The 68,696-nt window shown below is 54.5% G+C and overlaps 2 protein-coding genes across 8 annotated transcripts in view; both read left to right on the top strand.

The window, feature by feature from the left end:
• CUNH19orf47 (chromosome unknown C19orf47 homolog) overlaps positions 1 to 2,622 on the top strand; it is a 19,860-nt gene extending 17,238 nt beyond the window's left edge. For 4 of the 5 annotated variants that reach the window (XM_032841967.1, XM_032841969.1, XM_032841968.1 and 1 more), the window contains one exon: positions 1,320 to 2,123. In XM_032841967.1, coding sequence (XP_032697858.1) covers positions 1,320 to 1,814 — 495 coding nt within the window. In that variant the 3' untranslated portion in view covers positions 1,815 to 2,123. Of the gene's footprint in view, positions 1 to 1,319; positions 2,124 to 2,330 lie in introns of those variants that run through there. The other variant, XM_032841970.1, reaches the window with a different exon arrangement.
• Positions 2,623 to 17,447: 14,825 nt separating this feature from the next.
• On the top strand, positions 17,448 to 65,199 carry AKT2 (AKT serine/threonine kinase 2). Of its 3 annotated transcripts, none has more exons than XM_032841966.1 (14): positions 17,448 to 17,578; positions 36,354 to 36,483; positions 44,853 to 44,981; positions 46,194 to 46,305; positions 55,319 to 55,472; positions 55,904 to 56,035; positions 57,832 to 57,897; positions 58,941 to 59,009; positions 59,820 to 59,942; positions 61,123 to 61,251; positions 61,440 to 61,654; positions 62,113 to 62,200; positions 62,295 to 62,397; positions 63,497 to 63,687. In XM_032841966.1, exons 2-14 carry the CDS (start codon positions 36,438 to 36,440, stop codon positions 63,574 to 63,576), a joined length of 1,446 nt encoding a protein of 481 aa, XP_032697857.1. In that variant the 5' UTR covers positions 17,448 to 17,578; positions 36,354 to 36,437; the 3' UTR covers positions 63,577 to 63,687. The 3 variants fall into 3 exon arrangements, with proteins under 3 accessions (XP_032697857.1, XP_032697855.1, XP_032697856.1); XM_032841965.1 differs by lacking the exon at positions 62,113 to 62,200 and adding an exon at positions 28,088 to 28,234 and having other exon boundaries at positions 17,490 to 17,578; positions 63,497 to 65,199; XM_032841964.1 differs by lacking the exon at positions 62,113 to 62,200 and having other exon boundaries at positions 63,497 to 65,199.
• Positions 65,200 to 68,696: the final 3,497 nt, after the last annotated feature.

Genomic DNA, 68,696 nt, shown 5'->3' with positions numbered 1-68,696 from the left:
GCAGTCCTCCAGGGGGACTCCCGTCCCAGGCCCTGTCACAGGGATGCCCCGGTGCCCCCGTTCCAGGCCGGCTTCAGTGAAGGCTCTGTCTGTCGTCCCTGATCTGCCATCCCCCCCCCATTTCCTGCCCTTCCCCCACAGCAGCAGTGTGTGCCCACGTCCACGACAGGCCTCCTGCCCCCCCATCAGATGCTTCTCAGCGCGGTCAGGATGAACGCCACCCTCCTTGCCTTGGCCTGCAGGCCCCCGGGACGGTGTGTGGTTAGGAACCCACAGCCTGAACCCTGCCCGGTGTGAATCCAGCTCTGCCACTCCCTGGCTGCATGGCCTTGGCCATGTCACTTAAGCTTCTTGTACCTCGGTTTCCTTATCTGTCTCATACCCACCTCATTGTGAGGATGAGCTGAGCTGCACTGCACGGGGCTGGGGAGTCTGATGCGTGGTTAGGCATGCTCTAGGTGTCCCCTTCCGTGAACTGCACCAGGGCTCCCGGCTGCGTTTCCTGCCTCTCCATCCCTTGCTCACCAGGGCTTACCTGACCTTTATCACCTCCTAGAATCTTAATCACGAGCATGATAGTAACAGTCAGGCTCTCGTGGCTAGAAGATGCAGCCATGTGAAGAGCTTACTTAGCACAGAGTGAGTGCTCCATACTTAGGATTCTTATTCCTGCCTTGGGGGCTTGGCCCTTGCTCTTTTCTTGGCCCACTCATCCCCACTCATCCTTGAGGGCCCGGCTTACACATCAGCACCTCGGACAAGGTGTCACTGAACTCCTGGAGGAGGCGAGGCTTCCCGGTCTCCTTGCCAGCACTCCCATCTCTTCCAGACAGTGCATCGCTGTCGTAATTAGGGAGTTGTTTGTGTCATTTCCGCGGCCAGGTCTGTCTCCCCCACTGGACTGTGAGCCCCCTGAGCACAGGGCCAGGGATAGTCAGGACTCGGGAGACACTTGTTGAGTGAATAACCAAATTTGTCTTTTGTCGTGTTCCCCTGTCGACCTTGGCAATGGTCTTCTCTCTGTGCGTGGCCTGCCCTTTGTCTTCCCATGTTTGTTAGACCTACGTGCTGGAACTTTCAGATCTCATCTCAGGTGTCCCTCATCCAGGGAGTCTCTCCTGAACTTCATCCAAGGTCAGGAGACTCCTTTGGGTTCTGCCAGCTCCCTGGATGTCCTGTCATGGCTCTCACCACTGGCTAGGGTGTCACCATGTCACCATGGGTGTTTCTCCCAGCGAGGCCAGGAACAGTGAGCAGCTCTGTGCATATGCATGTTGAATGACTAAATGACTCACTTGTCCCGTCTCTGACCCCTGCAGCCCACAGGAGTCTTTAGCCGCCTCGGGGCCACCCCAGAGATGGACGAGGATCTGGCTTGGGACAGCGACAATGACAGCAGCAGCTCTGTCCTGCAGTATGCTGGGGTCCTGAAGAAGCTGGGCCGGGGCCCGGTGAAGCCCAGTCCCCAGCCAGCACTGACTGTCAAAGCCAAGGCCACAAGCTCGGCCACGACAGCTGCCACGCCAACACTGCGGCGCTTGGCCCTTTCCTCACGCCCTGGGCTTGAGAGGAAGCCGGAGTCCCTGTCCAAAGTCAGCATCATCCAGAGACTGGGCAAGGCTGCCCTTGTGCCCGAGGCCCAGGACAGCCAGGTCACAAGCACCAAGAGTAAGTCCTTGGCCGAGGTCAAGGTCACCATTAAGAGGACTCTGGTGGGGCCCCGGGGGAGCAGCTCCAGTGAGGGCCTGGGCGCCCAGATGGACCATGCAGGCACAGTGAGCGTGTTCAAAAGACTGGGCCGCAGGACCTTCTAGCCTCTGGGCGGGGCGCAGGCCCCTCTCCACGCTCCTGGCTCCCGTGGAGGCTCCGGTGAGGCTGCGCCCGGCCCTCTGCTGGCTCCCTCTGCTGGCTCCCGGATGACACTGCTTGTCTCCCTCAGGCATTCGAGCCGGCCCAAGCTTTCTGGGAGTTCACCCCAGTGTTCTGAGACCGAGATGGTCGCTGTGGCCAGGCCTTGCTGCTCTAGGACTTTCCTTTCTCATGTCCTTTGCTCTCTACTCTCTGACTGTGGCCTTTGGCAGGACCCACTTTTCTACCACTGCCAGAGCCAAGCGCTCTTTTCCCGCCTCTGTTCCCCCCTCCTGCCCCCCCGCCCCCGCAGCATCTGCTGCGTCCACCCCAGCTCCCCAGACTTCCCATCCCCCAGAGTCCCCCCACCTTGCCCATGTCCCGACTTCCCCTCTGCCCCCTCTGCCCGCTCCTTTAGCTTCTCTGTCTCTCCCTCTCTTCACACTGTTCATTTCTCTTCTGTTTTCTGTCCCCGTGGCAAGGCCCGACTGTGCGCTGCGTCCTGCCTGACCCTCCTGCGCCTCCGGCCTCCCAGCGGCCCCCTCGTCGGCGGTGGCGTCGAGCCTGTAGAGACTGTTAGCCGCCCTCACGCCCAGGCTGGAGGGACCGCCCCTGACCCTGGGCTGCAGCGGGCTGCCTCGGTTTTCCTGTCCTGGGCATCTTTTTCTCTGACAGCCCATGGCGGGTGGTGGACAAGGGTCACCGGGAAGGGAGGCCAGCGCCGGGAGAAAAAGAAGAAAACGGCTGTTTTAATATATTTTTGTGACTTTCAAACTGTTTCCCTCCCCTCCTTCAGGGTGAGTCACAGGGTTGTTTTTCACACAAAGCACAACGTAGGTGTGGGTGGCAATGAAGGGTTGGGTTCTCTTTCTGGAGGCCAGGCTCCCTGGAGGTCAGGGCTCCACGTGGGCCATGTCTGTGGGGCAGGCTCCCAGCTGAGGGGAGTCATGGTCGTGGTCATCGTTCGGTTGGACGTCCTCTTCCCTTCACCCGACTCTAGTTCCGTCACTGTTCTCCCGCTCCGTGTAGTTCACCTGTTTCTGCCACTCTGCCTGTTGGTGGCTTTCCAAACTGCAGGCTCCCGTGTGAGGCAGTGGGTTCGTGTCATTTGGGTCATACACGCGTTCACTGCTGCACAGCCCCTGCCCTGTGCCAGACCCGCCTAGAGGAAAGCAGACGAGCCCCTGCCTGCGTGGCTGAGCTCTCCAGTCAGGGAGGTGGCGGGAGAGGGGTCATCCTGTCCAGAGAATGGGACGGAGGAGCAGAAGTGGCCAGGAGGACTGCTGATGTTGGGGGAAGAAGGTAAGGGCTGAGCAGGGAACCATCAGAAGCCGCTGTGTGAGGTGTAGGAGGAAGAGGGTCCAACAGGGGACACAGCCGGGGCAAAGGCTCTGAGGTCAGAGGAGCAAGGAACATGAAGGCCAGGGGAGATGGGAATGCTGGCCAGGGAGCGAAGGGTCTGCCACAGAGCACCTGTTGTTGGGACAAGTGGGCAGGGACCAGATGACCTGGGGCTTCATGACCTGCGGTGAGGAATTTGGACATCTTCCGTAGGCCCTGAGAAGTTTGGGAAGGTTTAAAGCTAGTAAGTGATGTCTGACTTGCCTTTTATGAAGATGGCTTTGGCCCCCATGAGGGGCTAAATTGTGGGGAGGGCAGGGGTGGGAGTAGGAGGGCAGCCATGCAGGAGCCAGGGCAAGAAAGGAAGGTAGCATGGGGTGAAGCGTGGGGAGGGGGAAGGAGGGTGGGCTTCAGAGGATCTGTGGGCAGTGGGGATGGATGAGAAGTTGGGGCACGGGGGTGGGGAGCAGGGATCACCTAGAGGGGGGTCCAGAGCATCTAGCTAGAGGTGCTGTTTGTGGAGACTAAGGGGTTGGGGAGGGAGGAGCTGGGGAGACAGGAGGGTGCTGGGCTGCTGGGACTCGGTGGGGGGCACCTGAGCTGGAGACCAGTAGCTTTGGAGAGCACTCAGGGGACTCTGTTCAAAGCCCAGGGCCTGGTGATACCAGTGGAGAGCAGCATAGAAACAGGAGAGTGACCAGGAGGGGACGGAGGGCCCTTTTCTCATTGAAAGAACAGAACTGATGGGATCAGCAAGGAGTGGGCTGTGGCTTGGGAGACCTAAGAGCTGGTGACGATGAGATGAGACGTCACCCGTTTTTTGTTTTTGGGTTTTTTTTAATTGTGGTAAAATATACATAAGATTGACTGTCGTAACCATCTGTAAGCGCCCCGTCCAGTGGCATGAAGCACATTCCCGTTGCTGTAAAACTGTCACCACCATCCATCCCCCAACTTCCTGGGTCGATTGTCTGCTTATTTGTGGCTTTTCAATCCCGTCACGTCAGGGGGCTGCTGTGTGCGGGGGTTGCCGAGCACGGGGCCCAGGGTGAGAAGGGCTGGGCGTCGGGGTGAGGGCTGGTGCTAGGGCCCAGGTGAGGCCCACGGGGCGCTGCTTAAGGTTCACCATAGGGAGGGCAGCGGACACAGGGACGATTCCAGAGGCTGCCCCTTTGGGGTGGCGGGGCCACAAGTCGGGGCTCGCAGGCCTCCACGCTGGGCTTGCTGCTCTTAAACTCTGGCTTTTGTTTCTTTCCCCTGTCGTTTCTTCTGGTTCCACTTCGTGGATCATTTTAGCAACTGCTGGGGTTGATAGGACGACTTCCGGTTATGGAACTTGAGAGCGCTGGGTAACTCCTTGCTGTGGGGTGATGTAGAAACAGGAATAGCTCACCTAACCCCGAAACGCTCACTGGCGTGAGCCAAGTCATATGTCACTGTTGCTCTTTATGGATGCCCAGAGGGGAGCGCCCTGCCCAAGGTGTCACCCCGCCGGGAGCCTCGTCCCTCAACCCCTGCCCTGTGCTGTCTCGAGACCTTTCGGAAAGATGAGGGTGGGGTCCTAGGAGAGTGGTTTTGGGTTTTCTAGAGTTATTTACGTGCTTGTGCTCCCCCCACCACATCAGCTTGCCGCAGGAAGCATTTGCAGCTTTGGGGTGCCCCGGCATTGAGAGTCACACCGTGTCCTGCCACCATCTGCTGGCTGGACCAGTCCAGACACCTCCCGAGCCTCCCAGTTGCTCCAGGGCCACAGAGGCCCTGCCATTTGATTCGGCGACACCCCCACACCAACCGCCATGTCTGTGACGTCACTTTTCCTCTGGTTGTATCAAATATTTTTGAGCATACTACATTCACGTAGTTCAAACTGCAAGAGATACAAAAGTTCCTTCCCGAGTCTCCTGGCCCCCCCCAGACCTCTTCTCAGAGGCCACCAGTATCTCCAGTGTCTTGAGGAATCCTAGAGATGTGTTTATGGTGTGTGTGCTTTGTGTGTGTGCATGCACGCACACGTGTACACACACACACACACACACACACACACGCACCCCTACAGGCATACAGGCAGAGGAAGATAGAGTAACACACGTCTATTTACTTAACCATCTCTTTCCGGAAGGGAATTTGGGTGGCTTGCAGTGTCATGCTGTCACGAGCAGTGCTGCAGTGGACAGACAACCTTGTCACACGTGGGGTCCGTTCAGGAGTGAATATGAAGAATTCCAACCGTATCGCTTCAGTGCAGATACTGATGCTAGGCCGATAGCAGATCTGAAGCAGGCTCTCCCGAAATCACTGGCGTTCTTCAGATGAGTGATTCAGACACTTGTCGCCCCCTTCCAGAAAGGCCTTCAGAGCCATGGGACTCTTCCAGCTGGAGACCCCTGGAGGAAGCAGGTGGGGGAATGCTGAGAGCTAACACTGACCACACCTTTATGCCAGGAAGTACTAAATAAATGCTCCACAAAGTTGACAGACTCCCTGAGTCCTCAGGGAAAGGGCAGCAGCATGAAGGTCAGGGACTTCCTATTGTCATCCTGTGAACAGATGTGCACTGGAGGTACAGCGGGCCTGGGGCTCATGGTAAGTCACCGAGCCAGAGCTGAGCCAGCCCGGGGGGACGGTTCTGTTTGGGTGGTAGTCTTGGGATGAGGTCACCTCCTCTGGTAGCTCACCCCAGGAGATGCAAAAGCAAGATGGGAACTTTGGGTAACTGGCAGGCAGCCCCACTGCCCCCTTCCTCCTGTGTCATAGCCTGCGCCTCCCGGATGGGCCAGGCATTGGTCGGCGGCAGACTCGATCCCTCCTTTGCCTCCTTTCCCTCCTTCGGGGATCAGAGCTGATTAGTTTGGGGAGTACTGCCCCTGTACCTGCCTGTGAAGACCCAACGTTCCCCTACACTGAGCTTTACCCGCCCTGTGAACGCCGGGCCCTCTGCAGCCTTCACCAAACAGGCCAAACCTGACCCCGCTAGCAAGTGGCGGGACAGGGTTTGATGTCAGGACCAGGAGCCTCGCCTTTTTTACATTTGTGTTTTAAGACTTAATCATTTTTTAGAACAGACTTCATTTTGCAGGACCATTTTAGACCTACAGAAGAATGGGAGCTTAGGATGGAGCTCCCATACACCCCATGCCCAGTTTCCCCTCTTATGAGCGTCTTGGTAGTGGGATTCATTCGTTAACAATGAATGAACCAATATTGATACCATGAATGTTAAAGCCCATAGTTACTCAGATTTCCTTAACTTCTTCCCCAGTTTTAGCATCTTTTTTTTCTGTTCTAGGATCCCACGTAACATTTGTGTTGTCCCAACATTTGCGTAGACCCAAATGGAGCTGTCATGCCTCCTTAGGCCCCTCTTGCTTGTGGCTGTCTTTGATGACCTTGAGAGTTTTGAAGAATACTAGGCAGGTCTATTAGTGATTGTCCTTCCATTGGGATATGTCTGTCTCATTCTTAGATCAGGGTTACGTGTAATTCAGAGGAAGAGCTCAGAGGTAAAGTGGCATTTGACCACATGGTTTCTAGGGTCCATACTGTCCACTGGATGGATCGCTGTTGATCTAACCTTCATCACGTGGCTTGACTGCCTACTGCTTGCCGGATGTCTCCACTGTCAAGTTCCTCTCCCTTTCCGTACTGACCTCTCCGAACGGAAGTCAGTCCCTCCGTGCAGCCCGTACGTGAGGAGCCCGGGGTTTATGTTCCCCCTCCTTGAGGGCAAAGTACTGACGTAAATTAGAAATTCTTCTGCAAGGGAGATGTTTCTCTTTATTAACTTACTCAATCATTTTCTTTTCATCGGTATGGACTCGTGGGCATCTGTTTTACATTTTGGGTTATAGAATCCAGTCCTACTTGATTTATTTTGTTGTTCATGTTATTCTAGCTTTGGCATTTGGGGACTCTTGAAGTTGGCTCCTGGGTCCTTTGACTTCCATCATTGGGTGGTGGGGGTTTTTGTTTGTGTTTTTATTTCTAGTATTCGGTGTCTCCTGGCACTGTGGATACTCCAGGCACATCTGTACACTTCCTGGAGTACTAGAGTGCCCCATTTCTCCAAGGAGCCCCAGCTTCTTTTTATTTAGAATGGTAACTGAGAATTGAAACCCAGATCTAGGCATGAGACGTGCTCACTGCCACTGGGGCAACACCTCCTTTTTGTTTTGTTTTTATTTTTTTTAAGATTTTATTTATTTATTTGACAGAAAGATATCACAAGTAGGCAGAGAGGCAGGCAGAGAGAGAGGAGGAAGCAGGCTCCCTGCTGAGCAGAGAGCCCGATGTGGGGCTCGATCCCAGGACTCTGGGATCATGACCTGAGCCGAAGGCAGAGGCTTTAACACACTGAGCCACCCAGGCGCCCCAGCACTTCCTTTTTAAAAAATGCAGTCTTACTATGGAACCCCATTACATAAAGCATGTTGAAAATAGGAAAGCCAGAATGTATTAGCGCACATCTCTGTGTTTATTTGGGGTCAATTTATGCAACCCGTAAAAAAATGCCAAGGTCCAAAAAGACATATACAACAAGACTGTTTTGTGCCCAGGAGATTGGCAAAACATTTAATGTTTTCTCCAGTGTTGGGGAAGACTTGGGATGATGGGAGTGTGGTACCCTGCTCTGGGAGGGGCAGTTGGTATCAACCATTTTGGAAAATAATTTGGTAGGTTGGAGTATAATTGAAGATGTGACACTCCCCAGCCCAGCCATTACTGATCTGGGGAAACTTAACGTGTGCATACAGAGACATGTCTGTAGGAGTGTTCGTAGGATTGCTGCTCGTAATAGCATTAACTTGGAAGCCACCCAGATGTCCCTCAACTGGAGGAGAGTGGACGCGACAGGGCCTAGTTGTTGCAATTACCTAACTTACAACAGATCACCTCAAAACTGACCAGCTCGAATCAATAGTTATTACCTCTTACAGTTTTGGGGGTTGACTGGGCTCAGTTAGATTGCGTCACTTGAGGGCTCTCCTCTCGTGTGGTTGCAGTAAGATATTGGCTGGGGCCAGTGTCCTCTTGAAAGCTTCCCAGTCGTTTGGTGGTTAACCAACCCTGGCACTTAGCTCAGACCTCACCTTGGGCTGTCAGCCAGAATGCCTACATAAGGCTTCTCCACGCCACCTGGGCTTCCTTGCAACACGGTGGCTGGGTTCCAACAGCGCGCTGCTCAAGAGAGCCAAGGAAGACCCTTTTGCCTGTTCTAGGCTATTGTTGGAAGTCACGTTGCTTCACTTCTGCCCAGATGCAAGGGGAAGGGACCATAGACCCTGCCTCTCAAGGACAGGAGTGTCAGTGTCTCCGGGGAGGAAGAGCATGGGGGACAAGAGATGGATTTGTGGCTATCTGGGCAAATTACCCTTCAATATTGGACGTGCTGTACCATGTACCATGTGGTATGTTAGACATCAATGAAAATGAACTAGCGCTGCATGTATCATTATGAGTAAAGCAAAAACATTCAGTGCAGAAAGCAAATTGCAGAAGAAAGTGTGTAGTTTTAAAATACACAAGCTATTTACCACTTAAATATTTATTAAGAATTTCATCACTTTGGGGCGCCTAGGTGGCTCCGTGGGTTAAGGCCTCTGCTTTCGGCTCGGGTCGTGGTCCCGGGGTCCTGGCATCAAGCCCCGCATTGGGCTCTCTGCTCATCGGGGAGCCTGCTTCCTCCTCTCTCTCTCTGCCTGCCTCTTTGTCTACTTGTGATCTCTCTCTGTCAAATAAATAAATAAAATCCTAAAAAAAAATAAAAAAAAAGAATTTCATCACTTTACTATTTAAAATGTAGTATATGTCTGAAATGCACAGGGATGGTACACTCCAAATGTGGGATAAGGGTTCCTCTGGGCTGGGGGGTGGGGGTGCGATTGGAAAGGGCACGAAGAGATTCCACAGTCTAGGAATAAGGGGGGGGTGCACAACTCTTGATCGCCGGGTCGTGAGTTTGAACCCCACGCTGGGTGCAGAGGTTACTTAAAAATAAAATCTTAAAAAACAACAAAAACAGTATAGGCATGGTTTTTAAAGCTGGGCAGTGGACACGAAGGTGTTCATTGTATTATTCCTTATGCTTTTTTGGTATCTCTTAACAATTAAAAACAATTCTCTCTTACTCTGGTCATCCAGTCCTTTCCAGAGGCAGTTGGTGTCACTTGGGGCGCATGTGTCTTTCCAGCAATATTTATTTACAAGCATAACTATATTTTCCCACTCAGATGGTAGCATATATGGCAGTTTTGTGCTTTGTTTTTTTGACTTAATATATCCCAGAGATCATTTTTTATCAATACTTAATGATCTTTTAAAAAAGCATATTGGGGCACCTGGGTGGCTCAGTGGTTAAACGGCTGCCTTTGGCTCAGGTCATGGTCCCAAGGTCCTGGGATCGAGCCCCGCAACAAGCTTCTTGCTCGGCAGGAAGCCTTCTTATCCCTTTCCCACTCCCCCTGCTGTTCCCTCTCTCACTGTGTCTCTCTCTGTCAAATCAATAAATAAAATCTTAAAAAAAAAAAAAGCACATAGACACACAAACTTTATTGAGATATAATTCAGTGGCTTTTAGTTATTCACAGAGTTGTGCGTCTATCACTAGACTTTTAGGATTTTTTTCATTACCCCAGAGAGAAACCCCCTCCCCCTGAACCGTCATTCCCCAAGTCCTCCCATAGTCTGCCCCCTGCCCAAGCCCTGGGCAACCACGAACATGTCTCTACAGATTTTGCCTTTTCTAGACATGTCATATGGATGGAATCATACAGTACGTGGCCTTCTGTGTCTGGGTCCTTTCACTTAGCAGTTTTTGAGTTTTGTCTATGTTATACCATAGATCTTCCATAGTACTTTGTTTTTCCAAAATTGTTAAATAATGTTTCCATGTACAGATTTTTCACATTTTGTTTATCAAGATGATGGACATGTAGGTGGTTCCCATTTTTTGGCCATTATGAATTAATATTGCTCTGAACACCCGTGTATAGGTGTTTGTGTGGACACGTTTTCAGTTTTCTTGGGTCTCTACCTTGGAGGTGAATTGTTGGGCTGTACGTTGATTTTATTTTAACCCTTCGAGGAACTGCTGGACTGTGTTCCAAAGCAGCTTTGCCACTGTCCATTTCCACCGGCGGTGTACGAGGGTTCTAATTTCTCCACACACTCACCCCCCGCCTTGTCTTTTTGATTGTGGCCATCCTAGTGGGTGTGAAATGACATAATTTTCTTGTGGCTTTGATTCTCATTTCCCCGGTGGCCAGTGACGTTAAATGCCTTTTAATAAAAGTGCTTCTTCGAAAGAGCTTCCTTTTCAAGTAGCTGCCTGGTGTCCCCTTGTGTGGATGTATCTTAGGTACAGAACCAGTCTCTCACTGGGGAACCTAGTGGTTTCCAGATCTTTCTATCACAGACAGTGCCTCTTGCATCCACAACATTTTGCTTCTGCGTGGACATATCCATAGGGCAGATACCTAGGAGTTAAATTACAGGGGGGAAAGGAAATGTTTTATAAGTTTGAATTTATGTTACAAGTAAATATTGAGAATAATCAGATTTATTTGAAGAATATTCTAATTTTTCCACCCAGTTAACGGCTAGCAGGTGCAGTCACCTCAGAATCAGCAGCCTCTTGATTTCTGGGTTTTATTTTGGTTAAACCTTGCATAATTCAAGATTGGCTTTGGCATAGACTTGACTAACAAGTTGAGTGAGGCAGGGGTTCAGAGCCCATAAACCTACATTCGTTGTTCCAGAGATTTTCCCTAAAGCTTCCTTTTTTGTCCCCTCACATTTAGTGCTGTGCTTCCTCCGAAATGACCAGTATAGGGTATTGTGGCCACCATTTGGCCTTCTTGATGGTCTTTTTGTGGTTAAAATGCCATGACCCTGGCTGTGTGGTCTTGGGCGGGTTACTCAGCCTCTCTGTGCTTGTTTCTTCTACAATAAAATGGGGGTAATAGTAGTATCTACTTCATAGGATGATTAGGAAGGGCTTCACAATGCCTGGTACAGCATTGTCATCTCATTTTATCCCTGAAATTGATAATTTGCAGGGAGGATCTTTAGCTCCAACACTTAACTCTTTCATGACATTCTTATGGGCTACAAAAAAGAACTTTCTGGGTAACTGTTTATTTTAATATAATGTAAACTTCAGGCGCCTGGTGGCTCGGTCAGTTAGGCTTCCTACTCCTGGTGCTGACTCAGGTGGCGATCTCAGGGTTGTGAGATCCCGCTTTGCATCAGGCTCTGCCCTGGGGGTGGAGCCTGTTTGGCTCCCTCTGCCCGCCCCCCCCCCACCGCCGTGCGCGCGCGTGCGTGCATGCGCGTTTTCAAAAAGAGTATGATTGTGAACTTCTAGAAAAGTTGCAAGAATGGTACAAGGGGTTTCTCACATCTGAGATCATGACCTGAGCCAAAATAAGAGTCTGACGCTTAACTGGCTGAGGCACCCCTGATTTCTGTATATTATTCAGTCCGTACTTCAATTTCTTCATTTCTCGCAATAGTGTTCCTTATGGCCATTCTCTGCTCCCCCCGGCCCCCAACTCCTGGCTCACAGTCCAATTTTGGATCGTGCTTTGCATTTAGGTGTCACATCAGTTTCTTTATTCACAGTGAACGTTTAAGTAACCGCACAAAGCTCCCCGGCCCTTGCCCGGGGTGGGCTCCAGCCTGAGTACCAGTGGGGATGGCCAGCTCACGTGGCGCCATCTTGTGGCAAGAGCAGGAATAGTTTATAAACCACTCTGCTGAGTGGCTGTGAAAGGATTCCCTTCGTGAGGACCTAAAAAAAAAACTAGGTGGTATTCATATTATCCCAGTTTTTCTTTTTTTTTCTTTATTTTTTAAAAAAGATTTTTATTTATTTATTTGTTTGACAGCAAGACAGGGAATACAAGCAGGGGGAGGGAGAGGGAGAAGCAGGCTTCCCACTGAGCGGAAGGCAGACGCTTAACAACTGAGCCACCCAGGCGCCCCTTGATTTTTCTTAATAATGCAGGAAACTCTGTTTTAAGTATTTCACTGTTTTAAATCCATATGCTTCAACAGAAAATGAGATTTTCTGTTTCTCAAATCTGGGCCCACACATGTAAGTTTCAGTGCTTTGTATAAAAGTGGGGGCTTGGCCTGAGACACTTGTGGGAATGGATCTGGCCACCACAACATTCTGGCAGTGTGGGATTTGGTGAGAGGCTTCTCCTTCTGTGTTTATTTCTGCAAAATAAGTCTTACAGAGCCTTCTACCTGCAGGATTGTTTAACAAGGTCATGGATATAGTTCCTAGCAATGTGCCTGATATGTGGGAACTCACTAATAAATGTTAAGAGATTATTATTATTTGTTCAACTTTTTGTGAGTGGACAAGTACAGACCTGAAGTAAAATTCACCCCAGTAGCTTTTAAAAATATATATTTTATTTATTTATTATTTGAGAGAGAGAGAGAGAGAGAGAGAGAGAGCATGAGCAGTGGGGGGAGAGGGAGAGGAAGAAGCAGACTCCCCGCTGAGCAGGGAACCCAATGTGAGGCTCCCGGGAGCCCAGAGATCATGATCTGAGCTGAGGGCAGACACTTAACGGACTGAGCCAGCCAGGCACCCCTGAATGTGCTTTGGACTAAGAAGGTTAAGACTACTAGGGTGAGAGGCACCTGGGTGGCTCTGTTAGTTAAGCATTTGCCTTCGGCTCAGGTCATGATCTCTGGGTCCTGGGATCGAGCCCCATCCTTTGTCAAGCTCCCTGCTCAGCAAGGAGTCTGCTTCTCCCTCTGCCTCTCCCCACCGCTAGTGCTTGCTCTCTCAAGTAAATAAAATCTTAGAAAACACAAACAAAATCACATTCAGTCAACAACTATTTATTGACCCCCACTGCCCAAGTCCTAACTATGTGCCAGGCCTTGGTCTAGGGGTGGGAATACAGTGGTGCCTACCCAAGACAAGGTCTTCACCCTCACCAGCAATTTATATTCTGGTTTGGGGGAAGACAGCTGCAAAGGGGCATCAACAACAAAGGTACTCTTTAGTGTTAAGTGCTAAGTAGGGGAGAAGGAGAAGCAGGCTTGCCGCTGAGCAGGGAGCCTGATGTGGGGCTCGATTCCAGGACCCTGGGATCATGACCTGAGCCAAAGGCGGATGCTTAATGACTGAGCCACCCAGGCGCCCCTAATGAGGTGAGATTTGAACTCAGTTCTGAAAGACAAGAAAGAGCCAGTCATGCAAAGATCAGGATCAGGGAGGTAAATAGTCCAGGGAAAAGGAACAAACAGCAAGGGAAACAGCCCCAAGGTGGGAAGAAGCTTGTATTTTGGGGAGGGGCAGAGGTTAGTGTGTCCGATGTGGAGGTCAAGGGCAAGAGGAGCTTGAGATGAAGTTAGAAAGATAAGCAGGGGCAGCTCCCCATGGGGCCCTGAAGGCTATGATGAGGCCTTTAGCTTTTATTCCGCATGTGATAGGAAGCCATCTATGTATTCAGAGCAGATGGGAAAAGTGTTTGATCTTATCAAGAGCGGAAAAAGCTTCATTCCAAGATCTGCCTACAAGTGCATTAGCCTCGCGTGACCACTTACGCATTTGGGAATCTCTGATGTGTTAAAAAGTTGAATGTGCACGACGCATGGTGTCTTCCATTTACAATTTTTGGAACAGAAACATATTGTATAAAAAGAAACTGGAAGGAACATTTACAGAATCCCTGAGGCTTATCTGTACTTATGCCAAAAACTTAAAATGACTCTAAAAGGATCTTCCCAAACAGCATCGAGGGTGGGGCTAAGTAACTTCTGGCTGGGGAGTCAAAGATATTTCAACATTTCTGTAGGACATGGGAAACTCCCTTAAATAAAAACTTATTATTATCATTATTTTAAGTTCCAGACTTCTTTGAGAATCTGATTAATGCTATGGACTTGGTCCCCTGGAAAATGCTCTGCTTAGGATGAAGAAGGGGGTAAATCGGAGTTCTTCCGCTTGTACCTCCTGACTGGGCCTGTGTGGCAGAGAGATTTCCTCCCCATGGCCAGCTCCATCACTGCCACAGACACCACCCCCCCATCCCCCCCCACCTTGTGGGAATGGAGCGGAAGCTCCCTGTTTGCGGCTACTAAAAGGTTCTTTTTTTTTTTTTTTTTTAAGATTTTATTATTTCACTGGACGGAAAGAGAGCACAAGCAGGAGGAGTGGCAGAGGGAGAAGTAGGCTCCCTCCTGAGCAGGCTCCATCCCAGGACCCCGGGTTCATGACCCGAACTGAAGGCAGCAGCTTAACTGACTGAACCACCCAGGCGCGCCTAAGAGGTTCTTTATGGTTGGTCCATGCAACTTGTCCAATCACCACTGGGAGCCCAATCTCCGAAAAGGGTAGAAATATACTCTAGGGCCAGGTTTCTGTTTGGAGGCAACAGAAGGCGATTTTTGAGGAGATGCCCTCTCTGCCTGTCAGGAAAGGATTCTTGATCATTCTTCCTGAATCAAGAGGCCTTTGGGCAACCTTCCGATGAGCAGCTACTGGCCCATCTCTGCAGAAGTGCAGGTGCAGCCCATCTTTACAGTTATAAGCAGGGCGTTCACAGAATAGATTAGAGGGTATAGAACAATTTGAGGTTTTAGGGAGTTTTCTCCTAAATTACCTTTGTTTTGGAAATTGAGACACTGAGGCCCCCAAAATGATAATTAAATGGTCTGCTGGGGCCGAAACAGGGCTATGACTTCCCATTTTCCAGCATGATATGAATTCAAAGCACAGACTCTTGTAACAGACAGCTTGGGTTCAAATCCTGCATTACCCCTAATGTGTCCTGGGACCTCGAGCACCTGACCTCCAAGATGGTATTGATGGCAACAGGATAGCCTTGGTGGGACTGTGTCAGGAACAGAATCTGGCCTGTAACAATTGCTAAGTCAATGCTATTGATACTGTTTTGCAATGAGAGAAGTGAAGTTATTTTGACAAGGACACAGGAAAGGCACGATTAGAAGCTGGGCCTATGAGTGTTGTTCACCACTAGACTAATGTGTATGTTTTATTTATTTATTTATTTATTTTTTAAAGAGTTTTGTTTATTTTAGGTAGAGAGTGTGGGGGAGGGGCCTGGAGAGGGAGACTTTTTTTTCTTAAGATTTTTTATTTTTTATTTGACAGAGATCACAAGTAGGCAGAGAGGCAGGCAGAGAGAGAGAAGGAAGCAGGCTCCCCGCGGAGCAGAGAGCCCCATGCAGGACTTGATCCCAGAACCCCGGGATCATGACCTGAGCTGAAGGCAGAGGCTTTAACCCACTGAGCCACCCAGGCGCCCCCAGACTAATGTGTTTTAAACTGCAAGGCATGACCCTTTAGTGGTTCAGAAAATTGGTTTAGTAGGGACTCGAATAGCACTGGAAAAAAAAAAAAATCTCAGTGCATGATACATACCAGTTAAATAGTATTTGATAACACTTTCATGCAGGTATATATGTATATAGGTAAGTATACATACGTGTGTACTAGATCTTAGGTTGAAAGCATTATCCTTGACTACTGTGCCCCACAGAATTTATACACAAGCACAAGGGAGATTTCCGCGAGATGTCTTTACGTGTTATAATCCATCACAGGAGGGACAGGGATTCCAGTTCGCCTGGGAAGACTCAGAAATAGGGCAACGGGCCATGAACTGTTCAGTACAGAAGGGAGCAAAGGTAGACCCCAGTGAGCTTGAGTCTAGGTTACAGCGGAAAGGACTAATTCCCGAAACAAATATTCCCCAAGAGCACACTCTTGTGCCAAGACTTTTGCTGGGCAGTGTTAGCTACACGGTGGTGACTGAGGCAGTTCTGGTCTTTTTCCTCGTGGGACTCTCTGCACAGTGGAGACAGATCTGTCACTAGACAGTAAGACACTAAAATATCAGGCCTGTGGTGGGGGAGGCGTTGGTTGGTTATCAACCCTGTGTTGGGGGAAGCCCATGAGTAAGGAATACAGAGAAGCAAGTTCCAAGCTGGAAATCCATTAGCTAAAGTCTTGTTCCAGCATTAGGTTTACCTCGGAGGAAACTAAGGCCTGCTTCTGAGCTGGATTGCCTGCGTTACTCTCACAGACTTAGGTGGACCTAGGATTCTTCAACTCCCAGCTAGGGCTTCCAGAAGTATGCACTGACCAATATATACCTGCTAAGCTCACTGGAACCCAAATTCAGAAGGCAGCAAGCCCTACCCAACCTGAGAGTGAAGGACCTGGGAGGCACAGGTCTCACACTGCCTAGGACACTAGCTGACCAGTGGACCAGAATCTCTTCAGAGCTTTTTTTTTTTTTTTTTTTAAGATTTTATTTATTTATTTGACAGAGATCACAAGTAGGCAGAGAGGCAGGCAGAGAGAGAGGGGAAAGCAGGCTCCCCGCCGAGCAGAGAGCCCGATGTGGGGCTCGATCCCAGGACCCCGAGACCATGACCTGAGCTGAAGGCAGAGGCTTAAACCACTGAGCCACCCAGGCGCCCCTCAGAGCTCTTTTCTTACAAGGCGATCTTAAGGCCTTTTAAGGACCAAGTTACCCCATTAAATAAAGTTATACCCCTATTGCACATACATGATGCGCAGTAGGATTAATATTTTGGAGTCACACAGAGTGTCTAATTGATATAAACTGCTCTATTTACATAGAATAAAAAGTCCAATATCCCAGTGACGCAGCTCTGTTTCCATTTTGCAGATTTGGATCCACAGCCACAGAAAACGGTCAATCTGTTTACTATCACCAGCGAGGAAATGCAAAGCTGGGTTTGTGAGACTTCAGAGCTGGTGCTCACCACGGCGAGACACAGTGAAAACTCTCCTAACTCCCGCTCCAGGGCTCTTTAAGAGCCTTGGAACCGAGAGGAAAGGCGAGATCACAGTAAAGCGAGATCAAAGCGTATGTAAATAAGGACCGGGGCTGCCGGGAAGTATCGCTGCGGCAAGCCTTTAAGGAAAGCGGGCGTCAGAGTCCTGCTGCGCCTGCGCAATCCTGTCTCTTCTTTACATCCGGCGCCTGCGCGTGGTACCTTTCTAGCTCACCTCGACCCAAACTTGCCCAAAGTACGCAGGCGTCCCGCTCTGAGTCAGCCTCTTGCCCGGCCTTGCGCCTGCGCCCTAACGCTCTCCGAGTTCATCTCTCGCTCTTTTACGTCAGTTCCTGTTTGTGGCGGGAGAAGGCGGTATTTCCGGCCAGAGGGTGGGAGGGGGCGGTAAGCGGGGGCTGGGGGGAGGGGGCGGGGGGGCCGCGCCGCGCGAGCCGTTGGGCCTGGCTCGGAGAAGGCGTTGCCGCTGCCGCTGCAGTTGCTGCCGCCAGGAAACACAAGGAGCGGGACCAAGCACAGCGTGGCGATGGGCGGGAGTAGGGCCCCGCCGGAGAGGCTGGGCGGCCGCCGGTGACAGGTGAGTGCGCCAGCGCGTGTCCCCGAGCGCCTCCCCCCGCGATGGTTGCGTCCGGACCCCCCGCCGTGCGGCGCTGGGCCGTACCACCAGTGCCCGCCGGGCGGGGACCGCCGTCCTCGAGCCCCCCCTTCCGGGACAGAGTGGGGGCGGCTGCGCGGGGGCGGTCGGACTACCCCCAGAGGGGCCGGGGGCGGGGGCGGGGGCGGCTGGCCGTACCACTGAGGCGGCACCGGGGGGGGGGGCACACCGAAGTGCGGGGACCGAACCACTGAGGAATTGGGGGCTGAACCAGCGGGATGGGAAGGGTGCGCCCGCCCGGTGTGCGAGAGCTAAGCCATTGGGGTGGGGTGGGGGACGCGCCTTACCAAGTGTAGGGGGCTGTACCTATTCGGGGCTGTGGGAGTTGTTCTTCCAGCGTGTTTAGGGAGGTGGGGGGTTTGCTGGTGAGGGAGCTGTACCAAGTGCGTTCCGAGTAGCGCCGTGTGGGTCATACCACTGAGGTGCGGGGGGGGGCATCCTGAGAGCGTGGGGGAGCACCGTATCGAGGGGGGAGGGTTATGATGTTTATAATCTTTGAGGGATGCGCGGGGGTGAGGGGGGCAGGCCACAGTGGGTGTTCGGGGGAGTATTTTGGGAGGGCTCTAATGAGGAGTGTTGAGGAAGGGCTTTGCCTCCCGAGTTTGGTGGGTGGGGCTTGGGGGTTTACGCAGAGCGGTAGGAGGGAGGATCACTATTGAACTTCTCAATGACTTTGGGGGAACTGGATGGTCGCTGGGATTGCTGTCTGTCCTACAACCTTTTCATATTATTAAACCTTTTTTAAAGATGTGTGAGACACTTCTGCGGCGAATTCTTTGTTTCTGTGGGCAGGAGATGTTTTAGAAGCCTCTCTCTGAAGTATTCTGCGCTTTCAGCTCCATATTTGGGAGGGAAGGAGGTATTGAGCTCAGATTTGAGGAGCTGTGGCCCCTACTTGTTAAGACTTAAGAGGAAGGAGTGTTTAGAGGGACACCTCTCTGTCAAGGCAGGGTGTCTGGGGACGTTTTGATCCTTGGAATTCTGAAGACCCCCTTCCTCTCATTTGGGGGCTGCCTGGGCTCAGCAGGAGGCCTGGGCTAGAGTAATGTTGGTCTTCCATGGTCTGCCTTTCAACCTTGTCCTCTCTTCGCCTCTCAGAGAAGCACTGGGGAGTTCAGCCCTGGCCAGACCTTGCTGGACTACGCAGCAAGGGCAGTCAGTCGCTCCAAGCACCCACCCAAATAACCTTTGCTGGGCGGTGGATTTCCAGGAGCCAGGCACCAGTACAGATCATGGCAGTCTCCATTCTAGTCATGAGGCTGTTTGTGTCTCCCTGGTTAGTTAGCTGTCCAGCCTCCTGTCATGTTTACGCTCCCCACCAGGCGATAACAGTTGGTCTCGTTAGGCGACAATGAGGCTGAGTGCTGTTTTCCCAGCTGTTCTCTCTGCGGAGGCCCAAGGGACTTGGGTAGGGGTGCCCTGGCCCAGCCGGAACCAGGGAGGAAGGTTTCTCTGAAGGACTTAGGGTAGGCAAATCTCCCACAGATCTAGTTTCTCAGTGTGATCACTGGGTGGGTGCTTGGAGCGACTGCCCTTACTGCCTAGGCCAGCTTGTGACCTTGGCTTGCCGGGTAGCCTTTACCCCGGGTCTGGAGTTCCCAGAAGGCTGGCTGCAGTCCCTGATTGCCCCAGCTAATGTGGGCTGGTGATGTGGTCAAAGGCTGGTCCACATCCTTGGCTCCCAAGTTGTCTATCTTCTTAGGTTGTGGTTCCTCGAGAACAGTCCTTGAGGTCCTTGAGTCTTTTCTAGACTGTGGGGCTCTAGAATTTTTCTCCACTAAGGATTTGTTTCTCTGGTCTCCTTCTGCCAGCTTTTAGAGGGTTTGCCTGATGGGTTAACAGCAGCAATAAAAACCATAATTGTGAGATCATTGGCTGACATTTATTGAGTGCTTTCTGGGTACGACACACTATTCAGAATGGATTAGCTTGCTGAATACATCCTGGAGCTGTAGTACTGTTGCACGGTCTCTGTATTAGAAGGGGAAACTGAAGCACAGAGAGGCAAGTCATTTCCAGAGCTAGTGAACAGCTGGTGGTTTTGGCCATCCACGGTATGTCAGGTGTGGGACAACCCTTTTACACACATAAGCTCTTTTAAATCTCAAAACGAACCTACAGGATAGGTATGGTTATGTCCATTTTATAGACTCCCGTGAGCTAGGTAGGAGTGTGGTGCCCACTTTACAGATGAGGAGACTGAGACACCTGCTGTGAAGTGAAAGGCTTGGCCTGATGTGTCACAGCCAGACGTAATAGAACCATGATGTGAACCCCCACCCGGCCAGGTTTGGTCTCAGTGAACCTCTTGTCAACAACTGAAACTGTGGGTTAGTTGCCCCCCCCCCCCCCAGTGGATGTGGTAGTTTTCTCCTTTTTGCAGAATGAGACCTCAGGGGAAGAATTGGTTTGCCCTAGGTCCCTCCGACCCTCGGGGGCAGCCTGGGTTTTGAACCCAGGTCAGCTTGCCTCTAGTGTTGTGCGCTCTTTGTTCCCCAGGTCCCCAGCTAGAGTGGGTCTTGGGCACCTCAGAGGCCCTGCCCTGGACGCTGCCAGCTGCACCCTTGGGCATTTCCTTCCTCTTACCATCCGCGCCCAGGGCTGCTGTGAGCACCTCTGCCCGCAGCCAGTCTAGTAGTTCTGGGCTTGCTGGTGAAACTGGTCCCTCAGTGTTGAGCTAGGGGACGTCTTTTAACCCGGTGCAGAGTGCTGGGAGCCAGGAGAAAACAGCAGGGGGGCTGCGCAGGGGGTGACATACTCAGAGGAGCCATGCTAGAGGCCCCTGCCCAAGCACGGTATGCTGGGCCCACATGCAGTTTCTGGAGCTTTCATGTTCTGGCTGTGTGACCTTGGACCTCAGTGTTCCCCTCTTGTGCAGTGGGCTCTGAATGGCACGCACGTCAGACTGTTGTGAGGATGAAACAAGTTTATCCACCAGAAGCTCCTGGGCCGGTGACTGGTGCCGTGCACAGGCCCAGTCAGCAATCCTGAGCCCGTCCATCCTTGCCCACGCTCTCACCCCTTGCTCCTCTCTCCTCACTCCTCTCAGGTGTCTTGGTGTCCAGCTCCCCAGGTGGCCCAGCCAGAATCCGGGAATCCTGTGTCCTGGTTTCTGAGCTCTGTAAAGAGCTCCACCAAAGTGATTCAGAGCAGCGGGTCCAAATCCAACCCCAAGCACTCCTGGCTGGGCGCCCTTGAGCAGGTTCCTCAGCCTCTCTGAGCTTCAATTGTGTCGAGGGATGGTCACTCCCCCCTGATACGTTGTCCTGAAGGTGAAATGGGTTAATCTGTGGAAAGCCTCCCCGGCACAGCCTCCAGTAAATGTTTCCGGCTCTCACTCTTTCAGGAGAGTGCCTGACACATGGTGAGCCCTCAGGACAGCTTAGCGATTATAATTCGTGTTATTTTGGAGGCTCTGCCCAGGCTGCAGAGCCTTGGCGGCTACCTCCAGGAGGAGGGCCTGGCTGAAATTAGCATCCCCATTTTCCAGATGAGGAAACTGAGGTTTTGGAGGCTTGGGGCAGAGGTGGGACATATAATCAAATAAAGGGTAGCAAGTGCAGCACCCAGGCCTCATCCTCCCACACAGTTGCTGCCCAGAGCTCTTCTGAGGTCACAATTCTAGCTCTTTTTCAGATGTCAGGCTCTGCTAACCCCCCGCGCTCTATGTGCTTTTACTGAATCTCCACCACAGCCCCCGGGAGTGGCAGGAAGGGCCTTGACCCAGGTGAGAACAGCCCTTTGAAGGCTGTGAGGCAGAAGGGTGGGCGCAAGCTGGGTGAGGAGCAAAAGTGCTGGTGGGAGTCAGGGGCCCAGCTGTGCAGAGCCACCTGGGCCAGGGTTGGGGGCAGGGGGGTGCAGGGGGAGAAGTGTGCCCTTGGTCCTGAAGGCATCGCAGAGCCAGAGGGTTTCCCTGATCCACCAGCCTTCACTGAGCACCTGCTGTGTGCCTTTCATCGCTTCGGGTGCTGGGGATGCGGCAGTACCCTGGACGGAGGTGCTTCCTTCCGTGGCACTGAGGGAGACAGTCAACTTGGCGAATAAATGAGGGACAGGTTCAAGGGAGGTGCCAAGCGGTCAGTTACAATCAGGTGTGACTGGGAGCTTCTGTCATTGGGCTGTCAGGAAGGCCTCTCTGCTGATAATTGGTGGACCAGGTGAGCAAGGAGAAGAACCGGCCTTGCGGGGGCGTGGTGGGGGAACCACAGGGCCAGAGTTGAAAACTTGGTGAGGTACAGGGACCTGCAACACGGAGGCCTGTTTGGCGGGGCAGGGTGAGTGAGGGGAGGCTGGAGCAGAGGGCAGGCGAGGTCAGAGCCTTGCAGACTTCTCTGAGGGATAGCTCGGTCAGATTTCAAGCTTCAGAAGGTGACTTTCACCAGAAGAGGTTCTCAGGCCTCTGCTTGGGGTGGGGTGGAGGAGGTGGGTAGATTTTCGAGTGGGTCAGGGAGTTTCACATGCCTCCCACTTCCCCCTTGAGTAGAATCACTGCCTTAGAAACGGTGGCAAAGGCGTGATGGTCGCCTCCCTCCTCTGTGGTTTTCACACCGCATTCCCCAGGGCCCAGTGCTGTTCCTTTTAGGGACAGATGGGGGGAGGCTCAGTGAGGTGATTTGTGCCCACCCCTCCCCAACCCAGACAGCTGGGCTAATATCAAATAACAGTGCAGAACAACGGTAATACCTGATAAAAGCTGTACTTGGCTGACTTGACCTTCCACGCAGCTGTGTGCCTGAGGACCTGCCACATTCCTGGTTGCTGCTCTAGAACTTGGAAGACCAGGTGTTGTGGGCCTACCTTTTCTAGTGGAGACAGGTGCCCAGCAAGCAAATCTAGAAGAGGATATCAGTTTGTGACCAATGTTAGAAAGGCAAAAGAGGAAAGAGTGTGTGGGGATATTATTACTGTGGGGTGATCAAGGAGGGTCTTCCAGAAGAGGTGACACATAGATAGGATCGTGGAGTGATGCAAAGGATCCGTGGGAGGACTTGAGTGAAGACCCCTTAGATTGAGGCAGACGCGGCTCTGATTCCCAGCTTGCCGAGGCCTGGAGAGCCTCAGTAACCAGTGCTGGGTCCCCAACCCCACAGTGCTGGGGTTGGGCTCTGAATTTGGGCAGCATGGCTCCAGGTCTTCTGAGACCAGGTCATCATGGGTAAGGGAGCCTCATACTGAAGGCTTAGTGCACTAAGCAGAAGCCGGGCTCTTGATTTTCCCAGGCTTGCTCTGGGCTGTCTTCCTGGAAGGAGTGGAGAGACCCTCAAGAGCAAACCTCTGGAGTCTCCAGAAATCCTTTGGGATGGGGGGATGGAAAGGAGTGTTTTTCGAAGTTGCTCTCCCGGCCTCTGGAGGGCCCAGGGACACCCCTCCCTGGGCCTCTCTTCAACTGCCCAAGAGCTCTAAGTAGAAGGCTCTCCACCACCAGGCCTCCAGGCTGCACGGTGGGGTGGTTCCGTGGCAGGCTCTTCTGGACAGCCAGCCAAGCAGCAAGAGGCCCAGCTAGGGGAGACAGCCCTGGGAGCAGGACCAGGAGGGGAGGGAAGGAGGGAGCAGGGGTGGGAGGGGTGGGGGTGGGGGGGTGGGAGCTCGGACCTGGCCCCCTTGGGGGTAGGATCCACCGCCAGCTCAGCACCCGCGGGGGGGCCTGGCTGTACTGGGTGCGTGAAGCAGGGCATGGTAAGCGGGAATTGGCTAAGGGGAGGCTGCATGTGGAGGTCTGTGCGGCAGGTTCCCTGAGCCCTGCTGTTCTGCGCAGGAAGCTTGTCCGCAGATGTTGTTTCTAAGGGTGAGGCCAGAAATCCAAGCCTGCCTTGGTTTGCCACCTTGTGGGCCCTTCGCGAGTGGAAGAGGGGGCAGCTGCCACTCCCTTGCCCCGCTCCCTCACCCCTCCCGGCCTGATTTCAAGGCCTTCATCATCGGGTGGGTCATTGCATAGTGGTTGGGGCTGCTCCCAGCTTCTCCCTTGGTTGCTGTGGAACGCTGGGGGCCTGAATTTCATGTCCTTGAGGCGCGTTTTGCTGGGCTGACACGGGAACAACACTGCCAAGTGGGGCAGTCAGGAGGATTCAGGGATCGCGTGTGTTAGAAAATGCCTGACATGGGGCCTCCTGGGAAGGTGCTCGGTGGATCTGGGCTGCTGCTGCTCCTGGGGACGGTGAGCCTGGGTCAGGTTGGGCATCTGTGAGCGGACAAGGGGCTCTGGATGCAGCCAGCCTGGGCTTCTTGGTTGGTGGAGCTGCTCTGTGTTTGGAGCCTTGGGGAGGAGGTGGCAAGCTGATCAGCCGAGGTTCCTGCTGGGGAGGGCTCCCGACAGGAATGAATCATACCTCTCACCAAGCCCCCGCTCAGCCAGACACGGGTCTGAGCAGCCTGTGAGGTAGGGTAAGGAGCGCCACCATTGATGGTTAGGAAACTGAGGCACAGAAAGCTACGTAGAACGCCGTCGTTACTGAGAGCGAGCGGGGCGGTGTTTCCGTGCCAGGCCTGCCCCGGGGCCTCACGTGCCCACTCTCACTGGTCCTCGCCGTGACCTGGGAGCTCGGCGCAACTCTTCTTCCCATTTCTTCGGTGAGCGAGCAAAGGCCTGGACAGGTTACCAGCTATGCCCAAAATTACGGTGTTGGTGACAGACAGGAAATCTGAAGCCCGCTCTGTCTGGGGTTCAGTCTGCCTTTCTGAGACTGGCTCTTTTGCCTCTGATCAGTGCCATGGCCGCTGTTTCTGAGGTCATTACTGCCGTTGCTGTTTTAAGAGATTTTATTTTAAGTTCATCTCTACACCCAGCGCGAGGCATGAACCTACAGCCCCGAGATCAAGAGTCGCGCACACCACCTGCTGGGCGACCGAGCTGGCCGCGCGCCCCTCACTACTGTTGTCCTAATGATCTTTCTTGCTTTCTCTTCTTCTAAACAGAGCGGGCACGAAGTAGGCCTCAGTTGTTCTGGAAATGACTGGATTAAGCTCCATTCGATCCTTGCTTGGGAGATGGGGTGCAGCGGCGTCCCCAGTGCCTGTGGAGCCGTGGCCTTGGCCGGCCCCTTCTTTCCCTAGAGGCCAGGGGGCAGGGGTGAGAGTTGGGAGGTAACTCTCCTATCCCCTGCCTTGGGGTCTGATTCCCGAACGGCCACTGGAGGCCGCCCTTGGCTATTTTTGGTCATTTGTGTATTCTGTTCTTTTACCAGGTGATTTATTGAGGACCTACTGTGTGCTGTGGATGGTTTTGGCTGTCAGGGAGCAGCACCCAGTTTACTGGAGGAGGTAGAAAAGTAGCGTTTGTCCAAGAGTGCTTGGTGCCACAGAGGAAGGGACCAGAGATCTGGCTGGCCTTGGCAGGAGGGGAACTTGGGGAAAGCTCCTGAGGTGAGGCATTCAGGCCTTAACATGAAAGCCCAAAGGAGCAGACCAGGCAGGGGTGCAGCATAGGTAAAGGCCCTAAGATGGTACACCTCAGTGTGGTGACCCTGAGTACATGCCACCGCAGCTGGGGGAGCAGGGTCAGCGCAGGGGAGGGTGGCAGGGCCCAGGTCTGGCTGGCAAGTCTGTGCTTCTCAAACTGGTGTCCCAAGACCTGGAGGGGGGTGAGGGAGTGGGGAGTGTGAGCATGTGTTTTTGGGTAGTGTCTGCGACTTGTCTACTGTTTTTAGCTGTGTGTTTTCATTTAGATGATATTTTCAACGAGTGAATATGGGCATGTCATGAATCATCTGGATGATTCCTTTTAACCAGCAAGTGACAGGATGAACATAGCTGTCACTTCCATAGTCTGACTAACTCGGGCTCAGGCTGGCCCTTGACTTTGGAGTTTGCCTTTGTGTAATTGCTGCCTGTTTTCCGAAGTGCTGGCCTCATCCCCAGCTGTGCTTGAAGCATGTCTCACTGGGTCCCCACGATGACCCTGGATTGCCAAAGATAAAAAACAAAAACCCAAACCCCCCCCCAAAAAACAAAACATCTTTTGAAATACTCTAAAAACGTGCTCAGGTTGTCCTGAAGATTGCGTTTTATAGAGGAGGAGGACACTGAGGTTCAGGAAAGCGACTCATGAATCCTGGAAGGTAGCGGCCAGGACTGGACTGACCAGCACTCTGGGTGTGGGTTTGGGCTCTGAGCCCTGTTTCGGCTCCCTGGGTCTAATGGGTCAGGGGTTGGGAGTGATGGTGTCACACGGGAGCTCCTCCGTGGCCGGCTGGGAGGATCCAGCCCCTTGGGCCTGGGAGCACGCCCCGGCGCTCGCCTCCCTCCAGCCCTTCTGCCTTCGGCCTCCTGGGGCTTCATCCCAGAGCTTCTGTGGAGCTGCACTTGCAGTTTGCTAGTCACCAGCCCTGCAGGGCTGTTTGAGTTTTAGTGACTTACACTGAAATACAAGTAAAAATTTAGCCTTTTACTTTCACTAGCCCCTGGAGCTACATTTCTGTTATTACAGAAAGTTCTGTTGGCTAGCGCAGCCATCTCCTGCACTCACGACAGTGTGATCTTGGGCCTGTGATTTTGCCTCCTTGGGTCAGGATGGCGATAGTGATAGCATCCACCTCCCAGGATTTGCTGTGAGGGTCCCCATGAGTCCGGACCTGGCTCATCGGGAGCCCTCAGCAAACCTTAGCCATGGGCAGGAGCCTCCCTGCTTGCTCCTAGGTGCCGCAGGGGTAAGATGGGGACTCACGCCGCCAGGTCCTGCCTCCAAACTTCTGGCCAAGAAGGCAGCCAGATGGTGATGTGGAGCAACGCCTGTGAGGGAGGAAGGCCTCAGTCAGACCGGGGCGGGAGGGGGTGGCCCTCCTTGTGCGTGTGCGCACGCGTGTGTTTATGCCCGCAGGGGCAGTCTGGGTCTGCAGGGCATCAGGGGTGGTAGGGGAGGGCTGGCCTGGGTACAAGAGGGGACTCAGTCTCTTGGGAATGAGGGCAGAAGGTGGTGGAAGAGGCTCAGGATCTGCTTTCCTCTGCTGCATCCCAGCTGCCCAGCATTGGGTACTCATGGCATCCTTCCTGTCCTCAGTTTCCCCATCGATAAAAGGTGGGTCCTCATTGTCCCCCAGTGGGTCAGGAGGTGAGAGAGTCAGGCCAGTGCGTAGAGCTTCTTCAGGGGGCAGCTGCAGAAAGCGGCTGTGATACAGCCTCTGCCTCACTGGGGCCAGGAACCCCGCGTCCCACTGCGCCCCAAGCCAGAGCCCTCCACGTCTGTCCCTGAGAAGTAGCCACAGCCCTTACGGTGGCCTCTCAGGCTTCCCCGGTAGTCTCATGTGCTCCGTTCCCCTCCACCCTCCCGACTGGGCCTCACGCAGGCCCCACCTGGCCTTGGCGCCACTCTTGGGCCTGGGGCACTCTCCCCTCTCCCCTGGCCCCAGTGGCTGCCTCATCTCTCAGTGAGAATTTCTGCTTACCGTTCACCATCTCAGTGAGTCCTCCTCTGAATACCCTGGATAAAACCAGAAACCCTCACCCCTTCCCACATACCTAGTCCTCCGTGTGCTGCTTTTCTCCATAATGTTTGTCAGCTTCTGTTACAGCATGTAATTTGCCTCTTCGTTTAGCTTTACCTCGAGGCCTGTCCACCCTCTCCCCTTCCCCCATAAACTCCCCTAGGGCAGGGAGTTCTGTTTTGGTCCCTGCTGCCTTCCTGGTGACTAGAGCAGTGCTGACACAGCATGGGTGCCATAGCGGTGGAAGGAATGAATGCAGGATTTTTTGTTTTGCCTTTACTTGACCCAACTCTGACCTCAAAAGCTATGATTGGGGGTGCTATCCCTGCCTAGGTTCATGAAAGCTCTGGACATGGCCATGTGGTGGGGACACAGTGAGGACCAGGACACTCCCATCCCTGCCTTGTGGAGCTCCCCATCCAGTGGGGGAGGTACCATTACCCAGATAATTGTCCAAGTGACTGAGCACATTAGAGGTAAGTGCTGTGAGAGGGCAGAAAGCTGAGCTCCGAGGATCTGTGACTCTTTGTGGGGCAAGGAACAGTCAGGGCAGGCTTCTCTGAGGAAGTGAGGATTTAGCAGGTGAAGATGGGTGAGCAGTGTGCCGGCTTGGGGGACTAATATGTGCAAAGGTCCTGGGGTATGTGTGTGAGAGAGAGCACACACGCAAAGACTGTTTGAGGGACCAGAGAAGAGCGTGTGGGGATGGTGCTACTGATCAATGAGGCAGGAGGGTAGGCAGGGGTCATTTCTGGTGGCCCTTGTCTCCGTGAAGGCCTGGGATGTGATCCCCGAGCAGGGGAGGTACAGGGTCAGAGCTGTGTTTGGAGGGTCTCTGCCCAGATGCAGCCTGGTGACCCGGTGTGTTTGGAGCCCGTGGCCAGGCCGGCTCAGATATCTGACGTGATTTCTGTGGGGTGCTCTAAGGCCCTGGGTGACGGGCTGAGGGGGCAGATGTGGGGCGGGGGTGGCAAGAAAGAGAAGGAAATCTGCTCTGTGCTTATTCTCGTCCCAGTATCTTTTGCAGGCCGCCTACGTCTTCAGCCTGCTCCCAGTCCTACCTGCTCCAAGTAGACAGATGGGGCAGCTGAGGGGACTGTGCGCCGTTGAAGAGAAAAAAAAGTATCTTTAATGCTGCCTTCCCGCTGAGGAGGTGGAATAGGTAACAATTCACAGGTTACAGAAATGTGCAACGTGGGAGGCGAGGGTCCCCCTGCTGCCCCCAAGCAGTGGCAGTAACACCTGACGGTGCCGAGCAGCTGCGCCGCGGGCAGAGTTCAGGGGGCAGGGTGTGGAGTGGCTACTTCAGTCCTCACCGCCCCGAGTGCCCGCTGCTCCTGTCTCCGGTGTGTGGGCAGCGAAGGAAGGGGGAAAAGGGGATGCAACGTGCCCAGGAGGTGGCAGAGCCCCGAGGGGAAAGCGCATCTGGTTCCCGAAGCAGCCTTGACCCCTGCACCTGTGATTCTGCCTTTTAGGGCACAATTCCCTCCACGCAGGTGACGTTTACACACGCACCTCCTCGTGGCCCCCAGCCTGACACCCTTCCCTGCCAGAGCCGTCGTCGCATGGCTGCTTTCCTGAAGAGGTTGCTGCGGCTCACGTTTACCCTGGGGCCGTGAGCGACACTGCCGGCTCCGGAGCCTGGTGGGTGAGAAAGCACCAGAATGGAGGCCCTGTGCTGCGTGCCCATTTGTGTGGCGGAAGGCGGCTGGGGACCATGTCCTGTGCAGCCGTGAGCGCGCGGACTGACCTGCCTGTGGACGCTGCCCCTGTCCGAGCCACGCCGCCCTGCCACACGGGACCTGAGCCCGCGCTGGAGGCACTACCGGCCTCCCCACTGCACAGAGGGGGACACTTGGAGCTCACAAAGTTGGGGAGCAAGGACCCGGCTTCCGGTGTGCCAGACTCGTGCCACGGGGCCACCAGCCCTGCCAGCTACGCGCTTCCTGGTCTGAGGACTGGCACTGGTCGTCGCACTTAGTGACTTAGTTTCTTCACTAAAAAGAGATTGTAAAAGTGCCGGGGAGGGGGTGCCTGGCCTGTGGTGAATGAGACACCGGCACATGGGAGTCTGCTCCTTCTTTTTAGTGCTGTCACATTCATGCCAGAGCCCTGGGGCGGGCGTTTCGGCTGCTTCCAGTCTTTCACGATTTCAGCAAGTGCACCCTTGGCACAGTGGTTCACAGCCAGGGGGTGGCTCTGCCTGCAGGGGACATTTGGTAGCGTGTGAGGACTTTTTTTTTTTTTTTCTCTCTTAGAGCAGGGGGAGGGGTGGGAGGGAGGGAAAGGGAGAAGCCACCTCTGCCCTGAGCGCAAAGCCCCAGGAGCCCCAAGCCGGCTTGATCCCATGACCCTGAGATCATGACCTGAGCCCGAGATTAAGAGTCAGACGCTGAATCCACCGAGCCCCCCCAGGCGCCCCTATGAGGACTTTTTTTTTTTTTTAAGATTTTATTTATTTATTTGACAGAGATCACAAGTAGGCAGAGAGGCAGGCAGAGAGAGAGAGAAGGGGAAGCAGGCTCCCCGCTGAGCAGAGAGCCTGATGCGGGACTCGATCCCAAGACCCTGAGACCATGACCTGAGCCGAAGGCAGAGGCTTAACCCACTGAGCCACCCAGGCGCCCCTATGAGGACTTTTTTGATAGTCACAGCTCAGGGGAGGGTGTGTGGGTAGAGACCAGAGATGCTGATAAACGGCCCCCTCTGCGCACAGCACCTTCTGCACCGCGAGTTACCCGGTTCCAGATAACACTCCTGCTGAGGTGGAGAAACCCCACCTTAGAACTTCTTGCACCACCGTGATCATTTTCTTGCAGGAGAAATTCCGACGGGGTTTGCCACTTTCCCAGTATTGCTAAAGTGCGCTCACAGAGTGAGGGACCAGTTCACAGAGCCGCGGATGGCCAGCAAGGCAGTGGCTTCCCTCTGCTCACGCCGCCCACCCTGTGAGAGTCTTTCCTCCTGGATTCCCGCAAGCAGGTGCTGCCTGTTGAACGACAGGTTCCTGTGGTCTTTGCGTTCATCTCCTGAGCAAGTCCTCCTCAGGGAGCTGTAGCAAAAGTGCAGATTAGAGGGCAGGTGGTGGAAGCCCCTGCGGGGTTGTAGCCCCGGGAAGAGCCGCACCCTGCTGTCTCCAGCTCCAGGAACCTCGGCCTCCCCTCCTGCCTCCCTTATGCCATCTGTGCCATCTGGCGTAGAAAACCAAGTGGGGGTGGGGGGCAGAGGAAAAAAGGACTTGACAAGTGGCAAGGAAAGGAATCTAACTTATTAGTCTGTTCTGGGCACAGGGCTTCACTCTGTGCACATTCATTCCACAAATAACTTTATAAGTGCCCACTGTTTACCCAGCGCCTTGCAAGGCTCAGAGGACCCAGGAGGGTCCAAGACAGGCCAGGGGCCCTGCTCTTACCATGCTGATATCATAGTGGGGAGAGGTCGACAATAAACTGGTTAACGAGTAAGTAGTCATGTCAGCCATAAGAAATGCTTACAAAGAAAAATAAAGGATAAGGAGAGGTATGGAGAAAAATAAAGGGTGAGGGGAGGTAGGATGGGTGCTCCCTTTTTGCTGCTTAGGAAGGCTTCTCGAAGAAAGCCATGTGAGTAGAGGCTGAGGAAAGGGGGTAGGGCCCCTCAGATTCTGACCAAGGGGGCAGCAGGTGCAAGGGCCCTGAGGTAGAGATGTCCTGGTGTGTTGGAGGAGCCACAGGCCTAGGCCCTGCTGAAATGGAGTGTATTTAGAGAAGTAAAGGGGGAACCGTGCAGACCTCATAGGGTCCTAAGGTTCCCGTAAGGACTCTGGCTTTTACTCGGAGTAAGATGGGGACACTGGAGGGTTTGAGCACAGGAGGGATGGGCTCCAACTGGGATGGTCCCAGGGTCCCAGACTATAGGAGGGGTGAGGACAGAAGGGCTAGAGCTCAGTGAGGCTTCACAACCCTGCCTCCCCCTACCCAAGCAGCAGGAACCACACAACCCTAATTTTACAGATGAGGAAACAGGTTTGGAAGGACCCTGCCCAGGGCTGCCACGAGGGCCTTCCCCAACTGGCGGCCCTGCCTCGCCCTGTGAGTTGCTTCTCACGGATCTGACTCTGGCTCTGTGAGTTGAAGCTTCTCAAGGAGTTACAGTTTGGAAACCATTGAGCAATAAGTAACACCCGTGAGTCAGATAGATGGGAATACAAATGTCTTTTTTTTTTTTTTTTAAAGATTTTATTTATTTATTTGACAGAGATCACAAGTAGGCAGAGAGGCAGGCAGAGAGAGAGGAAGGGAAGCAGGCTCCCCGCTGAGCAGAGAGCCCGATGTGGGGCTCAATCCCAGGACCCTGGGATCATGACCTGAGCCAAAGGCAGAGGCTTTAACCCACTGAGCCCCCCAGGTGCCCCTAAAATAAACTATTGTAGAGCGTTTGAGACCTTATGGTGCAGTAGGTCAGTGACACCCGTGTACTCTGCAGCCCTTGAGGCCAATAAAAGCTTGCCAGAGTGCTCAGAGTCTCCTTGGGGACCCCTGTCCTGTTGCCTTCCCCCATACCTGCTCAGTGACCACCGAGAGCAGTGATCTTCATCTCTGTTCAGCTGTCTTCTGTGCAGAGCTAGACGTCCCCTCCCCTCCCTCTAGCCCACTCCCCACACCATGGGGCCATGGCCCTTCTCATGGCCCTTCTCCAGCAGGATTGTTGTGTGGAGGGAAGCTCTGCAGTCACACAGGGCGGGGTGTCACCTGCCTGTGGCTGCACAGCCTGGAAGCCTGGGGGTGAAAGTCAGATCCTCCAGACCTCCTCCTTCCTCATTGGTGACCCAGCCTCCTCCTCCTTCTTCTTTTTTAAGATTTTTTTATTTATTAGAAGGCAAATGAGCATGAGCAGGGAAGTGACAGGCAGAAGCAGAGGAAAAGGGAGAAGCAGGCTTCCTGCTGAGCTGAGAGCCTGATGCGGGCTCAATCCCAGGATCCTGAGACCATGACCTGAGCCAAAGGCAGACGCTTAACGACTGAGCCACGCAGGCGCCCTAACCCAGCCTTCTCGAGGGGAAAATGCAGGCACACCAGCTTTGGGGAGGATGAGCCCTGGAAGCCAGGACGCCTGACTTTGGCTCCCCTCATTTTTTGGACTCTCAAACCTAGGTTCTTTCTTTATAGTTACTTTTTTTGTCATAGGATACAGAAAGCTATGTTAAGCCCGTTTTGTGTGGTGCAGTATAACAAACAGCTAACGAGCAGAGCCCGGTGTAGCCACAGCAGAACACAGTCAGCTCCTGGAAGTTCCCCCTCCGGTACTCCTGATACCCACTCTCCTGACGTTCACGGATTTGGTTCCTTGACATTCAGCATCGTTTTATAAGTGAGAAAGGCGTCCCAAACACGTAGTGTGGTGGTGGTGCCTGTTCCAGACATACTGTGAATGGACCCATGACTGTCGTGTTGTGCGTCTGGCTTATTTCATTTATTTCATAGTAACCTTCTTAGGCTTTGTTCCTGTTGTATGTGTTGGTAGTGAGAGGAGGAACGTTCTGCTGTATGAATTTACCTCCGTTTGTTTATCCGCTCTCCTGTGGTAGACACTTGGTCTACTTCCATTTCAGGGGTTACTGTGAGTATTGCTGCTGTGAACATTCTAGTGTAGGTCCCTTGCTAAACAGGGTTGGGTTGTGGAATTGCTGGTCCTGGAGTGTGGGTGCTTATTGAGTTTTAATTTTTACTGCCAAGCAATTTTCCTTAGTGGGTGAACCATATTACACTTCCACCAGTAATCATTTGTGACTTTGTCAACACTTGGCATTGTCAGTTTTTAAAATTTCAGCCATCCTCTTTCTCTTGCATTTCTCTTTAAATAATGAGATTGTATGTGTACCTTAGTAGTGTGGGTGTCCTGTCTTGTGAAGTGGCCTTGCCCTTTTCGCCTTGCCTCCCAGGGAGCTCACCTTGAGCCTACAGGCTGCAGCTCTGGCCCAGGCCCTTGACTGACTTGGGCCCCGACACTCAAGGAAGTGGCGAGTGGGGATGGGGCCATGTAGGCCCTCCCTGCCATGGGGTGTGCTGCCTGTGGGCCGGTGGCCAGGGCAGGCCCCTGCTTGCTGACACTGGCTTCCAGAGGCCATTCTCTGCCCTCCTGCCTGGGCGGCCTCTGCCGGCTGCTCCCTGGGGAGCAGGCCATCCTCTTGGCTTCAGTGCCTGGTATTTCATCACTCCAGGGCCACGTCAGAGACTCCTCAGTGGGAGGTTGGGGTGGAGTCTGGGAAGGGCAAGGGGGTCTTCCAGTTCCTCCCCTGCCCTTGCTCAAGCTGCTGCTGGCTCTCTAGATGCCGAAATGAGAATGTAGAAAGTGGCCCCAGGTGCCGAGCAGTGGCCAGGGCTCCCGCCTTCCTCAGTAGGGAGACCCAAGGTAAATGGCTTCTTCTCTCTGCGCTTCTGCCCTCCCCTGGGCATGGTCACTGCCCTTCCGGTGGGGCGGTTGTGATTGTTCAGGAGGGACTCCACGAGGGCACCCCACTTGCTCAGAGCCACCCGGCTGGCAACAGCTCTCAGACTCTGTGATCCTGACGGCTCTTGGCCACACCTGGCTGCCTTTGCTTCTCTCGGACCATGGCAGCTGTGTGTTTGAACACTCACCCACGTGTTTGGCTGTTCCCCGGGGGCCAGGCCAGGCAGTAGGCCGAGCTACCAACTATCCCAAGACACGCAGAATCACGGAGGTGAAGTCATCGGGCTGGAGATGGGAGGGGAGCCCAAGATTGGACGCCAGGCCCCCGGTCCTGTCTTTCCACATCCACCCTTCCTTGGGACTCGGGTTCTCCATCTGGCTTCTTTGGAACTTCTGAATCGTGCTGGTACTGGAGAGCGCGGTGCCAGCCCCTGTGTCAGGGGAGGACCTCTGAACTTCCCACCACCTCTAGCCAGGCCTGAGCTTCATGAAGGCAGGGGCTGTGTCTTCCTGATGATTCATCTCCGGGACCCCTCTGGTTGTCTGGAGCTTAGGATATGCTCAGAGGAGATTGGTGGCATGAATAGACTCTGGAAATGTTTCCATGGCTCTGTCTGGCCCTGGGCTGGGGAGATGCGGTTCATTCATTATGCACTTGGCAGATACCCAGATGCTGTCCTCATCCACTAGATGAGCACTGAGTTAGGTGTCGGGAGAATTGGCTGAGGAGGTGCACAAAGGGCATCTAGGCTCTGGGGTCAGGAAGGCTTCCTGGAAGAGGCTTTGTTTCAGCTGAGACCTCAAAAGGAGGAGGGAGAACCCACAGAAGGTATAGGGGATGGAGGCCAGAGACAGAAGCCTGGTTAGAGAGAGGGGTGTGGGGAGGAGGAGCTGGAGACAGATGGAGTACCAGCTATAGTGGTTGTCATGGTCATAGCTTTCTGGGTGACACTGGGCTCGTGCTGGAAGGGACTTTGTTCTGTGAGCACACTGAGGAACCCCAGAAGGGTTTTTAACCTGGAGGAACAGGGCCAGATTTAGATGGAGTCTAAGGGTTGAAAGCAGAGACTCAGAGCCCAGGAAGAAGGCCAGGGCAGTTGGGAGAGGTGTCAGGAAGCGGGTGGATGGACAGTGGGGACTGCTGGCCTGAGCAGGGGCAGGAGGCAGCTGGAGTGAAGGTCAGCAGAGGCCAGGTCCTGAAAGGCCTTGAATCCCAAGCAAGGGAGCTCGGCTCTTTCCTGAGGCCAACGGGAAGCCACGGAAGGGTTTTGAGTGGGGGAAGGACAAGGTCAGATTTGAGGGGTCTGGCTGGTGAATGGGGACAGATTGAAAGGAGGGATAAGGGAGCGGGAAGTCTAGGGAGGGGGTGAGGGAGGCCCTCGAGGGAGAGGACAGCGCTGGACCTGGACGGGAGCCAGTGAGCCAGGCCACTGGGAGGGCGGGAGGTGGGGCAGGAGGCGGGGCGAGAGGCGGGGCGAGAGGCGGGGCAGGTGCCGGGACTGGTCACATTGGAGGTGGAAGCGCAGGCTGCTGGGATCTTCAGGCTCTGCGTCCTGGGTGTTCTGTCCGCGGAGCGTGAACGCCTCAGGGCTGGTCCTGCCTACTGCGCACGGGGGCCCCTCTGCTGCTCCTGGCCCTGCCTTGGCGGCTCGGAGTCCAGAACGTGATTTCTCACCCACGCTGTTTACTTCCCTGTCACTGTCCATCTTGTCTTTCCTTTCGCTTCCTCCCACTTACCTCCCTTCCCTGCCCAGGCCTGGGCAGCCTGCCACCGTCACATGCCAGGCAGTAGTGCGTTCGGCCGCCAGCTCCCCTGGGGCATGAGCGAAAGCTGATGCCCACGGTGTCCCTAGAGCCAGCTGCCACTTCTCTGGGGGCCGCTGTAGCTCCTGACCTGCTGTCCGCAAATAACCCCAGCCTGGGAAAGGCAAAAGGCGCCTTGGGCTCCATGGCCCCTTTCCAGGCTTGTGGCTCCAGGTAGGGGCCCAGCGGGCGGCTGCCTCCCGCCCTTCTCCCTTCCACCCTGGGAACCTGAGACGAAGCAGCGGACTCGGCGTCTGTCAGTCTGTTGGCTGCTGGTCCCTGAGGACGGAAGTGGAGGTCCTGGGGAAAGGACCAGGGCCTTGGTTGAGCCCCCGGGACTGACTCCTAAGCTCCAGACAAGTGCATACACAGTAGGTTGCTGTCTTGTTCGAGATCCTGACTGTCGGAGACTTCTCTTCCCGCAGTCATCTGGTGGGGCAGAGGGGACTGAGGCTGAGGGAGTGACGTAGGGTGGCTTGGCACAGGGAGTGGGGGATACTTGGTTTGCTAAGGGTGCTAGGCTGAAAGGAGGGGAGGGGGCAGAGAAAGAGTGCAGTGTGTGCGTGTGTGCGTGTGTGTGTGTCTGTGTGGGGGGTGGCAGGCAGATGCTGGTGGCTTTGAGCGCTCCCTCAGGTGCCCAGGGCTGTCTGATTCATCCCAGGTTACCTCAGTGTGGGGGCCCGGGAGTGACACGGGGTGGGGCCACTGCTCCCTCCTTCCCACCCAGTGCGCAGTGAAGGCAGGCGGGTGGCGGGACTCCCTCGGCTCAGGGAAGCTGGAGGAGTCCAGGGAGCTCTGTTCCCTCCAGAGTAAGGCTCTGAGGGCAGGGTCATGCTCCCCCTGCCCCCAATCCCCAGTTGGAGTCCCTGAGGACGAGGCCACATCTTTCCCCTCGGTCTGGGCCAAGTGGGCAGGGCTCCCTACCCTCCCTGACTCCACTCCGTGTGGCGCCGGCCAAGCAGCCAGAGGGGCCAGAGCCTAGTTGGCCTGAGGGCAGGGGCCGCGGCTGAGTCCCCCTGGCATTCACAAGCTCCTCTCTTGTCTTGCAGACTGTGTTCTGTCCACCGTGCCTCCTGCATGTTCTGCTGCCCTGAGCTGTCCCAAGCTAGGTGACAGCGTGTCACGCTGCCACCATGAACGAGGTGTCTGTCATCAAAGAAGGCTGGCTCCACAAGCGTGGTAAGGGGCTGCTTTTGTCCACTGGATTGCATCTCTCACCTCTTGCCTGGGTTTTCCTCCTGGCAGCTGGTGCCCAGGGAGGCAGAGGGACAGGGTCCTTATGGCCTAAGGAGCCAGGCTGCTGAGACTAACCTGCCTGCCCAGGCCAGTTGCTCCTCACAAGCCCGTTTCGTGGAATCCTTCAGCAGCAGCCTGGGGAGCTGCAAATCTGCCTGGGGCTCAGTCCCCCGGCCTTGCTGGGCACCGTGTATAAGCCCCCGGGGCCAAGTCTCAAATCTGCCTCTGCATCCGTGGTCTGAGTCATAGCCCCATTTTATAGATGAAGAAACTGAGGCTTAGGGAGGGGAAGTCTCTTGACCTAAGTAACACAGTGAGGCAGTACTCAACATTCATTCATTGTGCACCTACTGAGTATGTGTGGTCTGCCAGGCCGTCCTGGGCTCCCAGGCTCCTGGGACATGTGCCCCCTCATGGAGGTTACATTCTAGTGGGGGCTGAGGACACCAAACAGAGAAGCAGGCATACGATGTCAGGTGGTGAGGAGTGTTCTTATGAGCAGTAGGGACTCTGAGGGCGAGCCTTTCTGAGGAGGGGGCAGTGGTGGAGGCCCGGGGTGGGAGTGGGGAGGGTGGAGGGAGGCGAAGGAGTGAGCCACACACGTAGCTGGGCAAGGCTGTCCTAGGGAACTGGATAGTAGGGACAAAGGCAAGAGTGTACCTGGTTGAGTTGGCCGGGCTGGCTGGAGTGGGGAGAGCAAGGCCTAGCCAGATGTGGCATCCGACCATGCTGGGCCCTGGAGGCCATGGGAAGGACCTTGGCTTTAATTAACACTGCAGGCGATCTGAGCCTAGGACACTGGGAGCTGGGCCTGGCCTCGTCTGTTTGTACGGCTGGGCAGCTGAAGCCTGGAGAAATGAAGTCATCAACAGTGAGGAGCCTAACGGCCTGCAGCGTTAGAGCCCAGGCCTCCTGTCCCCAGAAGCATGGAGCTCCCCGCTTGAGGGGGCAGCCATCCAGGCGCTGTGGAGTGAAGGAGGCAGACTGTCCGGCTTCTGTGGACCTTCTCCTAGGGAGGGAGGGGGCCAAACCTGGTGGTCTCTGCTTTCTGTGCGCCCCCATTTAGTCAGCAGACTCATACTGAGCGGCTGCTGTGCTCCAGGCACTGGCGACTCGGCAGTGGACCAGGCAGGCGAAAGTTGCCCTTCTCATGTTGACGTCTTACATTCAGTAGGGAGGGTGGGTGGCACCTGAGGGGACCAGTGCTTGCAGTGGTGGTAAGGGGCATGGAGAACAGTGGAGCAGCGGGAGAAGGGATGTGGGAGGAAGCAAGGGGAGCTGTCGTAAACAAGGTGGTCAGGGATAGCCTCACTGAGAAGGGGTATTTGATAATGACCTGTGGAAGTGCAGGGAGTGAGCCCCACGGCTACCTGGGGTAGGAGAGGGCAGCCGTGAGGCCAGAGGGGGAGTGGGCCAGACGTGTTTGAAGAGGTAAGGAGGCCAATGGGGCCAGTCCCGTGAGAACCAGAAGTGCCCTCTCCTTCTGCCCTGTCCCAGTCTGCAGACACAGAGCAGTGAGGAGGGATGGAAGTGATCCCCAGGGCCAAGCCTCCACAATCAGACTGGGCAGGGGAGACCTGATTCCCACAGACCTTTCCAGGCAGGGATGGTATATGAGGCACCTTGATCGTACTTGCCCAGGGTGGCCATGAGTTTGGGGCTGTCGATGGAACTTTCTGAACCTTGGCAGATGTCAGAGTTCTAATCCTGGCTCTGCCACTTCCTCTTGGTGACTCTGAGCAAGCTCTGTTACCTCTCTGAGCCTTGGTTTCACATCTGTAAAATGGGTTAACAGCCCAGGCCTCTGATCTGCTCAGTTCTCTGAGGGCAGGGATTGTTATCTGGCTATTTACTGTGGTAGCCCCAGGGCCTAGGAGAGTTCTTGGCATGGAACAGGTGCTCAGTAACTGATTGCTGATAGAATGATTAGGATCGTGTGCGGGTGGTATGAGGGTCTTAGGGTGTTGCCAGGGTCTCAGCTCCTGACTGTCCCCAAGCCAGCGGCTCACTGGGCTGGGCTGTGAGGAGCTCTGGAAGCGGCCAGAGAGCTATTGCCAGGCTGGGAACTTGTGTCTGGTCTAGGGCTGCCAATGGTATTAAATGTGGGTCTCAGCCCTTCTTATGCCTTCAGCACCTCCACTCATGCTGTCAGGGCCTAGATGAGCTACTCGGTTGGCCTGGCTGAGATGCACCCACCTTGGGTTTGCCCACGCAGATGCAGGGTGCTCTGGGGCCTCCCACTGCCTGCCATTCTTCTTCTTCTTTTTTTTTTTTTAAGTAAGCTCTAGGCCCAACTTGGGGCTTGAACTCCTGAACCCAAGATCCAGAGTCGAATGTTCTAAAGACAGCCAGGCAGGCATCATACCCCCCTCCCCGCCATAGTCCACCATTCTGAGCAGAGGTGGGAACGGGCAGATGGGCACCCATGCCATCTCACCCCACTTCTGGTGGCTAAAAATAATGGAGCCCCAGTTTGCCGTGTCCCTGTTTGGTGCCAGGCACGGGGCTCTGCTCTAGGCAAGCCCAGGTTTACTGTGTTTCCATAGCTGCCCTGGGAGGTGGTGCCGTCTTATAGGCAAGGAAGCGGAGGCTCGGCAGGAAGACTGATATACCCCGAGATTCAGCAAAGACTTACCCTCTGCCTCCTGAACCGGTGCTCTCAAGGCCTGGTCCACAAGTTACCTCTCGCTGAGCAGGGTCTGCTCAAGGAACCAGCAAAGTGAGAGCATGGCTCTTGGAGTCCCTCATGCCCTGTGCTGGTCCTCTTTCTGACATGGCCCCAGCACATCCTCTGCCGGCCCCTACCAGGCCAGCTCCTGCCTGCCAGTTTTGAGGCAGGCAGTGTAGTGGTCAAGAGGGGAGACTGGGTGGAGCAAACCTGAGTTCCAATCCCAGCTCTCCCAGTGAATCCCTGTGAGCCTCAGGCAAGTAATGGAGCCGCTGGGCCTCAGTTTTCTTATCTGTAAAATGGGATTATTGTGAAGATGTTTTTCCTTTCCTCCTCTGTTTGTTTCTCCCTTTCTCTTTTTCTTTCTCCTTACTTGAATATATAAAACATCACAGGTGAGTGCCTGCATCATAAGCTCACTCTAAAACCAATGTCCAGATCAAGACGTAGAACAAGACAGGGGCACCTGGGTGGCTCAGTGGGTTAAGCCTCTGCCTTCGGCTCGGGTCATGATCCCAGTGTCCTGGGATGGAGCCTCGTATCAGTCTCCCCCCTGCCTCAGTGAGGAGTCTGCTTCTCCCTCTCCCTCTGCCACCCCCCCCCCACCAAGCTCATGCTCACTCTATTGCAAATAAATAAAATCTTTTTAAAAAATTAAATGGAGGTAAAATTTGCATAACACAAAATTTACCATTTTAAAGTATACAGTTCAGGGGCACCTGGGTGGCTCAGTGGGTTAAGCCTCTGCCTTCAGCCCAGGTCCTGGCATCGAGCTCCATATCGGGCTCTCTGCTTGGCAGGGAGCCTGCTTCCCCCCCGCCCCCCGCCTACTTGTGATCTCTCTGTCAAATAAATAAATAATCTTTAAAAAAAAATAAAGTATACAATTCAGTAGCCTTTAGTACCTTCACAGTATGGCATAACCATCATCTCTGTCTCGTTCCAAAACATTCTCATCTCCTTGAAAGAAAGCGCCGCACTTATTAAGCAGCCACTCCTGGCTCCCTGCTCCTCCCAGCTTTTGGCAGCCTCTGATTTATTGTGATCAGTTTTCTGTGTCTAAGGATTTCGTTATTATGGGCATTTCTTACAAATGAATCATGCAGTTGGTGGCCTTTGTGTCTGGCTCCCTTTCATTTACCTTAATGTCTTCGAGGTTCGTCCATATCATACCTTGGATCAGCACTTTTTTCCTTCTTATGGCCAAACAACATTCCACTGTATGAAAATACCATGTGGTGTTTCTCCATACATCAGCTGATGAACATTGGGGTTATTTCTACCTTTTGGCTATTGTGAACAGAACTGCTATGAACATTTGTGTACAAGCATTTGAGTTACTTGTTTTCAGTTCTTTTGGGTACAGACTTAGGAGTGGAATCACTGGATCATATATTCTGCATTTATAATCTGTATTTGTACAGGTTGTATAAATTGGGTCATATATTCTATAATTATAATCTAATGCAGTCTCTGTGATTAATTATATGTATTTATGCGTATATGCGTCAGGGTTGTATATTCTGTATTTATAATCTGTAGTGTATTCTGTACTTAAAATTTTCAAGGAATCACCAGACTTTTCTGTAGGGCTGTAGGTAGCACTTCACATTCCCACCAGCAGTGCACAAGGCTTTCACTTTCTCCCACATCCTCACCAGCACTTTTCTGTTTCTGTTCTGTTCTTTCTCTTTTATTATTATTTTTGTTTTTTTTTTTTAATTTTTTAGAAGGGAGAGGGACAGCGAGGAAGAGAAAAAATCTTAAATAGGCTCCGCAGGGCTCCATCACACATCCTGAGATCATGACTTGAGCTGAGATGGAAAGTCAGATATGGGGCGCGTAGGTGGCTCAGGTCATGATCCTAGGGTCCTGGGATCAAGCCCTGAACTGGGCTTCCTGCTCAGCCAGGGAGCCTGCTTCTTTCTCTGCTGCTGCCCCTTTTTGTGTGCTCTCTGTCAAATAAATAAACAGAATCTTAAACAACAAAAAAAAAAGTCAGACACTTAACTGATTGAGCCACCCAGGTGCCTGTTTTCTTTTTTAAATTATAGCCCTCCTAGTTTGTACGAGGTGGTAGCTCATCATGGTTTTGGCTTGCATTTTGCTAGGGACTAATGATGTTGAGCATCTTTTCATGTGCTCGATGGCCATTTTTATATCTTTAGAGAAATGCCTATTCAAGCCCTTTGCCCATTTTTTAATTGGGCTATTTATTTTTTTGTTGTTGAGTTGTAGGAACTCTGTATATTCTGGATACTAGACCCTTATCAGAGCTATGATTTGCAGATATTTTCGCCCATTCTGCTTGTCTGTGTATCTTCTTGATAATGTCCTTTGCACATCAGTTTTATTTTTAATGATCAACTTTATTTTTTTCTTTTGGTGCTTGTAATGTTGGTGTCCTATCTAAGAATCCATTGCCAAATCCAGGGTCATAAAAGCTTACCCCATGTATTCTTCTAAGAGTTTACCATTTTAGCTCTTATATTTAAGTAGATCCATGTTGAGATAATTTTTGTATATGGTATATGGTGTGAGGCTGGAGGCCAGCTGTGTTCTTTTGCAGGTGGATGTCCTGTTGTCCCATCATTTGCTGAAGAGACTGTTGTTTCCCCACAGAATGGTCTTAGCACTCTTTTTTTTTTTTTAAGATTTTATTTATTTATTTGACAGACAGAGATCACAAGTAGGCAGAGAGGCAGGCAGAGAGAGAGGAAGGGAAGCAGGCTCCCTGCTGAGCAGAGAGCCCAATGTGGGGCTCGATCCCAGGACCCTGGGATCATGACCTGAGCCGAAAGCAGAGGCCTTAACCCACTGAGCCACCCAGGTGCCCCTGGTCTTAGCACTCTTGTTGAAAATTGATCATATGTGCAGATTTATTTTTTGACTCCCAGTTCTGTTCCATTGGTTTATCTGTCCTTAGACCACGCTAATTTGATTACCGTGGCTTTGTAGTAAGTTTTTGAAATTGGGAAGTATGAAGATTGACTTTTCTATTTCTGCAAAAAGAGTTGTTGAAATTTTGACAGGTGCCTTGCCATGTTGAATCTGTAGATCGCTTTGGGGAGTGTTGCCGTCTTAACATATGAAGCCTTCTGATCCATGAACATAGAATATGTTTGCATTTGTTTAGGGCTTTTATTTCTTTTAGCGGTGTTTTGTAGTTTTCAGTGTGTGCATCTTTTGCCTCCTTGTGCTATTGTAAATGGAATTTTTTTTTAATTCCCTTTTTGGATTGTTCATTGCTAACGTATAGAAACAACAGCTGTTTTTTTTGTTTTTGTTTTTCTTTTTGTTTTTTAAAGGTTTTATTTATTTATTTGACAGAGAGAGATCACAAGTAGGCAGAGAGGCAGGCAGAGAGAGAGGGGGAAGCAGGCTCCCTGCTGAGCAGAGGGCCCGATGTGGGGCTCGATCCCAGGACCCTGGGACCATGACCTGAGCCGAAGGCAGAGGCTTAACCCACTGAGCCACCCAGGCACCTCCAACAGCTGGTTTTTATGTGTTGATCTTGATGCATTTATTAGCTCTTGTCATTACTTGTGGATTCCTTGTGATTTCTGCAAATAAAGATAGTTTAACTTATTCCTTTTCAAGTTCAGTGCCTTTTATTTCTTTCTTTTTCTTTGTCTCTGGCTAGAACTTCCAGTGTAGTGTTTAACAGCAGTGGTGAAAGCAGTAGACATCTTGTTTTTTTCCCCGATGTTAAAGAGAAAGTTTGTAGTCTTTCATCATTGAATGATGTTAGCTGTGGATTTTTCATAGATACTCTTTATTATGTGGAGGAAATTCTCTTCTATTCCTAGTTTGCTAAGTATTTTTATTACGAAAGATTGTCGGGTTTTGTCAAGTATTTTTCTGTCACAGAATGATCATGTAGGTTTTTTCCCCCGTTCTATTAATGTGTATTACATTAGTTGATTTTCATAATTGAACCACCTTTGCATTCCTGGGATAAAACCCACTTGGTCATGTCGCATAATCCTTCCTTTGTGCTGTTGGATTTGGGATTTTGCTGGTTTTTGAACTTTGTATACATTGAGTCATTTAGTATTGACATTGAAAAGAATTGAGTAGGGGCGCCTGGGTGGCTCAGTGTGTTAAAGCCGCTGCCTTCTGCCTTCGGCTTGGGTCATGATCCCAGGGTCTTGGGATAGAGCCCCACATCGGGCTCTCTGCTCAGCAGGGAGCCTGCTTCCTCCTTTCTCTGCCTGCTGCTCTGCCTACTTGTGATCTCTATCTGTCAAATAAATAAATAAAATCTTAAAAAAAAAAAATTGACTGAGTTAAGTCCTAAAAGATACTTAGGGCAACACCTGACACAGAATACCAGTAGAGTGTTACCTAATCATTGTCATCGTTAATGGATACCTCGGCGAAGACTCAGAGAAGTGAAGCGACTTATTGGAGGCCACACAGCACACCCTGCTCCGAGCCCACCCTGCAAGCCTGCCTCCAGTGTGCCATGTGGGCGGGGGCCTGGCACAGTCTTGTTTTGCTTGCTTGCACAGGGGACCGATGATAGCAAGTACTTACTGAGTGCCTGTGGTGTGTTGGGCCCCAAGCTGGATGTCTTATGGTTGCCATCTCATGTTTTCTAACAGCTTGAGCTACAATTTGCACCCAATACAGTTCAGGAATCTGAAGTATACTGCAGTGGCCCTCGGTGCCATCAGAGCTGTGGAGGCCTCAGCCCCAGTCACTTTAAAGCATTTTCACTCCCCCTTGGCCGTTCCCCTCTGACCTCCCCCCAGACTCCCCCCCGCCCCGCTCCCAGGCCTAGGCAGCCACTGATCTGCTTTTCACCTATAGATTTGCTGCCTCGGGACATTGTATACAAATGGAACATCATTTGTGGGTCCCAAGCTTTTTTCATTTAGCATAGATTATGGTCTCTCCAGGTTGTATGTAGTGTGTAGTGATAACTTCTTCGTAGGACCTAGTACTGTTCTCTCGTCTGGATACGCCACGTTGTCTCTCTGTTCATTAGCTGACGGATTTTCAGTTTCCACTTCTTACAATTATGAGTAATATTGCTGTGGACATTCACGCACAAGTTTTTCTGCAGGTATGTTTCACCGTCTTAATTTAGTTCTCCACGGCCCTCTGGGGACTTGGTCCTCACTGTGCGGGCGTGTGTACACAGGGCGCTTGGATTTTCATGGTTTGAACAAATGGAAGCAATCAAGGGGCACTCAGAGGGCACAGCAGCAGTTAGACCCTGCCTGGCACGGTGTTGTGACATTTGATTGGCCCGCACGGCTGTCCTGGTGCACGCCAGCCCGTGGGATCTGGCCTTACAGGGCCACAGGGCGTGTGTGCTTGGAAGCCCGGGCCTCCCCTGGGAGTGGGCCACGTGCTGGCAGGGACGGCCAGGCTGGCTTGCTGCTGGCCACACGCAGAGGCAGCCGGTGCCCCAGGGCGGTGCAGCAGGCGCCTTCCTGCCAGGCCTGACCTCTGGGTCACTGGGGCCAAGCCCAGCGCCTGGCCTGGCCCAGCCTGCGTCAGCAGGGGCTACCTGGAGGGGCACTCTCCTCCCAGCCCTGTCATCAGCCCTTCTCCTACCCGGGGGCCCTTGCGGGTTGCTGTGACACAGGGCCTCCCGCCCTGACCACTCTCCCTGCCCCCTGCCCCGGCTCAGGTGAATACATCAAGACCTGGAGGCCCCGGTACTTCCTGTTGAAGAGTGACGGCTCCTTCATCGGCTACAAGGAGCGGCCTGATGCCCCTGACCAGACCCTGCCCCCCCTGAACAACTTCTCTGTCGCAGGTGCGTCTCGGGGCATGCCAGGCCAGAGGTCAGGTGCTCGGGGAACCAACCGCTGGCAGACCCAGGTGGCCCACGGGGCTTGGCCTTTCTTTGGTGTGGGCCTGTCCACGGCCTGCTTGCCCTCGGCTCCATTTCCCACCCTTCCCACCTGCCCCGACTGTGTATCAGCTGGGCCTGGGGTGGGAAGACTGAACTGGTGGCCAGTGGGGAGTAGGAAGAGGGCGAAGCCAGGCATTCCTCCAGCCCCTTACCCCAGGCAGCACCGCCTCTGGTTCTGAATCTGCCGGCCGGGTCCCGTGGTGCTGGTTGATGTCAGGCGCCTGCCATCCTTCCTGCCCTCTGGTAACGGCCCACTTCTCTGTCCCTCTGACCTCGAGATGGACAGCATGGCCTCCCTGCTCAGCTGATCACAGGGCCAACTTCACATCCTCTGTCCCCTCCGTGGTACCCCAAGTGGGGTCTTCCCGCTGGACCCTGGCTAGTAAAAGCTTATCAGGCCCAAATCCCTTGCCTGGTCCTCATAGAACCACAGTCCTGCCCCCGACCCCCTGCCACCTGGATTGGACTCCACGTCCTCATTGTCCCACCTCCTGAGAATATCTCAGAGGCACCCCCTTCTCCCCTGCTCCTCAGCCCAGACCACCAGCCTCTCCCACCCAGCTCCCCGTGCCAGCTTTTCCCATAGCAGCACCCGAGGCCACTCCCACCCATGCTCTCTGAATCCAACTCCAGTCTCCTCTCTGTCCTGGTCACTTTCCTTGTATTCTATGACTCTGATGAGGCTGTGCTCCATGCCAGCTTCTCACTTGAACTGTCAGCCTGTCCCGAGCACCTTCCCGTGCACTTTTCCCTGGATGTCCTCTCGTCCCGTTTACCTACCATGCCCCAAACTGGCCTTCAGCTCTCTTTGAGGGCTCAGTGCAGGGATGCTTCTTCCTCTGGGATACCCCTTGAGCTCTGAGCCAGGTTGGCTGCCTCCTGGGCATCCCCCGTCACAGCTCTGCTCACTGACCTATCATCGTCTGGTAGTCTGTCCCCCTCCCCGACACACACTGGACTTTGAGTCCCAGAGAGGCAAGGCCAGGGCCGACTCCATCACTGACGTATCTCTATACCATCTGGCACACAGGAGGTGGCTCGGGGAATGTGGGCTGCAGGCCAGCAGGGCTGTCCCCTCACCCTTCTGGCTTTGTCCCCTCTCTCTGTCCGCAGAATGCCAGCTGATGAAGACTGAGAGACCACGGCCCAATACCTTTGTCATACGCTGCCTGCAGTGGACCACGGTCATCGAGAGGACCTTCCATGTAGACTCTCCAGATGAGAGGTGAGCTTGGGCCTCTGTGTGGCCACCCTTTGAGAGTGACCTGGCCTAGTGTGAGGAGGAGGGCCACAGAGTGGCAGAGTCCCTTAGGCTCCTGCCCAGGAGTTTCCTGTCTCAGCCCTTCTGAGAGCTGGAAAGCAGGTTTTTTTTGTTTTGTTTTGTTTTTTTAGTTTATCTGATAGAGTGAGAGCACAAGCAGGGGGAGGGGCAGAGAGAAGCAGGCTTGCCACCGAGCAGAGAGCCCAGTTGCGGGGCTTGATCCCAGAACCCTGGGATCACGACCTGAGCCGAAGGCAGACACCCAACTGACTGAGGCACCCAGATGCCCTGAAAGCAGGGGTTCTTAGTCTGCAGACCTTCTGCGTTCTCAGACTGGAGTGGGCATTGGACTCCTGGGTGGAGCCCAACAGAACGGAGCTTTGGGCCCACATCGGGGCCTCTCACTGCCTGCCGACCCACGGAGGGCCACGGGGCCACCTTTTTAATGAGCATCACCATTGATTTTGAAGCAGATGGTTCAGAGATACAGTGTTAAAAGGATCGGTTTCATCATCAGAAGAGATGATACAGATTTACCTTGTTCAAAAGTCCCAAGTCGGGAGGTGTCTGTCACTTCTGCCCCATACAGCCCGTCCCCACGCAAACCACGCTTCTTCTGTGTTCTTGGAGAGCTTCATGGGTGGGCGGGCTCATTCAGATAGACTCTTGCACCCTGCTCCCCTGGTTGGTTCTTTTTACACAAAAGGTGGCATCATACACAGACTTCTGAATGCTGTTTTTCCCTCCGTGTGTCTTGGGGCATCTTTCTGCGTCAGTCCCCAGAGAGCCGCTGCCGCCGCTGCTCTGGCTGGGTTTGGTTTTAGGTGGCCACACACGTATCCCCAGGTTTTCTGAGCGGTTCTTGATGAATGTGATCGGGGTTGTTTCCAGGCTTTGGCTCATTACAGGCGGCGCCACAATAAAGTACCCTGTGCTTATCTCATTTAACGGATGTGCAGGCAACCCTGGAAGAGGAGTTCTTAGGTGTGGGGTTTCTGGGTCCCGGGGAGCATGCATTTGCGATTTCTAAGCGTGATGTCTGAGAGTGTCCTCGCAGCCTTGTGTTTTCTAATGTTTGGATTTTTCCCGTCTGATCGGTGGGAAGTGGCACCTTCAGGTGGTGTTCACTGGCCCTTTTATCTGTATGCGTGAGTTCAAGCATCCTCTCCTACCTTCAAGGGCCACATAAGTTTCCCTTTCTGAACTGTCTGTTCATAACCTTGGATTATTTTTCTGTTGGGTAGTCAGTCTTCGTCTCATTTCTGAAAGCTCTTTATGTGTTAGGAAGCTTAGATGTGTGTAATGAGTAGCTCATATCTTTTCCCCCACTTTGTCCCTTTGGACCTCACTTTGAGAAACACTCCTTTGGCTTGTCTGGGGGGCGAGGATTCAGCTGACACTGTGGCAAACCCAGGAAAACGGTGCCATCCCGGAGAATCTTCAGCCATGACAGAAATATGCAGTACCTGTGGTGTCCGGGGGCGGGGGTGGGGTGGAACTGGGAGTCACAGTTGCCTGCTGAGCTTGTGAAATGTGAAATGGGGCTCGTGCAACCGAGAATTTTTATTTTTATTTAATCAGTTTAAACTTAAGTAGCCGCACATGGCTGGTGGCTTCCCTCTCAGATACCGTGTATCGAGTGGATACACAAAACAGTATTGTAAGATGTGTTTCCGTAGCCTGTAGTGTCATTGTCATTGCGTGGCTTCCCAGAGTTCAAGATGTGCCTGCCCCGCCGCAGGCAGCAGGGCTCCCTACCATCTCAGGCCAGCCGAAGTGCGAGTCGGCTGATAGCTGGGGACAGAAACCAGGGACTGCCAGTAAAAGCAAACGGAGACCAGTAGGTACCAGTAGGGCCTGGGTATTGGAAGGTGTTGGGTAGGAAGGGGACGGTGACGCCAGGAAAAGGGACCAGTGTATGCGAAGGCCTGGAGGTAAGGCAGATGGGTTGTCATCTCCAGGACCACAGAGGGTTCTTCGTCACCAAAGCATCAAGGGCCAGGGGCCTTGGGAGAGGGCCAGTGGAGGCCCTGCCGCCAGCAGGCTCAGCTGGGTCATGGACTCCAGATGGAGATCCCTCCAGGGCTTGGCAGGCCGGGAGTCAGTTGGAGTTTGTCACAAGGTCACTGAGGGATTCCGGGGGGTGGTAAACAGGAAGCCCTTGATTCAGCCATACCTGGTGCACAGTTTGCAAGCCTGGAAAAGGAGCAGTGGGGAGCTGGCAAAGCATTTGAGTAGGTAGGAGCCCCAGTCTGCCTTCCATTTGGGTGAGATTCTGTGCTCTTCAGCACGGGGAAGAATCCCTTTGCCGGGACTGTGGGGGCTAGACAGCCCCTGCCTTGCTCCTTTTCTTGGCATCTGCTGCTGCTGGAAAGAAATGTGCTGGGGCTGCTCTGAGGCCAGACTCCAGATTCCCGGCCTTAACCCTGGGGCAGGTGTGAGTTAGCAAAAGGAAGGACGCTCACTCGTGGCTGTCATCGCTGGCCTGCCTTAGCAGGCTCGAGCCTAAGGAGAGAGGCGCGGGCTGGGGGTGTTGTCTAGAGGCCGCAGCGGCCTGTTCCCTGGGCTCCTGGTAGCCTTTCCCGGGAGCCTCCCCTGGTGTCCCCCCACCACCCCAACACCCTTGTTTGAGATGTGCAGGAAAGTGGAGAGAAGAGTCGAAGAGACGACCATGCAGGTGCCCTGCACCTAGACTCAGCAGCCCCGCTTCTGCCGTGGTGGCCTCATCTAGCTTTGTTTGTGCTGAATTGTGTCCTTCTGATCACACTTCTGACACCTGGCTCCTTCACACGTCAGCAGGCCTCTGCTAGGAATGAGGACTTTCTCCTACAGAGTCATGATGCCGTTACCACTGCTGAGGGGACCGTTCGCAGGACTTGCGATCTCTCCATGTCCGTGTCTACTAGAATTTCCCTGGTTGTCCTCAAAGTGTTTTTCAAGCCAGGATTCCTTCAGGGTATTCGTGTGTCTTTGGCCTGTTAACCTCGTTCAGCCCTGTCTCTCACCCCCACCCCACGTCCCCGCTCGGGACAAGCCGACTAGTTGTCTTGTAGAATGTCTCACACTTGGGATGTGTTATCTTACTGCCTTTGCACCGTTTACTTTGTTCCTCTGTGCCTGTATTTCCTGTAAACCAGAAATTAGGGCCTGAGCAGGGTTGGCAGACAAGGGCCCAGCCTCCTGCTTTTGCAAAGAAAGTTTTATTGAAACACACCATGCCCGTTCATTTACAAATTGTCTGTGGCTGCTTTGTCCTATGATGGCAGAGTTGAATAGTTCTAACAGAGATTTTGTGACCTACCGAGCCTAAAATGTTCGTTCTTTGGCTCTTTCCAAGAGAAGTTTGGAGATGTTTGGTCTGAGTAGGTGTACTTAATAGTGTATTGGATTATTACGACCTTTCAATTAATCTTACCGTGACATTTCTCTGCTGAGAACTCTGAGTGGCTTTACTTCCACTGGGAGTAAACTCCAGAGTTTATGCGTATTCTTTTTATTTTTTTTTAAGATTTTACTTACTTGAGGGAGCAGGGAGAAAGCGTGCAGGTGGGGGGAGGAGCAGAAGGACAGGGACAGACTCTGCGCTGAGCGTGGACCCCGGTGTAGGGCTCCATCCCACGACCGTGAGCTGAGATCATGACCTGAGCTGAGATCAAAAGTCAGATGCTCAACCGACTGAGCCACCCAGGCACCATTTTTTTTTTTTTTTTTTTTAAGTAGGGTCCACACCCAGCATGGAGCCCAGTGCAGGGCTCAAACTCAGGACCCTGAGATCATGACCTGAGCTGAGATCAAGAGTTGGCCGCTTAACAGACTGAGCCACCCAAGGGCCCCACTTCATGCCATATTCTGCCCAGTGCTCTGTGATCTGGTCTCCTCTGCAGAATCATTTTCTATGGCTAGTTTCTTCACTGTAGCCACACTGGTCTCCTTGTAATTCCTTAAACATGCCAGACACTACCTCAGGCCGCAGTAGCGGCCCCACTGTGTCACTCGCACAGTGGAGCTCGGGCCCTTGGCTGCGGTGGGAGCACACACCTCTTTGTGCCTCAGTTTCCAATCAGAAATGTTCCTGCTGTGTCCAGTGTTGTTGAGTGTGGAAGGGGCTCCTGTCTGTGGAGCCCTTAGTTTTCTCCCAAGGAAGCAGTCGGCCCAGGCTGCCTGCATAGAATCGTGCTTGCTGGTGCCTTGTCTCTCCTCCGTCCCCTGGGCCACCTGGCACCCTTTGCCTGGAGGACGGCTATAGTCTCCTGATGCTTCCTCTCCCTGCTCCTGACCCGCACCCCACCGCAGCTGCAGACAGAACACAGAAATCAGATCCCGTCACCCTTTGCATGGACCCGTTACAGCTTCCTGGGCCATTCAGTTGAACACATCCATCCCTAACCCAGTGCCACACGGAGCCTGGCGTGTTCTGGGCCCGTCCTCCCTCCTCTCCTCGTCTCCTCTGTTCATCTCTGTCTGTCACCCCAGCCATGCAGGCGCCTGCGGGCCTTCTGCAGACACCCCAGGCTTCCCGGCTGCACCCTCAGTGCCAGAACACAGGCCTGGCACCCCGAGGGCGCTCGGGAAGTGTTTGCCAGCTGGCTGGGTGCCCCATGGCCCCTTCTGAGGTACTTGCTCCATGCCAGGCATTGCCCGAAGCACTCTGTGTCTCCTCCTCATTTCGTACGACCCTCGTCCCGGCTCTCCATGTCAGCCAACTGAGGCACAGGAAAGTCAGATGGCCTGGCATCACCACCAGGAAGGGGCAGACCTCGGATTCACGCCAGGCCATTGGCTCCAGAGTGTGCTTTTCAGCCCGTGTGTCATGTCCTGGTGCATGGAAGGCAGATGGAGGCCTGAGAAGCGAGGTCAGGTCCCTCAGGGCCCCAGGGCCCATCTGCAGTGCACTTGAGCTCTGGGCCCAGCTCCCTGCTCCCAGGCTGGTCTGCACTTGGCCTAGTGCTGCCCGGGGGAATGTGGCTCCTCCCAGTGAGCCTCCGGTGGCTCCACAGCCCACAGGAGGGATGAGATGGTCCCTGAAAGTACTCCGTCAATGGGGAAAGTGTTTTGAGTGCGGTGGGGGCTGGTGGGCTTGGGGCCTGCAGCTCTCGCTGGCTGGCTCTGTCATGGGCACCTGCTTGCATCCCTGGGCCCCGGTCTCCTCATCTGTAGAGCGAGCTGAGTGGCAGTGCCTGCTTGGGAGGGCTGTGGGCAGACTCCCAAGCTGAGGCGCGTAGAGCACCCGCGCAGCTTCTGGCTTCAGTGCGCTCTGCAAGCCGGTGGTGTTCCCCTTGCTCTGGTGGGGAAGGCCCTCTCGAAATGGTGGCCGGGGCCAGAACTCCCAACGGACAGCTTTCTGCGCCCCCCCATGCCCGGGCTCCACGGCACTGTGTGCCTTCTCCCTGAGCCTCCCTGCTTCAGCCCCCGGGCCGCATCTGGGAAGGGAGCTGTTACTCTCATCAGGGAACAGCAGCATGGTGCCAGAAGGAGTGCAAGGGCCCACTGTGAGTCTCAGCTTTGGCACCGTTGTGTGGGTGACCCCCACAAGTGATTCGACCTCTGTGTGTCTCAGTTTCCAATCAGAAATGCCCCCCTCTCTCCAGTGTCATTGAGTGTGGAAGGGGCTGGTATCTGTGGAGCCCTTAGTTTTCTCATCATGTCTCTGGGGAAGGAGGGTGGCCCCCCAGGGGCTCTCCTTTGAGGGCGGGAAGGCACAGCAGCCCCAGCTCTGGGTGGGAGCTCCCCTCTGCCCCAGACACCGTGTTGCAAACCCTTAAGGAGTAGCCTGGACAGAGGCCCTTGCTTTTTCTCTGGAATTCTGTGCTGCAACCTTGTAGTCTTGGTCCAGTTGGAACAGGAGAGGGGGCTTGTCTGGCGGTGGGAGAGCCCCTGTTACCCCTGAACAATCTCCTACATGTTTGTGGGTTCCTTGGCTCCTGGGGAACCTGGGCAGCGTGAGCCAAGGTGGAGGGCTTAGGTCCAGTCCTTGCCCGGCGTCTTGAATACCTTCCTGGAGTCAAACCCTTCCTGAGTACCGTGCTCCCTACACAGCAGCTCACCTGTGCCACGGTGTCCCTGGTCTGCCAGGGAGGGGAGAGCTTGTCCTCGGGGCAGAGCTGCTGCTTGAGCCCCAGCCCGCATGACTCCTCAGTGCCAGCTTTGCGGCCCAGAGAGGCCCCTTCAAGCTGCTGCTGGCGCTCCCGTGGTGTGGACAAGCCGTCATTTATTCATCCAGGCTTCTGTTGACGACTGTGTTCCTCTCCCTTATAAACAGAGCTGACGGCACACTCTGCGTCCTAGGCTTTAACTTGCTTTTTCGTGTGACAGCCCCTCTGGGTGCATATACGTCAGATACATAGGTATTCTGTTCTTTTTGATGTCTCTTAGGAGATTGGTGAGTTTTTTTTTCCTTTTCTTTTCTTGTTTGTTCTTTCTTTTTTAAAGTAGGCTCCGTGTCCAACATGGAGCCCAGTGCAGGGCTTGAACTCCCAACCCTGAGATCAAGACCTGGGCTAAAGAGTCAGATGCCTAACTAACTGGGCCACCCTGGTGCCCAAGTGATTTGTTTTGTCTTCAGTCTATGGTCTTACACCTGAAGTCAGCATAAAAATCTCTAGGAGGACAATGGCGATCCGGTAAAGCCTCTCATGGGATGTGCTCACCCCGCCCGTTACTGAAAAATAGGAACAGGAATGTGGGGGTAGGGATTTATACTGTACTGTGTCCCAAAGAGGTCATGGGTTAAAACAAGTTGAGAAATGGCAGCCTGAGGCTTTGGCTCAGAGAGGGAAGAGCCCAGTCCTGCCCTGCCTGCGTGTGTGCCAGGCCTCGGTGTCAGCTGTGTGTGTACTGGGCCTGTGTGTGCACCAGGTCTGGGGCCACTTGAACTTTGGCCTCCTTGCTTGCTTGTTCCCCAGGTACCTACTGAGTGTCCACTCGGGTGTCGCGTTATACCACAGACAGACAAAATCCCTGCCCTCGTGGGCCTGACATACATGGGTTATGGGGCCCCTGGACTCAGCCTGGGAAGGGCCGGTGTGCCAGCACCAGCGTCAGTATTGGCAGCATTTGTACATCTGTCTTATGAAGCAGCGTCTCCTGTGAGCAGGCCACTTTGAGACCTGGAGCTTCCAGATGTGAGCTGGGGCCTCTGGTGGCAGTGACTGCCCGGCTCAGCGAGCCATGGAGCGGAGCAAGAGCAGCCCTGCCCTTGGCTCTGGAAGGTCACGGGCCCTCTGTGATTCCAGCCACCAGGCTTGGAACACCCACTCTGCTTCTCTTGAATGGTGGGGTTTTCGTTTTGCTTTTTTTCCCCACCAGTCTGTGCCTCAGTTTCCCCATCTGTAACACAGAAGGAGGGACAAGTGTGCTCTAGGAGTGTTTGTGTTGGGGGGACAGTGGAATTAGACTCCCCCTTGCCCCTGGCTCCCAGATCCCCTCCCTGGAGGCAGCCAGGGCTCCGTGTCAAGCTTGCCCTTCCAGAGGGGTCCGCGCTGGGGTAAGCACACATGCCTGCGTGTGCATTGCTCTTATTCTTACTCCAGCAGCGTGACACGCCGCTCTGTTCCACACGTTCTTTTTTCCCTTAAGGTGTCTCAGGCCGTCCAGGTCTGCGTCTAGATCCTCTGAGCTGCCCAGTGTTCCTTACATAGAAGCTTCACACACATTCCCCGCACCTCCCGGCGCCCAGGGAGATCCAAGATGCCATCACCTGGAGGCACACCATTGTTTTCTCTAATACCATGCAAACGCGATACCCAGTTCAATTGAGATAGGCCACCAACTGTGAGGTGCCCCCGGATTCCAGTAGTGTCAGAACGCGAGGCGAGGTGCGCGTGGGACTGCTGGGTGGCACGGAGTGGCCGTAGTGCCCCTCAGGGTGTGAGGAGCTGGAGGCTGAGTGCAGCCCCCCAGGGTAGCCCCGGCTCCTTAGGCCACTTGCTCCCTGCGTGACCTTGGCCGGGGGCCTCCGTGCCTCGGGAGTGCGAGCACAGTTTCACCTCCTGCCTGGGGCGGGGCTGATTCTCAAAGAAGCGAGGCTGACTGGCCAGTCTCACTGAGGTTTATCTAAACTGCTGTGATTTGGAAAGTTGCCCGCTTGGGCTCTTTGAATTTTCTTATTCTTATTGTGCATTTTATTTTTCTCACCGTTCACGGGGCTGTTTCATAGACTTAAGCTGAGTCCATAGTGGGTCGAGCAGCCTAAAACTGTGTGGTGAGTCAAACCTGGGAGGGGCATGGAAAATGGAGTATCGTTCAGCCTCCTACTTTCTTTTTTGTGGCCTCTGGTTGCTTTTACTTCTTCCTCCTAGATCGCTTTTCCCTTTCTAGAGACAGAACAGTTTGCAAGTATCAAAAGAAAGCTATTTCCAAGCAAGTTCTAAATCGTGAGTGACAGAAATAGTTTATTCTTAAACAAGCTCCTTTTGGCTGGGACCTGCTTCCCTGTCTGCCACCTTCTGCTTCACGTCTCTGCCCCACTAGGAACCTCTGTCCCTGAGTCCTCCTGGCAGACAGCTCCCTCTGGGGAATCTTGCTGTATAAGATCTTCGGCTTTCTTTGGCTGATGAATTCTTCCTTTTACTCTTGGTTTGCTTTTACAAATCATCGCGCTTGTCATTTGTTCTGGAGGAGTCCCGAGGAGTGCTGTGGCTCAGGGTGGTGGTTTATTTTCAAGGGGCTGTGAAGAAAGGTGGTCTCCCTTCTTTGGTCATTGAATTACTGTTCACTTCAGGTGGCCCTCAGGCCAGGCCTCTCCTGGCACATAGATACAGTCTCTGTCCTCGTTCCACTCTTGCCCTCTCTTTACCCACTGCAGCCAGAGGATCTGCAAAATGTCAGTCCTGTCCGGTTGGCTCCCCCCCAGCTCAGACAGATCTTGCCAGAATGCTCAAAGGTGTTGGGTCATTTGCTCCCATTGGAGGGGGTAGGGCTCAGTCCTTCCTGCCCAGGCTCCCTGGGACTCATGGCTCTTGTGACCTGTCCCTTGCAGGGAAGAGTGGATGCGAGCCATTCAGATGGTCGCCAACAGCCTCAAGCAGCGGGGCCCAGGTGAGGACCCCATGGACTATAAGTGTGGCTCCCCCAGCGACCCTTCTGCGGCTGAGGAGATGGAAGTGGCAGTTAGCAAGGCCCGGGCCAAGGTGGTAAGTGCTGCAGGGGCAGGCAGCCTGTCTGGGAGCACCCCTCCCCCCACCAACACTGGCCCTGCCGCCCTTGGTTTCCTACAGAGCGCATAGGGACGCGGCTGGGACCCTCCGGGACTGCCCGTGGGATGGCTGATGCACGGGTGTAGGTTCCCCAGGGCTGCTCTTTGACCCTGGAGGGAGGGGCAGCCGCATCCTCAGAGACCTGTCTGCCCCCATGTTGGACCCTCCCCGGGGCCCCCTGCCTGGGAGAGCCCCGGTCTGAAGGCCACTTCAGAACAAAGAGTTGCTGCCCAGAGCCTCCCTTCCTGCTTATGCCCAAGCCTTTTGGCAACAGTGTCCTTTGATTTTTCTTTTCTCTTTGTTAAAATGTCCTCCCGTGGGCCATGTGCCAAGCACTGACTGCCCCACTCTCTCCCTCTCCTGGGCAGACCATGAATGACTTCGACTATCTCAAACTTCTGGGCAAGGGCACCTTTGGCAAAGTGATTCTGGTGCGAGAGAAGGCCAGCGGCCGGTACTATGCCATGAAGATCCTGCGGAAGGAAGTTATCATCGCCAAGGTGGGTGCCCCCGGGGCTGCTGCTGGCTGGCCACCTGCACCTTCAGGGAGCCTGAGGCCCACCTCACCCTGCCCTCCGGGCGCCCCGGGGACTAGGGTGGAGTGTCTGACTAGGCCTCACCCAGTGGGCGCTGTCAGGGCCTGAAGGCAGGTCTTCTGGCCACAGAATGGGCTGGTTGGAGGCCCTGCGGCAGGCGGCATGGCTCAGGGACTCTCCCTACGAGGCTGGACCAGAATGGAATTCTGTTCCTCTTTCTCTCCCTTTAAAGTTTTTAAAAGGGAAAGTTCCTGACATACACCAAGTGTTTAAGAGAAAAGTACAGTGGATTCCCATGTAGCTGATATCCACCTTCAGTGGTTGTCAGTGTCTGGCCCATCTTGTTTCATTAGTCTGCCTCCCCCTTTGTTTGCCCTGGAGTATCTTAAGGCACGTTCTAGACATCGTATAATTTCACCCATAGATACTTTAAGGTTTTATTTATTTATTTTTGAGAGAGAGCGCGAGCGAGCAAGAGAGCAAGCGAGCACACAAGCTGGGGGTTGGGGGGCAGAGGGAGAGGGAGAAGCAGGCTCCCCGCTGAACAGGAAGCCCGATGCGGGGCTCGATCCCAGAACCCGGGGATCAGGACCTGAGCCAAAGGCAGCTGCTTCACTAACTGAGCTCCCCAGGCGCCCCAAACCCATATATACTTAGATTCAGATCTTTAACAGCTAAAGATTTTTGAAGCCTTTAATGGAGCTGTGGTCTCCTCCAGCAAAGCTGCCTGTCCCCCCGAGTCAGGCTTCCTCAGCCTCAGCACTGTCGGTCTTCAGGGCCAGATCGTTCTCTACAGCGGGGCTGTTCGGTGCACGCAGGAGGAGTAGCTGCACCCTGGCCTTTGCCCCTAGAGCCACTAGCACCAAGTTGTGACCGTCAAGAATGTCGTCAGACATCATCATCGCGTGTCCCCTGGGGATGGACTCAGCCCCGGGAAGAGCCGGTGTCCCCCGTGCTACAGGCGGTATAGGATTTTCAGCAGATACCACACTTGAGCCCGTATTCAAGTGGCCTGCAGGGCCTGTGAAGCCTGTGCCAGGCCCACCCCTATGTGTCTGATTCGGTGGGTCTGGGAGGGGCCTGAGAATTTGCATTTCTCCAAGTTCCTGGGCCACATGATGCCGCCAGTGTGGGGATGCACCAGGAACTGCTGCTCGCCCGGGTAGAGCCCCGATCAGCTCTTCTTTGTTCAGCAGCAACACTTGCAGGGGTGATTCCCATTGCCTGCGGGGTCACCTTCAGGATCTTACAGGGACGGCTTCTCCCTCCTTAGAGACGCTAAACTTGCCCGGTGGGTTCCGCAGGTGACAGCTTGAGCCCTCTGTCATAAAGTCCCCATCGACTTCTTCCCTCGTCGCTTTGAAAGTGAACCACTGATGGGCCTTGTCTGGGGCATTTTTCTTTCTTCTTTTTTTTAAAAAGATATATTTATTTATTTGAGAGAGAAAGCAGGAGTGGGGGGAGGGGCAGAGGAAGAGAATCTTCAAGCAGACTGAGGACAAAGCCCCACAGGGGCTCAGTCTCCGTCTCACAGCCCGTGAGGTCATGATCTGAGCCGAAACCAAGAGTCAGACGCTTAACCCACTGAGCCAAGTGGGGCCGTAATTTCATTCTAGTTTGCAGATGGTACTCTGCCTTTCTCTGTGGAGCGGCTAGGAATGGAAGTGCATTTCCCCGAAATACTGCACCCCCATCCCTGAGCTGGGGCCGGGGGCAGGTGTGTGTTGCCCGCCAGCCCCTCACCCAGCCTCTGTCTGCAGGATGAAGTCGCCCACACGGTCACAGAGAGCCGGGTCCTACAGAACACCAGACACCCGTTCCTCACCGTGAGTGCTGCTTCCCTCTCAGTCAGGGCCTGGCCTCCCTGTGTGCCATGAGAGACCTGCTTCCAATGGGGCTCAGGAAAAGAGCCCAACCCTGCCACCTTGAAGCATGGATTTCGTGTCAGCCAGGTGGCCAGGGCCAGATGGTGTTGGGCTCCCCAAATGGCCTGAACCAAACCCCAGGTTTGGCAGCTTCTTCACAGATGGTGGCTTCATAGCAGTGTTTCGGCTGACTGATGATACCACATTACAAGATGGTTCCAGGAGAGCTGCTGTTCATGAGTTAGAGGCTTTTAGCCCAGCTGGTCAGAGTGGGAACATTGTTTTTTTGTTTCTTTGTTTAAATATAGTCCTAGAAGGAGATGTATTCTTGTGCTGCTGTCAGCTTAGTCTGAGGAGACACCTCTGTGGGCTACAGTCTCCATCAAGGCCAGCAGCCATCAGTTAAATGGACCAGGTGGAAGATGGCTTATGAGATGGGTCATTTCCTTAGCTTAGCTGCTGTCCAGGTGTCGTTTTAAGCCATGGCACTTGTTCAAATGAAATTCTATGAGGTACTTTGATGTAGCAGAGAGAGAATAGAAGACTTGTCACGAGCAGAGGGGTCACTCGGGTTCTTTGAGGAACTTTCTGTAGGGCTCCTTAGAGCATAGTGAGAGCTGCTGTTTATTGGGCAGATCACTTGTGCATCCTTATCTTTGGGGTTGGCTCTCAAGCCACTGCTGACTCCCAGCCAGCAAACCTGTGTGTGCGCGTGTGCATGCAACACACCTGACTGTGGAGAGAGGTGAAACAGTTCTCGGTTGCTCAGAACTGAATGTCTCCCTGGCTGCGCCTCTCAGAAGTTTTGTTGAAGGCTGAAGACAGCATCCTTCAGCCCAGTAGCCCTTTCCCTGCTCTCAGGGCCAAAAGCTCACTCATGTACCCCAAGGCAAAGCTGAAGTTTGAGCCCCGGCTACAAGGGTTGGTGGGGAGGTGTGCATGCGGAATCAGCAGAGAGCCTACCTCCTTCCCACCTCCCTCTCCGCTGTCTTCCTGCCCCACAGGCCCTGAAGTACGCCTTCCAGACCCATGACCGCTTGTGTTTCGTGATGGAGTACGCCAATGGTGGTGAGGTGAGCAGCAGGCCCCCCGCCAACCTCCCATGTCTCCTTCCCAAGCGTCAGGGCAGGGGAGGGGAGCCATGAGTGAGACAGTGGGGGTGGCAGGGACCTTGCTGGATGTCACCGCCCAACCCTTGAGGCAGACATTATCACCTCCATTTCACAGACGGGGAAACTGAGGCCCAGAGAGGTTAAGTGGCTTGCCCAAGTTCATCCAGCTAGTGAGTTGGGGGTAGGGTGCACACGCAGGTGCTGAGAGGTGTGGAGGGCTGTGGGGTGGGTGGCCAGCGTGCTCTGGACTGCATCCTGTAAGGTGGCAAGGAAAATGTGTGGGGAGGGGGTCACGCAGGCCGGTCCGTGCTCTCCTGCTGGGAAGAGGCCGCCACTCGTCTTACTGGGCTGTCACCTGCTCCTCATCCCTCATAGCCTTCTCCCTGCGCACAGGTGTCACCCGCTGGCTCCTGACAGTGGGCTTCATCTGTCCCATTGTTCTCATGGCTTATTGTCCCTTGCTAGTGACTTGTGTTCCTGCGCGTTCTTGCCCACTGCCCCGTTTCCCCATCCCCTCACTCTGTCCCTCCTGACTCTCCCCTTGATGCTTCTTGACTGTCCTTCGCTCTTCATGCCCCGCTCCGTGTTTTCCTCATGGTGAGCTCGTCCCTGCTCACCATCTCTCACTTGGTTCCTCCTGCTGTCACTTGCAGTTTCGGGGAGTAGGTGTCGCCATGGCACTGGGCTGGAGGTTGGGGGCCAGTGGGCAGCATCCTGGGTTTCGCTCCTCTGGGCCAACGTATGACCTCCTGCCCCTCCTCCCTGCTGCAGCTGTTTTTCCACCTGTCCCGGGAGCGCGTCTTCACGGAGGAGCGGGCTCGCTTCTACGGCGCAGAGATCGTCTCTGCCCTCGAGTATCTGCACTCGAGGGACGTGGTATACCGTGACATCAAGGTGAGCGTGCACCTGTCTCCAGGCCCATGGCACCTGCGGAGCTCACACCAGGGAGGCTGGCCCCAGGCCCTCAGCCCCGGACCTCCTCCTCTGTGGAGGGTCTATCTACCTTCGTGTTCCCGAGTCCACCTTGCCGTGGGATGCCGACCCGCCTGCCTCAGCGGCTCTGGGGGCCCTTTGGGACCCCTGGTGAACACACACCTCCATGCAGGGAGTGGGGGGCTGGGGAGGGGCGGGCGTATTCATCCAAGCACCGTAGGAGATGGTTCGGCAGAATCCACCAGCGCCGACTATCCGCATGCCCTGTGAGCCAGCCATTCCGCCCTGGGGTTGTGCACGTCCGGAGCATGTCCCTGTGTCCCCCTCAGAGCCTGGGTACACACACGCTGCTGGCACACAGTTCACCGCAGCCCCAGGTTGGAAGCAGCCCCATGGTCCGCTGTCCGGGACTGGCTGGAAGGCTCTGCACAGCCGGTACCGAGTGAACTGCGGCCCCGCGGCCATGCACGTGCACCTCCCAGGCTCGTGTGGAGTGGAAGCCAGGAGACCACATGTTACAGGGGCGTCCTTAGGTGGGGAAACTATGAAGAAGAGCGGAGGACTAGAGTTTGTCTTCAGTTGCGAGGATGGTTCATAACAAGGAAGGGGTACGTGGGGGGCCGGTTCTGGGGTCTGGGATGGTCTCTTGACCTGGTGGAGCTTCCACACAGGCCCGTTAAATTGCCCATTTGTGTTAAGTTTAGTTAAAAGTGGAGGAAGAAGGACATCTGGCTGGCTCAGTGGGCAGAGCATGCGTCTCCTGATCTTGGGGTCGGGAGTTTAAGCCCCATATTGGGCCTAGAGCTTACTTTAAAAAAAAAAAAAGATGCAGGAAGAAAGCTAGTGTTGCTCACATGCCAGTCCGGGAAGCTGTAGCCCATGGTGGGGGCTGTAGGTAGGCAGGGCCTGTCTCCCATCTTTCTCTACCTTGGCTTTTTTTCCAGCTGCCCTGGGCGTGGACTCCCTCTGAGCCGCAAGGGCTTAACGTTTTGCTGGGGGTATGCCCCGTGGTCAGTCTGGAGCCCCGGCCATGACAGCTATCACCCCAGGCCAGAGCCTTCCTGGGGCCTGTGGGGTTCCGGGGGATGCAAAGCTTTGGGAAGACATGACCCTGATATGTTGACTTTTCCTTTTCCTGCAGCTGGAAAACCTCATGCTGGACAAAGATGGCCACATCAAGATCACGGACTTCGGCTTATGCAAAGAAGGCATCAGTGACGGGGCCACCATGAAAACCTTCTGTGGGACGCCCGAGTACCTGGCACCTGAGGTGCCTGGGGCTGGAGGTCCCCGGGCGGGTGAGGCCGAGGGAGGAGGGGCCCTCAGACCTGTGTGGTTTCCCTAGCTCAGACCCTGTGAGGACAGGTTCCCTTTCCTTGGACGGCCCCCCTTGGGTCCCTGTGAGCCCAGTGGCCCCAGGGCCATGGACCTGGCCCCTCATTGCCCCTCCCTGCCCAGGTGCTGGAGGACAACGACTACGGCCGCGCGGTGGACTGGTGGGGGCTGGGCGTGGTCATGTACGAGATGATGTGTGGCCGCCTGCCCTTCTACAACCAGGACCACGAGCGCCTCTTCGAGCTCATCCTCATGGAAGAGATCCGCTTCCCACGCACGCTCAGCCCCGAGGCCAAGTCCTTGCTTGCTGGGCTGCTTAAGAAGGACCCCAAGCAGAGGTGAGGGCTGGAGTCTGTCCTGCCCAGCCCAGGGCCACCTGCTGCCACTGTCCCCTCGGCCTGAAGGGGGCTGAGTCACGGGCGCATGCCTGCGTATCGTCCCTGATGCAGGCCCCTAGAGAGGACGCTCTTGGGGCCAGGCTTGTCCTTAGTGCTATGCCCGCGCTGTCTTGTTCTTGGGGGACGCTCAGAGACAGGGCAGCCCCGAGCCTGGCTGAGGGTGGCCAAGCCCGCCCTCCTGGCTCCTCTTCTGGACTCGGAGACCAGGTTGCAGGCTCCCTGGCTCTGACCTTGGGCCCGTGAGCCCCCACCCCCACCCCCAAGCCATGGTTTCCTCCTCTGCCATGTGGTCTGTGGCCGGGACAGATCCATTAAAGTTGTTCAGGGCCTGCACCGAAAGCCTCTCTCGCAGAAGCCGAGGGCCCGGGAGGCGGGTGCTCATGGCCGTCTCTGCCCAGGCTCGGCGGGGGGCCCAGCGACGCCAGGGAGGTCATGGAGCACAGGTTCTTCGTCAGCGTCAGCTGGCAGGACGTGGTGCAGAAGAAGGTGAGCCCTGCCATTCGCCGGCTCCCGCTCAAGGGTGGCCTTGGCCAGGTCTCCTGACCCCAGGGTCCTGAGTCTGGGCTCCTTTCCTCCACAGCTTCTGCCACCCTTCAAACCTCAGGTCACCTCTGAGGTTGACACGAGGTACTTTGACGATGAGTTTACCGCCCAGTCCATCACAATCACGCCCCCGGACCGCTGTGAGTGTCTGGCCCTCCCTTGCGGGGCCTGGCTGGGTGTGCAGGGATGGGGCCTGCCCTTGACCTGTTCCGGGGAGGAAGCTCATGGGCCCCGCGCCATGTCCGGGCAGTTTGGCTGCAATTTGCTCACAGGGCTTTCTGCCACTGGGCTCGGCACCTTTGGACCCAGTGAGGGTCACCGGGAGCCATCAGCCACGGCACGTTCCGGAGCTCGGGTGGCACACAGGAAGCCATCAGGGCCAGGATGGCACAGTCACAGCTGTCTTTTCAAATTGCCCAGGTCTTTGGGGCCTGATTGGTGCATTGCCTCTGCTCCTGTTTGAGTTCTTGCTGTCACTCAGCCATTGCTGGGCTGTGCTGGGGATCCTCCAGTGACTGAGACAACCCTGGCCCTGCCTTGAGGGAGCTTCGGGCCAGGTGGGGGCGACAGCCCAGAGTGTTCAGGTCTAAGGTGTAGGAGGCCAGGGACTGGGGGACCCAGAGGAAATGCCTGACTTGGCCTGCGAGTCAGGGCAGGTGGCTTCCTGGAGGAGGAGACGTGGCAGCTGAGCAGAAGGAATGGCATGAGGGAATGGAGTCCAGGAGTGGGAGTGTTGCAGAGGCCAGCGCGTCTGGGGGTTGGAGGGGGGCGGGGGCCAGAGCAAGAGGATCTTGGGGGCTTCTGGGAGGAGCAGGGACTTGCTGTGTGGGGAGGCAGGAAAGGTTTGGTGCAAGAAGGGGCAGGGCTGCCTCTGGGCTTTACAGAGTTCCTCTGGCTCTGCATGGAGGCTGGACTGGCAGGGCGGCAGGGGCAGCTGGTGCGGGGGCGGGGGGGTCTGGGCTAGACCAGAGTGGGGCGCCAGAGGGGAGAGTGAAGTTGGCAGAGGGAGCAACCTGTGGGGCCTGTGGGCCCAGGCTCTGGTGTGGGGGGACCTCTGTTAGGGGGAGTCGCTAGGTCTTCCCTGTCCTGTTCTTGCGGATGGCCTGCCAGTCGGGGGTTCATGCTACCCGTATTCCTTCCTGAGGCCGGGCCCCCTTGCCCACCCCCAGGAGTGCACTTGGGGTGCTGGGTCCTCCACAGGCTGGTTCTTCCCAATCCACCTCCACCTGCTCCCCACAGATGACAGCCTGGGCTCCCTCGAACTGGACCAGCGGACCCACTTTCCCCAGTTCTCCTACTCGGCCAGCATCCGCGAGTGAGCAGAGCCGCCCACCGCCGCTGACGCTGCTGCAGGACACTCGACCGGCTGCCATCACCGCCCTGGGGGCTTGTCTCTTTGTTTTTAAACTTTTTATTTTGCCTTTTTTTGTTTGCATCCCCATCCCTCACCTGCTCACCCCCATTTCCAGTTTTTTCAGCCCTCTGCCAAACTGACCTCGGCGGTCCTGGTGGCCCTGCCTCCAGGATCCTGTCCTGTCCTCACCTTGGTGCCCAGACCAGGATTTGGGAGACTCCACTGGCCGCCCCAGGACCAGGGCTTCGGGCAGTTGGAGAGATTCCGGTTTTTAATCAACACAAGCCCCAGCATAGGGCACCACGTGGAGCTGCGGGTCCTGCCCGGATTTCTGGCCAGATGCCTGCAGCCAACCTGTCCCTGCGCCGCTGCCCCGGTCAGAGGCTGCCTTCCTATGGGACACCTCGTGGGACACAACGCCCTGCGGACAGTGCCCTGGTGCTGTTGGGCTCAGCGCGGCCTGGTGCGGGCGGTCCGGCCCCTTCCCCCACAGGGGCAGCAAAGCAATAATGTCCAGGGACAGGCGGGAGGGTCCTTTGGAAACTGTGGGGTTGGGGGTTTGGGAATCCCTCCTGTAGATGGGGCCCAGTCTACCCCAGGGGGCACGAGGAAGGCCCCGGGGATGGGCACTGCCTCCTTGCCCTGACTTCCCCAGCTTCCCAAGCTGCTCTCCTGACCCTGTGGATGAGGAGGGAGGGACATTTAGGGATGAGCCTCCCCACCACCCAGTCCTGTGCCTTACCAGGGCTTCCTTCCGGCTGGCCTTAACTCCTGCTGGGCCCCGGGCCCTGCCCCAGCCCTTGCCAAGGATGGGGGCTGGGATCACCCCCTTCTGGCTGCCGGGGGTGGAGGGTGCCAGCTCCAGCTGTTACACATCTCACACCAAGACAGTATTGGGCCCCGTGGACTAGGGTCAAAGAGGGGGTGGGAGTGGGGTTCTCTGGTACGTACTGGGGGGACGGCCTCTGAGCATGGGAGGCTCCAGAGCCCCTCCCTCCCTCCCCTCCCTGGGCCCCACGTTCTGCAGCCTTAAGGTGAATGTGTGTCACTGCTGTGGGCTCGTGTGTGCGTGCGTCAGCCTGTGTCTGGATGGCCCCATGCATCTGGGACTTGGGTGCACATGGGGGTGTGTGTGCATGTGTGTTCGGTATGTGCGTGTGAGGGCAAGCGTGTCCCGGCCTTGAGTGCGTGCGTGTGTGTGTGTGTGTGTGTGTGTGTGTGTGTGTGCATGCTTGGGCCCTGTCCTCAGCCCTAGCATTTCATCCCATAGGGGAGGGGTGCTGGCCTGGTGGGGGAGCCACACCTGGGGTCCATTTGCTACCCAGCCTCCCTCCCCCCTAACATCTCTGGGTGTGTGGAATTTAGCAGTGGCTTTGATCTCCTTGCCCCACCTCCTGTACTAGGTAGTTCAGAGAGAGACATCCTAGGGTGGGGTGAGGGTTGGTTTGGGTGGGTGGGGGGTCTTTTTCCTTTCTGTGTGTGTATGTCATTTATCTGACAATTCTCTGTCCTCCCCACTGGCCTTCCCCATTCCTCCCATTTGTACGGTACAAGCAATAAAGACACTCGTTTCAGACCGGGGCCCACCGCCCTGGGCCCTTCCTTGCCTTCGGAGCCTGGCCCCGGCTGACCCGCTCCCGGGTCCTGGGCACCTGGAGCCACACTTGTCCTCTGGCCATCGGGTTGGGCGCCCCTGCGGCGGGAGCTGCTGAGGGACTTGAGACACTTCCTGGGGCATGCGGGTGTGGCAGGCCGAGACCTGGAGACCAGGTCTTCAGAAGCTGCCTGAGTGGAAAGGGGGAGCACGAGGGTGGGGTGGTCGGGTTGGTGGCTCTGAACGAGGAGGGTGCTCGAGGCACCACTGAGCCCTGGAAGCAAGCGTGAGGGAGTGGGTTCTCTGCGGGGGCCCTTGGGCCCTGGTGCTGGGCACTGCCTGCATATCCTCTTCTCCCCACTTAGGTTATACCAGGGAGCCTTAAGGCCCCCAAATTCCAGCACAGTCCTTGGTGTGTGAACTGGAGTCGCGATGGCTGTCAGCTGGGGGCATTTCTGGTTACAGCCCTCACAGGCTGGGGTCCTGACGGCTGCCCCCTTTACCCTGGGGTTCCTGTGCTTAGCTTATTCTGCCCGTATCTGGGGACCAGGGTGGGCGTGGCCCTGGTGAATTGAACGTCAGACTTTCCGGAAGGGTTGGGGCTTCACAGACGTGGTCTCAGAGACCCTGAGTGAGGGTAGCAGAAGAGTCCTTCAGTGTTCTAGGAATCTGCGTTCGCTGCAGCCAAGACCCAGGGAACGCGTGGCTTTTTCTCACTTCACATCGACTTTATTATTTATTTAATAACAAAAGGATGTCCTGGCGGTCGTAAGACCAGTAGCAGAGAAGCTTCTAAAGAAAAGCCTTTTCGTTTTCTCTCCAGTTGAAGCCCCTGGGGTGGATGTCACCCCTCTTGCTCTCTGGTGGGGGGCATCCTGAGTCTACCTCAGCCCGCTGGGTCCCCTTGCGGCCCCCGGGTCCCCGGTGCGGGGCCCACAGGCTGACACTCCGCTTCCCTCTGGCAAACGTAGCTCCCTGGCCGTAGTGGTGCTTCCTTCTGTAGAACTTCTCCCGAAGGGACCTTCAGGTGGGAGCATTTTAATAATAAAATTTTATCAACTGGAAACTAGTTTTGAGGAGGTGAGTTTGTCTTTTGTTGTGCTTGTGGAAAACTGTGTGTGTTGTGTAATAACGTGAGCAACGCTGGAGCTGAGGGAGCCAGCGACGTGGAGATGCGCCCGGATCCCAGGTCCCCAGCGCTCCCCCTGGTGCTCGCTCGTTTCCTCCCTGTGAAGGTGCATGGAGCATCAGAAAAAAGGCTCTTTCCCTTCCGTTTGGTTTGGTTTGGGTTCGGCGCGGCTTGCCTCCCAGTTAATGCCAAGTGTCTGGACTGCATCTGCCGCATCTTTCTGGCGTCCTGCCCGGAGACGGACATTAATGCGGTGTTTTGGTCACTGATAAAAATGAGAGCCTCCAAGATCTCTTCCTATATTTCGGGAACCTCCTCGCCAACATGATGCAGAGGTCCCTCAACTGATCCAGCCACCCCCAGTGGACAAGAATTGACTCGCTCTGCAGGTTTTTTGGTTCTCCTGACGGTGCCGGCATGAACTATAATGATGCAGCTTTCCCGTGCTTTGTCACCTGCGTTCCAGGGTGGCTGGAATTTAATACGTGTCTGTTAGCTTTCCAGAGTGTGCTGATTCACATATTCTTACCTTTATTTTTAAAATAATTGCACGTGGAGGCTTGGAGCAGAAAACTTCCAAAAAGAACAGTACTAAACACGATCCTAGGCGCAGAGCGCCGCCGTGTAGTGCCCTGAAGTGAAGACCCGCTCAGAAGCTGGCAAGACAGAGCCTCCTCGATGGGGGGGGGGGCATGAGAAGGGACTCGGGGGCCGGTGGAAAGTGCTCCCGCTGGGCTGAGAGAACTTGGAGCAGCAAAAGAAATAGGATAGCACTGGCTTATATGCAGAGATCATGATCAGTGAGTTCGCACGGAGGTCGACGGTAAGTGGTGGGAACAGACGGATCTGAACGGACTTCCAGGTGGTTTCTGTAGATGCTGTGCCTCCAGGGAGGGGGCGCACCCCCCCTTACGTTTGGGCTGCAAAGTGACTTCCTCCCGAAGGAGACAGTATAAGAAGGGGGGAAGCAACTTTTCTGTGAAGAAACCTGACCCGTTATGTGAGGTGATAAAGGTCAGTGTCAACCCTGTAACTCCTGTTGGCAGGAAGTGCCCTTTACAGGTGATGAGGGTGCTGTCCCAGTTGGTCCATGGTTGTGACAAATGTACTATACTGGGATGTTACAGGGGAAAGTAGGTTTGGGTTGTAGGGGAACTCTCTTCTCTCTTTGCAGCTTTCCGTAAACCTACTTTAAAATTTAACCCTAAAATACAAAGTGTTCTCATCGACCCTTCACATGGGTTCCTGTGGCACTTCCTGTGCACTCCCTCCTTCTCCCCGTGTTCCCATATCCTACCTGAAGCGAGAACATTGTCTTGCATGACCACAGTTAGTTTTCCGGGTCAGGAGGCAAATACTGAAACAACCCTCTCCTCGCAGATCCTTATCAAATTTGACTATTGGTCCCACTCCTGTCCTTGTACACGAGGGAACAGTCACTTGGCTGATGACTCCTGTTGCATTCGGTTGTCTGAAGCCTACAAGGTACTTATTTCACAGAATGTCCCTTAGTTAAGGTTTGTGGCCTGACGTTTCCTCATGGTTCTAGTCAAGCTACCTTTGATAGGAAGTCTGAGAAATGCTGTGCCCTTCTCCCTGCCTCCTGTCAAAGAGGCACATCAGATTCTGTCCCGTGACTGGTGAGGACTTCCAACCCTTGCTTACAGTGTCTGTCAGGTGTCGCCACTGTAAAGTTACTTCTTTCCCTTTGAGGTTAGTATCTTGTATAGAGATACTCTGAAAATGTAGGTATCTACGTTTGATCAAGTGTTGAAGCAAAGGGAACAGCAAACACAAAGGCCCTGAGGCCAGCAGGTGCTGGATGTGTTTGGGGGAATGGAAAGAGGCCAGGGTGTGTCAAAGGGAACGAGAGAGGGGAAGAACAGAAGGAAATGGGGTTAGAGAGGTAACAGTGGGCCGAAGGGACCTTGTGGCCAAGGTAAGGAGTTCGGGTGTTACTCTAAGTGTAACAGAAAGTCATTGGTTTGGCGTCTCACATTCCTCTGCTCACTTTAACAGCCTTGCTGACCTCCCAGTGCCTGAAAACAGCAATCCCTTTCCTAGCTCGTGTCTTTGCTCACGCCACTCCCACCCCTTGGAATATTCTCCCCTCCCTTTGCATTCCTGGTCCCTTGCCTTTCAGGTTTCACTCCAACATCACTACCTCAGGCCCTTCCAGGCCACCGTTTCTAAGTTATGTGCTGCCTGTTCATTTACTCATCCAACAAATATTTCTCGAGTACCTGCCTGCTGGGAATACAGCAATCAAACAAAACACCAGACAATCTTTGCCCTCCTGGGGTTCACAGTCTCATCAGGAGGGAGACGGTAAATATGATCAGGCAGTAAGTGCTAAGGAGAG

The sequence above is a fragment of the Lontra canadensis genome, unplaced genomic scaffold (genome assembly GCF_010015895.1).
Source record: "Lontra canadensis isolate GAN:19392208 unplaced genomic scaffold, GSC_riverotter_1.0 scaffold125, whole genome shotgun sequence".
Taxonomy (NCBI): Eukaryota; Metazoa; Chordata; class Mammalia; order Carnivora; family Mustelidae; genus Lontra; species Lontra canadensis.
Note: the sequence above shows the minus strand (reverse complement) of the source record. Positions and strands in the feature narration are given on the sequence as shown.

What these genes read in the sequence shown, in the direction of transcription:
- AKT2 (XM_032841964.1), top strand. Translation starts at nt 36,438, where the DNA reads ATGAACGAGGTGTCTGTCATCAAAGAAGGCTGGCTCCACAAGCGTG. An exon ending in AGTACGCCAATGGTGGTGAG is followed by an intron (nt 59,010 to 59,819) that starts GTGAGCAGCAGG and finishes TCCCTGCTGCAG; the next exon opens with CTGTTTTTCCACCTGTCCCG. An exon ending in CCGAGTACCTGGCACCTGAG is followed by an intron (nt 61,252 to 61,439) that starts GTGCCTGGGGCT and finishes CTCCCTGCCCAG; the next exon opens with GTGCTGGAGGACAACGACTA.